Genomic DNA, 53,118 nt, shown 5'->3' on the forward strand with positions numbered 1-53,118 from the left:
TCACATTGCGACCCCAACTAATTCGGATTTTGCCATTGTGTATACTGTAGAGAGAGACATGGAGCATAGCATCTATCAATTCAATTGAATTCAGTATCAGTTATACAATAGTGTATATTTATGTATGTGAAAAACAACAGCTATTTCATCAAATATTAGATTATAAATTTATAATCTAAAAATAACAATAGGTTAATGTTAAAATTAATCTTAAATGTTAACTTATTAAATGTAAATTTTGAATGAGTCTCTAACAGAAGTACGCGTATACTCCATTACAGCTATAACCAACATGCATCCCTTGTCAATTTCTGATACTGATTGTTTCATTTCAATCTGGATCTAAAATAGTGAAAATCCATTCATTCAATAACAAATGACCTTATATGACCATATATTATATTATATCATTTGACTTGTGCACTAACTGGAGCCACTAAATAATTGAAGCAGCACAAGACTCAACCCGTCCTTATTTTCACAACTAGTTAATTATATGAGTCCTACATCTAGAACTTTCATATGTATTATTTCTCCATTATTGTGATCTTTCTCATCATTCCATTCAACAATAAATATGAATTTTAAATTCCCTTCTAAAAAATTTTGCTGATCAATTCTCCTCGTGGCACATTATATTTTATTTTCCATTCTGTATATACTACAAGTATTTCATTACATAATATCATAAAGGTTTAATTTATAAGTATCGTTAGTGTAAAAGCATTTTTATATCATTATTGAAAAAATATGTTTTGCTGAGGGGAAGAAAACGACAGAACACTGTTGGTAGTTAAGGATTTCTAATTTAAAAAAAACGATGGAATCAACTCTGCCGGAAATAACTATTTATGTCGGTAAATTAATCGTTGTCCAAAGGATATCTACATGTAAGTCTCCTTGAACTATTAAGTTTATAATTTTCAAAACAAGACATGTTATCTATTATAATAAGTAAAAATAACATGATAGCAAATAAAAGGATCCTTTTTTATTTTCACACCTAAGTCCTAGATCTACAACTCTAATTTCGTGACTCCCATTTTGTTATAGTTCTCATCATTCCAATCAAACAACATGCATTTAAAATTTTCCTTCTAAACCATTTTACTAATCAATTCTCCTAGTGGCATATTTCTTCTGTATTAATCATATCTCCACTTTAATTTGGATATACTTTTTTATAGCGTATGGAAAAAAATTCGTGAACGGTGTCAACCTTTGAAGAAACGAACTAACAATAATTTACTATAATGACAAGCAGTATCATTTTAAATAATCTTTAGCCCATAGTTATATTGTTCTTATTATCTATATATACATATCTAATAAAAAAATATTGAAGCAATGTTTCGTGACACTGCCTGGAACAAGGTATATCCGACCCTATGTATTTTGTTACATTCAATTAGAAATAATACCTCCACTACCATATTGGAATTGTGGGTTGGCACAATCTCATCATAGTATACACCATCACACCAGCACTACAATAAGCTTTTTGTATTGCATGCTTATCATTCTCATCCACAAATTTTGGTTCCAATTTTATAAAATTTCAACATAGTATTTCATCACTAGTATACCTAGCACAATAACTAATTAATTAAAATGTCTCCACTACAACTATAAATAGCCCCCAAGATTTCTTATGTGTTACAGCAACAAAAACATCCTACCACAACCAGCTAAAAATAGTACACAAACATTGGCTTTGCTATTTTGGTCCTATTTTTCAAGTATGGGTATGTTTAAGGCTTTGTCCCTTCTTGTTTTGCTTGTTTTTTCAAGCCTTGTTGTGATGTCTGAAAGTAGGGTGGCAAGGATGGATTTAGGGTTGGATTTGGGTGGGGTAGGAGTTGGTGTTGGTCTTGGGATTGGGTTGGGGTTAGGTGGTGGAAGTGGTTCGGGTGCCGGAGCAGGAGCTGGCTCAGGTTCGGGATCAAGTTCAAGCTCGAGTTCTAGTTCTAGCTCATCCTCGTCTGGAGGAGGAGGTGGTGGTTCAGAGGCAGGTTCATCTGCTGGGTCATATGCTGGATCAAGAGCCGGTTCTGGATCTAGAAATCGAGGTGGGTCCGGTGGTAGTGGATACGGAGGTGGATACGGCGGAGGGTATGGTGGAGGAAATGGTGGCAACTAAATTCATACATGCATGTCAATTTTCACTAGTAAGAGAATTCACCACTTCAAATTATGAGAAAGTAATAAATATTATGGTGTAGTCTTTAATTATGTATGTACCTTGTACTACGTGTTTGATCATTGTCATTTGGGTTTTAAGGTTTAAATGAAAGTTTGGTTTATGTTTTATGTATTCTTCAGTTTATTATGTTAATGATGTGTTAATTTCTACATATTGTATATATCACGCGGGTTTTCTATGGTATAATATTTAGTACAAGTGTTAGCTATAAAGGGAGGGAGCAAAGCAAAGTGATAATTATATTTGGGTACGTACTCCATTGTAGTTCTCAATCATTTCGTAGCATCGGGCGTGGCTGAATCATCTACGATGGACGGAGCTAATGCACAGGAAGAAACTTAGATAAATGAATACGTTCTTGCATCGCTTTTTTGTAGAAAGCTCGACCGGTGAGAAAAAGTGTTTGGTCGAAACCAAAAAGAGGGCAACCCACTTTAAGTCGTATCTTGCTCAGACCAATAAATAGAGCTGATGTTATAGTTAAAACCGCTAACAGAAAATCGAAATAACTAATTATAGTAAGCATGAAAGGGCTAAATTAAATGAAATATGTTTTTTTTTATGTATCAAATCCTTAAATAATATAGTCTCGCAAATTTTCAAGTAAATAGTAATAATTTTCACTAGTAACGCTCTTTTAAGTGAAATTCGTTTCTAAACACAATTTCAACTTTCTAATACGTTTTTACAACATCAACTTCAAATATTCATTTTTTTCCTTCAATTTCAACCAAATATTGTGTGAGCGGGCATTAAGTGTGAGAATCTTTTATTACATAATTACCAATGATTACCAAAAAAGATATGAGAATACTACGGCTCAAAGGGTCTAATTTATTAGTGTTAGTAATTCAGTATGATTGCCATCAATTATTTTTTCTATTCATTAGATATCGTATTCAAATTAAATGTTATTTGGAGAATGGAATTCTTTTCATTGTCAATTTATACTGCTCATAATCATCCATAGAAGGAAAAAGAAATTAAGAAATTGATGGGAGTATTGATAACAGAACAACAACAACAACAAAAAAAAAAAATTGTAGGTTGTCCCTTTTTAATACAATTGTTTAGTAAGTGATCCTCTTTTTATTTCTCTTGCAATTTATGAACCTTTTGGACAACAGTCTCAGATTCCCTTTGAACATATTGAAAATCTTATGAGAGAACGTTAGAAAACAATCTAAAATTTTGTAGACATTAGACGATAGTTTAATGTTTTGTTAGTTCAACAGCTATATTTGCACAACTTTTAAAAATAGGGACAAAATTTAAGTGATGTCCTAAAAAGGAGACATTGGAGTAAATCAACCATTTGAGAAAAAAAATTCTCATGTAAAATTGGATTTGAAACGAAGAAATTGCACGATTTGTCCTTCATATGGGCTAGTTTTAAATTCTTGTCCTTCAAATGGGTTGGTCTTTAATTTTTGGCCTTAGAAATCAAACTTATGCCCTCATAAGTTCTTTAAATGCGCGGGAAACAATTTATGGATATTATGATACGAAAATATAAACTTATGCCCCACGAAAAATTGTTTGCCTTGAGGACACAAAATTAAAGACCAACAGATAAGAGGGACTAAAGTGCAAATGACCCAGTTTAATACCCATACAGCCCAAATTCTGCAGAGCTCAAAGCCTGCAAACTGTGAAATGAACTAGGCCCAAAATATTTGGCACGGTGTACCAACACAGAGGCATTATTGGGAAATTGACACATAGATACAAGTTCTAGATAAGATTGGCATTTTTTTAACCCAAAAGTATTTAACAAAAATTAGGCCTAAAATAATTGGTAGGCCTGAGCAAAAATAGGGGAGCATATCTTTCTTTTTCCTTATTTCAAGTTAATCATCCTTAAAATTAGGGATACAATTTTTTCCCTTTATTTTGTTACGTGACATCCCCAAAAATTAGGGATCCAGGAACCTAACAAATAAAAAATTCCAGTAAAGAAATCTCTTCAATGTTTCTCTCTTATTTCTTCCATCTCTCCATTACTGTGTATATCTCATCCATTTTTTCACTCTCTTTTCTTCCATCTTCTTAAATTTCTCCGATTAAAATAGAAAATCTATCATGATATATTATGAAGTATCATGTATACATTATGAGAATTCGATCCAGAATTAAAGTACCATGTATACATTCTGGTATATAATGTGAAGTATATATTGTGAAGTATATATATATTTTGTGAAGTACTATGTTTACATTCTGATATGTATATTGTGAAGTACCATGTATACATACTGATGCATACTATGAAGTATCATGTATAGATTGTGACATATATTGAGAAGTAACATGTATACATTCTGATACATAATGTGAAGTACCATGTATACATTCTGGGAATTTGATAGAGAAGAATAGTACCATGTATACATTCTGATATGTATTGTGAAGTACCATGTATACATTCTGATGTGTATATTGTGAAGTACCATGTATACATACCGATGTATACTATGAAGTATCATGTATACATTCTGACATATATTGAGAAGTAACATGTATACATTCTGATATATAATGTGAAGTACCATGTATGCATTCTGGGAATTAGACAGAGAAGAAGAGTATCATGTATACATTCTGGTAATTGTGAAGCACCGTGTATACATTCTGTGAATTTGATATAGACAAACTTCCGGATATACATATTGTGAAGACATTATAATTGATAAAAATGTATACAATCTTTATATCAGAAACACAGTATCAACAACCAGTTTGATGTAACGCATTTGTTTAACGCACATGACATTCACCTTATGTGCGTTATCTTGTGGTGCAGAAATGATAAATTATAAGCGAAGATCAAGTGACTAGTCCGCTACCTAGAATTCCGTCCGCATTATGGAGAGGGTGAAGTGGGGTTTTTCGGTGAAGTGGGCAGAAAAAAGGAGAGGCTGTGAAGATGAGGAACTATGTCACTACAAGAAAACACCTAATTTGTGGAGGGTTTTTTTAGGTTTTGTGGCGGTTTTCGACCTCCGCAAATGGAATTGTGGAGGTTTTAAGAAACGTCAAAGTTACGGTCGCCACGATGCTTTTTGTGGCGGTTTTAAAGAACCCCCACGACGACCTCTGCAAATTGAAATTGTAATTAGCAGGGGTTTTAAAGTTAATTAAGGATGGTCCAGGACCTCCACAATATTATTTTAATACTCCAAGATATTTAATTTATGGGGTTTTGTAACTGTCACAAAATGATCTGATTTTTTTTTTTAATAATTAGTAGCAGTGTATAACCGCCACAATATAAACTTTATATTTAAAAACATTTTAATATGTTGGGGTCTACAATCGCCACAATATAATTTCATTCATTTATAAAATTTCAATTACCGTTTTGATTATTGGAATGTGTACGTTCTTCAAATTAAAAATGTTTATAGCATGAATAAATAAAATCAAGCTTGTATATAATATGCATATTAAATAAATAGTTTACTAAATAATATATAACATAAATCATATTTCATAAAAAGATCCATAACAACAAAAGTCACAAATTCAAGTACTACAGAACAAGCTGAAGTAATATAAACTAATGTCTGCTAAACACTACTACGTTAAATTCATAGAAGCAAAAGTTGTGTCATACTGAAATAGATAAAATTCTAAGTATTTGCTTGATCATTTCCATTGATGTCACCCGATGATGCTCTTATATTCACCGGCGAAGTAGGTTCACTCCCGGCATCATCGCTAGGCTGAAATAATAAAAAAACATACTCGATGAGAAATCTAAAAGTTAATGTCTAACTAATTAGATATCAATACGCAATACATTGACTAAATCATGTTAAATGGAGCATTAGGGGGAGAAAAGCAACTCAGATTTCTAGTAAATACAATACTTTTGAACAACCCTCAAGGATAACATAAAAAGTAAACAAGTTTAAAAAAAAAGGGTGAAAAGGATTGTTAGGTCTGAAAGATGAATATGTCTCTAAGCTTTTTTCAATGCTGCAGTTATCTATATTGGTAAGAGGCGCTCCATCAGGGGGACAAAGGGCCTGAGGTCACGGGTTCGAGGCGCTGCAGCGTGCTATCTCGAATTGTCTGTGATTTCACTGCCACAATTACTCAGTAGTCCTCACAGTTGCATGTATGGGTAACACCTTCTGTGGGTCATGTATGTATGCATGTCATGATATGAGAGGGCAACCCGGCTCGCAAGGGGGTCGGATCCTCGACAAAAAGTCGCCTTTTTTGTGAGGACCCACAGCAGGTGTAACCCATGCATGCAACTGTGAACCCCCTGGGTATCTGGACCCCATGAACATGACTTGACATGACATGACATACTCAGGTATTGTAGCAGTGAAATCACAACAGTTCGCTGCGCCCTACAGAGCTTCGAACCCGTGACCTCAGGCCTTTTGTTCTCCCAAAGGAATGAAAAATAATGATTTGAACTGATATGGATGAATATATTCTGTTCTGGAAAATTGAATTTTACGCCCAGTTAAATACTGGCCGTATTTTGAAAGACGGACCGTATTTTGAAATACGGACCGTATTTTGAAATACGGTCCGTATTCCGTATGGACTACACTGCGTCTCTTCAGTGAAATTGCCATAACTCTTTGCACAGATGTCCGTTTGACCCCCATAATATACCGTTGGAAAGGTATTTCAAAGCTCTACAACTTTCATCAAGGAAGTTTTCCCAAATTCCAAATATATTTTGAAATATGGGCCATATTTCGAAATACGGTCCGTTTTAACAATGTAGCCTCCAAATGTCAAATTCCAGAATGCTCAGAAATCTTTGTTACCAGTTTACGACTTGAAATATGGGCCGTATACTGAAATACGATCACTGTTCATGGGCGTAAACCACCATCTTACAACTGAAGAGGAAATTCCAATTGCCACATTCTTTATCTGGTCTTCTAAGTCTGGGATCATGGTCAAAGCTTAGGTTAAAGGTACAATGTGTTACAATATCTCCCCCTTGGGATCATTCGTCCTCGAATGATGGGTCATGGTTAAGAATATGGCTGGACATGGCTTGAATACGTGAACATGAAAGAAACATGACATAAAACATAAGAGTCTGACATGGTTACGTGGGAACATGGTCATGGATCATGAGAACTGAATACGTGATTACATGGAAACATGTACATGGGGAACATGAAACTGAGTAGCACCTACATGAATGAGAATCATGAAATAGTTGTCCTCGATTTATGACTAGTGGTTAAGAATCGCTACTAACTCTGGAATCTACAAAATTTATGGTAGGATTTCCTTCATAATTTGGACCCTCACGACATTTCTCAAACGCCTGCCAGCTAACTAAAGTACCAACACAGAACTCACAGGGTATCTTAATAAGCATGATGTGACATAACGTGATTACTGAATCTTGAATGTAGCTAACATAAATACTGAGCTGGCTTGAACACATGGATATTGGCTGAATGATTACATGATTACTATACACGAGGTTTGGAAGAAAAACCATATGCACGAATGACATGAGTACTGGAATAGGCACGAACATGACATGATTACCTGGGCGTGAGACACATGACGTGGGACATAAATGCATGAAGACTGGATGACATGGATACATGAGTGCTAAACTATCATGAGATACAAATACGTGTACACATGGATATCGTAACATGGGATCTGAATGTCGAAAACATAATTGTTACAACATGAGGATTGAATACTAAGCGCGGGTAGGATTTGGATACTTAGAGACTTGATCATAGACGTTCGTATGTCGCCATGGTAATATGAGATAAGAGTATGACTTAGGCTTTAAATATAAACGCAACTCGATGTGAATGCGATAGACTTGAGTCGTATAACAAGAATATGATCCTAACATAGGTATTCATAAATGTCTAGCATAGGCATGACATGAATACGTCGAATCTGAGTAGAATACTCTTGAGATAAGTACCACAGGGTACATGAAAAGATATCTATTTGAATATAGGAATGTACCTTACTTCTTATTATCTTGTTAGCTGTTAATCATGATTATGAATACCTTAGCTCATCTTGCTGATTCTCGTGAGCGAATTATAGAGGACTGAGAGAAAAGAAATTATTAGTACTATTCACATGAGATACTTTGCTTTAGAGAACAGACATGACATGGTGCATTGTACATGGAGGACGTAACATGAAACATGCGTACATGGGAACGTGATTCATATGGCATGAAACGTGAATAGCATGACATGGGGCATGGGACCATGAGCAACCTGACATTTACATGAGTACATCATCGATGCATATCGTGGTGTCTGGACCTAATTTCATGAGTATTGAGCTATTAATAAGACATAAGCGTGATTTGCGTGGAGTACAATTGTAGGCTCACTCTTGGGTACTCATAGACGTAAGGCATGGATAAAGTATTACCCTTAGAACTTAGATATACTAAAATGACGGGACATGATTCAACATAGCTTACTCTTATCACCGTGAGTAATTGCCCTTGTTATAAATAAGGCTCATGAAAAAATAGATTATAGGCATGAATAATTCGTTCCTCGAGCATCTAAGACATAGGTAGAAAGTCACTTTGAACATAAAAATGGAATCGGTACTTCGGAAAAGATAAGGGCATCCTTTGAGATGGTTTGAAACATTATCCAAAGAAACATAAGCATGAATTACATAGAATCATGGGTAGGACATCCATCTTGGTTCACCTTCATTATTATCTAACAACATCATTGTTACGATACCGCTATAAGTGGGATGCATAATGAAATGGATTGGGGCACGAGTATGTGGTAACATAGAGAACACAATCATAGGAGTCAAGATCATCATTAGATTTGAAAAGCACTTAGATGCTAGAACATGAACATGAGTATAAAAGCATGATAGATACGTGAGACCTGAATGCGATTTTTTTTTTGACATGAGCACACCTGATGTGCGAAACATGAAAGGGCATTCCCTTGCATAGCTTATTATCGTATGAAGTCTTAATTCTTGTATCTTAAATGTGGAGTGTAAAGCTCTAACATGGGCATGATATGGGTATGAAAGGCATGAGTAGAGTACGTCTGGGCATTAGTACCACATAGTACATGAATTACTTTGGAATTGGAACCGTTATACCCTTAAAACCCGCTATTCGATCTAGAACTTTATCTTATAACATAATTACCTGGTACTGATCTCAACAGCATGACAAAAATCACATTCTATGCACCTTATCTTGGCTATATGAAACTATGACCCTCTGACATAATCTCCTTAACACCTATCAACTTACAAAACACATAGTTTATATCGACACCTTATCGCACGATTTCCCCTTAGTTCAAAAGTTGACGTTTAAAGCGTGTGGATCCCTTGAGTTAGCGATAAGTGGTCATCTAGTGGTTCTGCTAATTTCCTCTAACATAATGATGACTCATTTCTTCGGCTTACTTCAAGCAAGTCTTACTTACTAGGAAAACTGGATTTCTTAAATGAACGGGTTTCTAATGTACATAACTGGCATACTAGCTTTGTCAGTCTTGAGGAAAACTCTTTTCTGATAACCCTTAAAGGCTCTTCTTTTGTAGCTTGATGGTTTTCTTCTTTCACCAATTTCTATACCTCATCTATACCTCAAATTTAACTTAAACCCTTTGGGTTCTAATACGCCTTCGGTGTATTCATATAGTTATCCACTTAGTAGTGCTAACTTGACTAAGTAACTCAAATCGTACTTCTACTAACTCTGCTGAAAATTTCTAATTCACTGTATCTATTCAAACTCACTCCCTATGCTTCTGTTAACCACTTGCAAGCATCATATTCTCTAATTCTTCTCTGAGTACTAAAGTGAAGCATAAGGTTATTTCTAACTTTTCTTCCTTATCTGAGTCTATTCTGGGGTTGTATACTATCTTTCTGAACTATAGACATGGATCGCACTTAGGGAAATTTCATCTGTCTCAAACAAGGAATTGGAAAAACTAACCCCAAACTCCCTATACACTTTCAAAATTATATCATACTATACACATCAGGGATAAATACTTAATCACATAACCTTAGAGAGAATTGTCATATCTTTTATCTCATAGTAATATCTGCTTCTTATAGGAACTTACTAACGTCATACTCTCTAGGTCTAATCTGAATAAGCTGAAATAATTTGAAACTAATACTAAAAAAAATTCAATATTGTCTGCTCATGGTTTTCTTATCGCATCAGTCCCTTCCTAGTAATGTGCATAGATCATATGGCAAAAATATATATATCCTTGAAAAAGTCGAGACTTTCTAGTATTACAAGTGGTTGGCTCTTAGGCTATTTCCCTGCTCAAAACTACCGTGGAAAATTTGTGCCTGCTGCGGTTAACTTCGTAACATGCTACCTCGTGGGGTCTTAAATATGAACCATCACCCTTAAAGTATAGCTTACCATATAGGGTATATAACCTACGTGTGCTACCATACCGAAATTTGTCTTTCAAATGGTACTAACACCTGATAAACACACCATGCACTATTTGGAAAGTCTTGGGTCTCGAATTTCCTTCTTGCCGCTTACACATTTGATACGTTCAGAATTCGATGGAAAAAAGAATGTTACTTACTGCTCTAAGCTTCATGGCACGAATTAGAATAATTCGTGATGACTCCATCTGAAAGAAACACATCGATAATGATTAGATTTATATCTTTCTCATCCATTGAGTCGTGGTGTATTCGGTAAAATGGAAAACAACACACGAGTCCTAGTGATTTCTGAGAACATAGCTCTATTGCACGATCTAGAGTTGAAAGAAGTGAGACAATCTTAAATGTCTTGGTGGTCAACTGTTTATATGTGTGGGCGCCACACACATATAAAAGTGACCCCACTGGACACGGTTTCATAGACTCCCTAAGACACTTGAACCTAGGGCTCTGATACCAAGCTTTGTCACGCCCCGAACCATGGACTGGGCGAAACACGGCACTCGGTGCCTTACTGCACGTGACCGAGCGAACCACATGGCTTGTTAAATTATCACGAGGCATAACATGAGCGGAATATAACGTGAATGCATGATGAGCCTTTATAAAACGCAATAAGTCATAATACTTGTTTAAACATGAGTGCTGAAATAACATGAATGAGCCAAAATGGCTATACGACTCCGAAAGTCTAACATAACATAACTGACTTGTTTAGTCTATGAAACCTCTAACATAAGTCTGAACATGGAAAACATACTCGTTGGGACAAGGCCCCCCAGCATACCTTAGATGCATAGCTAATCATTAAATAAAGAGTTGACTAAACCCCGTATGAGATGGGGCTTACCAATAAGCTGATACAAATGCTATCCTACTGAGCAGATGCGTCGTCCTATAAATCAGTACCTGCATCGTGAAATGCAGGCCCCCGGGCAATAAAAGGGGACGTCAGCACATTGAGTGTATTGGTATGTAAAGCAACTGAAGAAATAGCATGGGACATGGAATAACATGATAAGAACTGAAGCTGAAAACATGATCATGAACATGAGTACATATACATATATATCATGCGTAAAGTATCGTGAGTAGGGAGAGCGGTAAATATAACCGATAACATGGTCTGGTACTTGCGTCCTACCAGCAGAACACTCATACCTTGCCAGGGACATGAGGTTTAATAATATTATGAAAGGATCCAGTCATTATGAGAGATCGTCCGAGACATGGGTGGAGCGATCCTCATCCTACGGTGGCTACGTAGTTTCAGGCTATCTGAAGCCTTCCTCGGTAATTAAAGCAACTCCCAAAACATGAACATGTAAAATAAGTGGCACTTGCTGCCCATGGTTTTCATGAATATAACTTGCTTGTACATGGATATCATGAATTATAGCTTGCTTGCATGAACTTGTAAAACATGTATAGTATTTTCTTGAAAATAGCATAATATATCATAAACTAGCATGTGTGAACCCATGGAATGGGATATATGGGTTTTTTCATAGATTACAGACAGATTCTTAATAATCATAAAGAAATATTAAGAACTCAATGATGGAATTATAACAATTCATACATAATATAATCATGAACATGGACCTAGGGTTATCATGAGCATGACATAGAAACCCTAGTTTTCGTAAAGAATCATAATTTATGAATTATGAGGCGTGGGGAAGAACAATGATGTTCCCACACGTAGATAGTAACTCTACATACCTGGTAATGCTCCAAACTTGAATTAAATACTTTAACTTTGAAGAAGATTTCCAAAATCTTGAGTTCTTGAACCTCGAGATGGGTTTTCTTGAAAACCCTAGTTTAGGAATGATGATTTCTTGTTTAGATTACAAGGGTATGTATTAGAATTGACTTGAAATAATTAGAGTAGGCTTACCTTGGTGTTCTTGATGATGGGAGAGGGTAGGAGGTCGTTCTAGGGCTTGAAGGAATGAAAAATAATGATTTGAACTGATATGGATGAATATATTCTTTTACGCCCAGTTAAATACTGGCCGTATTTTGAAAGACGGACCGTATTTTGAAATACGGTCCGTATTCCGTATGGACTACACTGCGTCTCTTCAGTGAAATTGCCATAACTCTTTGCACAGATGTCCGTTTGACCCCCATAATATACCGTTGGAAAGGTATTTCAAAGCTCTACAACTTTCATCAAGGAAGTTTTCCCAAATTCCAAATATATTTTGAAATATGGGCCATATTTCGAAATACGGTCCGTTTTAACAATGTAGCCTCCAAATGTCAAATTCCAGAATGCTCAGAAATCTTTGGTACCAGTTTACGACTTGAAATATGGGCCGTATACTGAAATACAATCACTGTTCATGGGCGTAAACCACCATCTTACAACTGAAGAGGAAATTCCAATTGCCACATTCTTTATCTGGTCTTCTAAGTCTAGGATCATGGTCAAAGCTTAGGTTAAAGGTACAAGGTGTTACAATATAGCTCATTCTCCTATAATTCATCATATACTTGTAAGCTACACACACAAAGATTTATCACTTCAATAAACAATTAAAAGAGAGGTTTCTTTTTATTGTTTATAGAGGAGATTTACTTGACTTTTATATTTGGTGTAATACGTTTGTCTACTCCTCATCAGTTTATCGTTTTATTCATGATAGTGTTGTTGGTACTAGAAGAAGCCATGTGAAGCTGGGGATAAATATGCAGCAGGGTATGTGCAGAATGGGTGGCTTACTAGCTCATGGAACTACACTATTAACAATGGATATCAATGGGAGGAATTGTGCTGGAACACAATGGCCGAACTGCAGAGGGGGTATGGAACAAAACCAATGTCCCAAGGCACAGTTTTATCTGTTGGCTAGCAATGCACAATAGACTATAAAACAGGAGACAGGTTAGGGAAAATGGCCATATGCCAAGATGATAAATACATCCTATATGACAATGCAAAAGAGTCACTGGAACATTTTTCCTTTGAGTGTGTATACTCTCAGGCTTGCCCAAAAGAGGTACTGCACTGGTTACAATTGCAGATTCAGAACTTCGAGCTTCAAGGGCTGTGGAATAGAATGGCAAGAAGAGCTAAGGGTCGAATTAGTAGAGCTTTTCTATGGGCAGTGGTAGCAGCACTGATTTACCATGTATGGAACGAAAAAAACGAAGCTCTTTGGGACAAAAAGGTACCAAGACCGCATGTGAGAAGCAAACATACAATGACGGAAAGCAAGCATAGAATTTTGAAGTATCTAGGTAGGAAGCCAAAGTGTCAAGACATGACATGGATAGAAGACATATTAAAGAGATGAGATATATAGAGGAGGAATGAGTAGGAGCAGTGAGCAGGCAGTGGAGAAAGTTTCTTTTTCTTCAGTTTTAGGATTGAAGTTGTAATTTTGTTGTGGTGTTTTAATAAGATGTGGATCCTTCGACCAAAAGAACTTTAAGAAGCTACTGTACTGATGAATTTCCTTCTTTGAGGCAATATCTAGAAATTAAAGTGGTCAACATATCTAATAATTTCATACAGAAACATTATTTTTTATGAAAATATTATTAAGTAATACAAATCGTTTCTATACATGGTTTCACAAAGACCAAAAAAGACTTCTCATCACACCAGAAATACACTTACGATAAGAGAATTAGACATACATAAGTAGTCACTATTCAGTCTCAATAGCCCAGACATATGAGCTTATGGAAATGGGTAAAAGCTGATTCTTCCCATTTAAGTTTAAAACGAAACTAAACGAAATTTAACACGATTTGTAATCTATAAATTAAGATTAACACAAATTGATACTAAAAATGCAATCCAAATAAAGCTTATAAGCCTTAACTGAAACACATTTACACTAGACAAAATCAAATAACATAGGCGGTTTAAGATGTTTATTATTTTTCAATAATTTAACCAAACCAGATGGAAAGATAACGGAGGAAACATATAACACAAATCAGAAATTCCAGAAGTTCTTACCTGTGGTTGAGGAGCAAACAGATCAACAAATTCTTCAGGAACCCCTCCTTCCTTTGATATCATGTAATCCTTCAGTGCAGTCAACATTCCTTCTAATTGGGACTCCAAACGCGCGACCTTTTGATGCAAGTAGGTAGAAGTTGCAGATGACGAATCAAAGCTAGATGTAGAAGTGTTCAGACCATTAAGTCGTCGCTTGAAATTATTGAATGTATTTGAAGGAGTTTCTCCCATACCCATACATCGTACCCTCCCAGAGTGCTCTGCCCCTAACACCTTGCCGATAATATCATTTGCAGAAATTTCAGACTCACTGCCTTGATTAAGTTGAATTTGTTCCTACAAGCAGACAAATTATCAATTAGTATGTATTAAATCATATATATACCTCTGCATTTTATTGATTCACCTACAAGCTCGCTAGTCATAAAATTTATGCTTGAAATTAATTGACATTCAACAGTTTTATGGTAATTAGTAAAGGTTACCATTTTATGAAAGCACCCATGTTAACCTCATCACTAAATTCTGTAAAATCAGTCACCGTGTTCTTGATGTCATCCACAACTCATTAATCAGAGACAAGATAGATAGATTCAATGAGTAACAGAGCTAGAGGGAGAATCGTAAAAAAAAAGTGTGTCGCTTTACTTTCATGTTGTGATACTTTAAACAATGCAAAAGTTATTCTGTAAAGACGTTAGCATGGTGCGTGGCACTGACAACATTAGTGTAGCAGATAACTACTCCAGCTCTTTCAAAGAGTAAACATCATCTAAACTACGAGTACCAAAAGCCTTCATTTGCATAATACTTAATTTGCATTTAAACAGTCAATTTGCAAGGAGTCTCAATTAAAGATAAAGTAACCATGACAAGTGAGAAAATGTTATGCTTCCTACCATTTCAATAAAGGAATGAGAAATATGATTTCGTAACTTGTAAGAGTTTGGACAATATGAGTTAGAAAACATGGTATTCGAATTTAAACTTGAAAAATATAATTGGAAATGAACTTGAAGATGAACTTACCACTATAGTCCTTGCCTCGTCATTGACAAATGAACCATCCTTTCTCTTATGAGTTTCGATAAACATTTTTCCTCGACTAGGATTTTGTCCAGTTTCCAACAACTAAGAAGGAGTTAAATTAAGTACATTATAACAAAATACTTGAATTAGATAAAAAGAAGAAACACTATTATGTTTTTTTCCAGGTTCCAACAACTAAGAAAGAGTTATACTAGTTTTATTTTCCCACACTTTGTATATATGGCAGCTTTATAGAAATTCAATATTAAGTATATTTAACAAAGCACTTGAATTCTAGAAAAAGAAGAACGCTATTAAGTTAATATGAATACCAGCTCATGTCGTCTTCTCGAGTTAGCTTTTGAACCGCCGGTGTGAGGAATTTTTTGCTTGCGTCGAATTTCTTTATTTCTTCGACAAAGCTCCTATTAACATAAATGAGTACAACTTAAGAAGTTAGTCTAATATTTAATCACAATGTCAACAAAACCTATTGAGATAATCAGAATCTTACAATTGTTTCTTCTTTTAGACGATAAGCGACAAATCCAGCCCACTGATCTCTATATATACCCAGTGGCACATTTCTTAAAATTTCATTTCTGCACTTGGCTGGGTCATAAAATTCTTCCCACAACCTTTGTCTATGTGTAGCCCACTTTTTATTTAAACTACAGTTGCAATATCTGTATGAAATGGCATCAGTAGTCCTAAAAAAGAATCGAGGCTTCAAATAGAAAAAAAATAAACAAAGTTAGTGTTGTAAACATGCATAAAATTCTAGTAGAAATAAATAATATATGTGTAACACCTTTAGGAGTGTTTCAAAGCAGTCTTCCATGTATTTTTTAGGAAGACCCGATGGCCCTGACCACCTGTCAAAATTAATTGGAAACAAATTGCCATCAATGGCCAATAATCCACAATATCCAGCAAGCAATCCTTGCGCTTCCCCATATGCTGCACCGTAGTAATCAAAGTTCACAATGATGCGTTCCCCGGTAGGCAGGTTGTTGACCTCATTAGCCTTGACATTTATCATCTTGGTAACGTTGTTTGAGTCTTTAATAAGAAAACAAGTTACTCAACTAAAACGGGAAAAGTAAAATATTTATTAAGTCAAGTAAACATATATACAAGACATATACCTATTGCCTCTACTCTCCAATATTGCGTAGATGCCCGTCCAAGGCGTGCAACTGTTGCACGTGGATTAGAAGGCTGAGTTGGAGCTTCTTGTTGTGGTGGGGCTTCATCAGCTAGTGAAGAATTTGCTGGAGCATGTGGGGGGGGGCTTGTAACAATGTTGAGGGCTCTATAGCATGTGAACGGGCTGGAGTTGTTGATGATGAAGAACTTCCATGAGCATCATGTGATCCTTGAGGTGACTTTAATGGATTCTGGAAACGTTTAACCTTTGGCATGGTGCTGCATATTCATAAAAAAATGAAAAATAGGTGAATTAAATATGGTGAAGCACTCGCTGAGAAAACATGGAGCTATAAAGTGAATAGTAAAACTTGACTGGAAAAGCATTGTTATTTCTATGTCAGAGTCATGACACCTATTGATTGAAAGGAGTAGATGAGAAGAGTCACTTGCATTGTCGTATATAAAACGAAGGGAAGGAAAAGAAAGGATAGGGAAGAAAAAAGATGGTCTGACTCGACATCAGCAAGTCAAAAGTAAGCATAATATTAACATTAAAAAATTTTAAACTAAAGAAAAAGTAACAAAAAATAGCGTCGCATCTCAAGGAACAAAATGACTTTGCTGCATCTCTATATCAGGAAAACAAGCATACATCTTGTATGCTTAAAAACGTTAACCTCTAATTGGCATTCTCTTCATTAGTATATATAGTATCTCTTAGTTAACTTCAAAATCTTCTTAGTAAAAAACACATGAGAAGTCCAGTTTTATTATGTATAAATATAAACTCTTATTGCCCTATTTACAAGCTAACTATCTCCCATCTCGTTGCCCGGTTGTCGCAAATTATTCTCTAATCTTTTTACCACAACGATTACTCGACAAATGCAAAGAGAATATTTCTGAAGTACATGAATAACCAATTAACAAAACAAAATTTAACAGAAGACATAAATTAAAATGCACAAAATAGAATGGATAGGTCGCTACAAACTAGTTTTTGAAAAAGATCTAACGATAGTTTTTAAACCGTAGATCGAATTCACCAAGAATCAAATAGCTGCACGATTTGGGTAAAGCTTAAAAGAACATAGATGAAAACTAACCTGACTGTCCTGATTTCTGAACATAGATGAACAGCTCTGGAAAGACAGGAGTTTCAATAAATAAAAGGCTAAGTAAGTTTCAGAACGGTTTATATCAAATCAACAAAGAAACGGTTTCTAAAATAGGAGGGAAACGAAAAAAGAACTATGGAGGGAAATAAAAAATAATGGAGGGAAGCAGTTGGCTCCATATTGGACTCTGTCGTAGATGCCTAGGTGTGGTAGAACTTTCAGAGAATGTAAAATGTTAATTTATTTAGAAATTAACTACTCCATGAAAAGAATTAAGAAAAAAAAAAGAAGAATTTTGGTCATACATGATTTAGAAAAAGAAAAGAAATCGGTACAGTTTGCTCAAAAATTGATGTTTAGTACCAGCCAATTTGGTACTTTTGTTTGCCTATGGGAATACATTTTTTTGCACGGATTGCCCTTCTTTTGGGGGGTCTTTAAATTTTGCCCCTCATATTTGTGTTCTTTAAGTTTTGCCCTTCGCTTGGATACCTGAGGTTCTGGGTTCGAACCCTCGCTCAGGCATAAAATAAAAAAATAATTTCGCAAGGTAGGGCTGGGGGGAGTGTATGCCGGATACGGCATACAATCCTTAAGGAAAAACTAAAGTTATGCGGGAGGGGGCAGACTTTGCCTTGAGACAAACTTTTAATTAAGCCTTAAGGAAAAGTTCCGCCTTATGGGACATACTTTTAGTTATGCCTTAACTAAAAGTGTGCCCCATAAATATAACTAAAAGTATGTCTCATAAGGCGGAACTTTTCCTTAAGGCATAACTAAAAGTTTGCCTTAAGGAAAACATCTGCCTTATGAGGCATACTTTTGGTTATGCCTTAATTAAAAATCTGCCCCATAAGGCATAGTTCCTTAAGAAAAAGTTTTGTCTCATAAGGCATAACTAAACTATGCCTTGAGGAAAAGTTATGCCCCCTCCGGCATAACTTTAGTTTTTCCTTAAGGACTTTATGCCGGATCCGGCATACACTCCCTCCAGCCCTGCCTTGCAAAATTATTTTTTTATTTTATGCCTGAGCGGAAATTCGAACCCAGAACCTCAGGTATCCAAGCTAAGGGCAAAACTTAAAGACCACAAATATGAGGGGCAAAATTTAAAGACCGCAAATATGAGGGGCAAAATTTAAAGACCACCCCAAAAGAAGGGCAATTCTGCGAATTGCCCATGGGAATACATATGATTAGGCCCGGGCATAAAGTATTTAGACCTGGCTCGGGCCGGCTCGGCTCTATTACACTTTAGCCTATTTAGACACCAACTTAGAATTTATATTTTAACCATCAAAATTAGCATTATACTAATTACATTTTTTAAATTACGAGTTCAGACCTACTATTTGTTGCAATTATAATAAATTCTTACGCATAAATTTATTGTCTACATCTTTAGTACTAGTTCAGATGAATCACCAACTATATAGTTGCATTCACCCCTAACTCATCTCAAATCAACTCGTTTTAAAAAAAGGCATGATTCGGCTCGACTAGTTTCATATTCAAATTTGATTTGGCTCCGCTCGTTCAAAGATCGAGCTTAATTGAGCTGGATCGATTCATTTAGCTCGATTGATTGTGTAACTTGTTATTTAGAAAGTAAGATTCAATCATTAGGCTCAAGTGCTAAGTAAAATCAGCTTTTAATATGATATAAATGTTAATGCAATAGTCAACATTTTTTAGTTTGTATACTATTCATATGTATTCGACTGTATGCGAATTGTTTAACATCAATTAAAAAGAGGTATATGATTCAGCTCGATTAGTCACCATCATCTTCAACTCCCGACTCTCCCACCGCGTCGGTGGTTTTACCTTCCTAATTTAAGAAATTCAATCAACTCGGGATCTAACGCGATTCATTACTCGTTGTAAAGATGAAAAAACATGTTTAGTGAAATAAGCACATCAAGGCCTCCTTTAATTTAGTTTTTCAGAAATAACACTTGAACTTTCTTTTCTGTTCTAATTCAACAACAATAACAACAACAACATACCAAGTGAAAATCCCACAATGTGGGGTCTGGGGAGGGTAAAGTGTACGCAGACCTTACCGCACCTTGGGATGTAGGGAGGCTGTTTCCGAAAGACTCTCGGCTCAAGAGAAAACAAGACAAAAGTTCAAATATTTGATTAAATGCAGAATATAACAAACAAAAAAAGATTTTCATTACGTATTAAATGTGTAATAAAAAATTTCATATACTTTTGTGTGAGTATAAATTATTTTACCAAGATTTAGGAGTGAATGATAAGTTTAAGATTTAATTATTTTAAATAAAAAAGTAAAACATTTTTTAAACATGATAATAAAGAAAGCACGGAAAAGGGTCAAAAACACCCCTAAACTATTCGAAATAGACCATATATATCTTCCGTGGATGGCCACATGGAAGTCTTTTTACACGTTGGCATGCCACGTCAGCTTTTCAACAGGCCCGTTAACGCGAGGGGTATTTGTGGTCCTTTGGATAGACGGCGAGGGTATTTATGCTACCAAATGCAAACGGAGGGTATATATGGTCTATTTCGAATAGTTCAGGGGTATTTTTGACCCTTTCCGTACATTTAATATGTTAATCCAATAGTCAATATTTGTGAGTTTGTACTTCTACACTTACTTATTCAACTACAAGTGAATCGTTTATCGTCAATTTAAAAGACTTAAGGATAGGGAACTCTATGCAAAGTTTCCTATGGTCTGATGCTTGTGAGAAGAGTTTTCAAGAATTAAAGTCAAGATTGACTACGACACAGTGTTAACTTTGTCGACCGGTTCAAGCGGCTTCGTAGTGTATTGCAAAATGGGAAAGTCATCTATGCTTAAAGGCAACTGAATAATTATGAGAACTTTCCCACACCTGACCTCTATAGAGAGCGGTTGCAGTATTTTCTGCGCACGCTCTTATTCCGAATTAATTGCATTACTCACTTGACTGTCGGTAAAAATATCCACTTTTGTCGCTAATTCCTCGAGTTTTAGCAATATTTATATACCGACAATTAAAATGACCACTAAAATTCTCCCAAAATATCTCTCAGGTCAGACATTCTTTGGCCTTTGTTATTTATTTTCTTGACGAATTTATATCACTAGACAAGGTATCTATCGGCCTCTGTTATTAATAAAAGTCAACCTTATCTGTACAATGTGGGAAAAATATGAGCTTGCAAAAATAATTATAGCTAATATCAATTAGAGCTTATAGTGTATCCTAAATTAACCTTACAATCTAATAACCTAGCCAATGCAATGTCAGCAAAATTGCAAAAATAAAAGTAACAGACAAAGTTGTCTTTGCTTCTTGTAACATCTGCTGCTTCCTCTTGCTTTCTCGTATACTATTCAGCGAACGACTCCTTAACTAATGCAGTATCTGCATTTGCTAATTCCAGTTGCAACGTACGTCCTTTTCGGCCCACAACAGAGTAGAAACAGAGCCAGTACATAGGCTGTCGACAGATTCTTCTCACTTGAAAAATTATAGTTGTACCATACATCTGACCTATCAAACTAACAGACTATTAAGATAGGCAAAAACAGAACCAGCAGCTGTAGCATTCTCGCCCCATTTTTTCTAAAAGTTTTTCACGCCACAAGCAGCAGACTAGTGTTAAAATCCGACCTTTCCACTGCCAATCTTGATCGTCAATCCTTTTGCAATGCATGAACATCATTTTAAAGCTCTTGCAAGAAACGTCGGCATTGCATTTATCTAAATTGAAAATCCTTTGAGCTTGTGATGTAAGATCTTGCTATGCTCTCTTCATTTCTCTCAACTCTATTGAAGATTCCGGAGTTACTTTCAATCCATATAGCATGCACTTTTTTAGCTTATAACATTCTTAGTAGTGCATTCTTGGATTTCCCTTTTGCTTTCTTGATCACCCATTGTTGTCGCTGCTGCCAACTCAATCTGTCATCATACTACATTTAAATTAATAAACCAAAAAACAAAAAAATAAATGCAGATGAGGAAATAGAAGTTGAAGATCTGACATATCAAACTAACAGACCATTAAAATAGGCAAAAACAGAACCAGCATCTGTAGCATTCTCGAGTTTTTCTAAAAGTTTTTCACACCACAAGCAGCAGACTAGTGTTAAAATCCGACCTTTTCACTGCCAATCTTGATCGTCAATCCTTTTGCAATGCATGAACATCATTTTAAAGCTCTTGCAAGAAACGCCGGCATTGCATTTATCTAAATTGAGAATCCTTTGACCTTGCGATGTAAGATCTATTAAAAATCAGTTTCTGTTGTGCTGCACAAAACCAGTATTGTTTGATGAGCGAAGCAATATCAGCTCACAAAAAGAGAAGAATGACTTCTCACCTCAGTCCTCTTTACCTCAGCCTCCAAGCTTGCTTTTTTTTTTCAGACATTCTTTTCTGAGCACTGTCAACAAAGTGGTAAAAACATATTCAAATTACCAACTGTAGTGAAATTCATGCACAAATATAACATTTCCTGAGACAAATACATCTCCTCTAATTTGGTTAAAAACTGTAATTTTGGGTCTAAAATTCTACTCATTACTAAACATATAAACTACCATAACAAAGCAGGTGCATGCAGCTCTCAAATAGCAGATTCTGGAATAGCTAACAATATTCAGCAAAAAATTTACTAATAATCTGCAACTTATGCTCCATGGTGGTGCAAAAGTTGCAACATTATAAATAGGAAAATGATGGTAATGATCTATATAAACTGCCAAGATCATCTTATCGGCAATTCATACTTCCTTATATCATTTACACATATATTAATGAAATCGAGTTTCACTTGATCCTTATCATCAAGAACTAAATCGCAAAGCCCAGAAAAACATCAGTGATTGACTGTCCAAATGACATAACCAAGTGAAACAACTACCATACAATTGATAATTTCACTCCAAGAAATAGTTGATAAATTGGCTTGAAGACAAGTAATTTATAACACTGTAATCCACAAATCGTCATTTGAGGCATGTCAAATTCAATGTTCAATCAGTTTCCTTCTAAGTTAAACCAACCAACTCTACTAGCAGTTCTAGCACCTCAGCATGTACAAGAATGCGCAGTTTCAGAACAAACTTATTTTCAGCTTTTGATATCTCACTTTCTTCCCATGCTTTGATTAGCACAATCTCTTATCTATCGTTAATCGTGCACGAGTTGCATATGAGGAACATATATTCAGATTAATTTTCATTGTGCTGTAGAGTGTTTGAGGAGAAAAAACAATAGAACACAATATAACAATCTTATGTACCTCTGTCAATAGATCCCCTTTTCTCAACAGGTACTAGTGCTTATGCCAAGAACATAAAATTTGCACAAAAACATAAGAGAAGGACTATACCGAACTCTAAGGAAGTATAGATAGACTACTGGAAAAGTGAAATTAGTCACTTTATGAAAAATATCCATATACTAATTCTAGCTCTAAATGAACTCCACCAATACAGTTGAAGGACTAGATACTTTAGGCTATTTCTTTATCATGGAAAAATTGCACGCGAAAAAAGTGAGGAAACAAAATAATTGAGTCATTTGAAATAGGTTAAGCTGATCACTAAAATAGCCACTAAATTATCAGAAACACCATAGATTGGTAAAATTTGAGGAGTACCATAAGTAAAATCTTTTGATAGTAGCAGTACCATGAATTAATCAAAGATGACTTAATACTGCAATTGTATAAAGTATGTAGTTCATCTCCTATCACAAAAGAAAATATTCCCAATATATCAGTAGAAGTGGAGGTAACTCATGACATCTCATAAAGCCCCTTTGAGAATTAGAAAACCTGTGAGAAATCAAACAAAAATATTTCTACAGAACCACAAAAGGAAATGGTAAATCTTTCAGAACCCAGGAACTTACTGCTGCTAGATCCTTCATATTTTTGTAAGACAAGCTTCCTCAAAGATCAATAATACATATGCAGCCAAGAGATTTTTTTTTCAACTCCGGGCTAGAGATTCACACAAGGAGAAATGCAGAAAGTGGTCAGTTAATGAGTTAGCGATACAATATCAGTGGTTCTATTGTTTCTATAAATTAATGATATTCAGCACACCAAAGTTAGCCAACTAGTCGAGTTACCTAAATAACATGACAATAGAGAAAGAACAACAAATTTACCCATATAGTAAAAGTTAAATTAACCAAAAACTTGGCCAGAAGAAAAGAACCAACATAATTACATTAGTAGCTCCTGCTAGCAGAGAAGGCAAAAGTGAAGGTCTAGACATGTGTCTATCAAACTACATAAAGAATTAGAATAGAGAAACAACTCATTATGGAAATAATTTAGTCACTAATGGCACACGTTTAGGGATAAAAGAATAACACTACATTAGAAGCCATTTATTAAGTGTACGCTAATAGCAATGTCTTTAACTAATAAGCGTTTGCATCATAACAAGTCGTGGTGCCAAGAAAAGATACCAATTGTAGCCACTGATACTTCCACTTCTATTTCAGGTGAGTTTCAGTTAAATGTTTTTCTTAAATAGGGTATTGCAGAACTATTTATCACAATCCACTGTTGTGATAAATCTAATACATTCTCCAATGTCGAGTTTAAAGTAAATCATCAGAAATTTGACAATCTTTGAACAAACGGCGCAAAAACTTAAGCTTAGGAGTTCGGTCGTTGAGGGGGGAGGACGGGGTCGTCATACCTTAGACCATTTCAATCTTTAAACAATTAAGAAATAACATCAAAAGTAAATCCAACTTATACAACCCAGGGAGAACCCCAGGACTAGCAGATTGTATTATCATTCATCACAATGCAATACAAGTGTTAGATTGAGATTTTATACTTTTTTTTAATGACAAGGGAACCCGCAGCTGCTATCCTTCAGGTGCCCACAGGATAAATCTCACTCCTGTGTGATAGCCCGCAAATGACACAGGAGAGATAACCAACACTAGGCAAGCCTCGTGTGACGAGCTCGACCAAGAAGATAAATCCCTATTGAGCTTTTAGACTAATTAGACCTTCCTACCAAAATTGGTTGTCACACACTTAAGATAATAGCCACTAATTTCTGTATCACCAACAATAGATCATAGCCTACAGTGAATTAATCACCATTCATAAATAAATAAAAACAAATCAAAAATTTCCAGAAACCTAAATATAACATTCATTCTAAACAGTTCTCTGAGTACTCAAAGGTAAACCATTATCATTAAGAGCAAGTCAGAATTTAATAAAAAATAATTTTCATCAAAGTTAAGAATAAAATAAGAGATGCTGCGCATCTCAATACCTACCTCACCTTCAACCAACATGGAAACCATTGGCTAGTGGCGCACCATAATTACTATCTACTTCTCCTATGCTCTCTTCATTTCTCTCAACTCTATTGAAGATTCTGGAGTTCCTTTCAATCCATATAGCATGCACTTTTTCAGCTTATAACACTCTTAGTAGTGCATTCTTGGATTTCCCTTTTGCTTTCTTGATCACCCATTGTTGTCGCTGCTGCCAACTCAATCTGTCATCATACTACATTTAAATTAATAAACAAAAAAATAAATGCAGATGAGGAAATAAAAGTTGAAGAAGAATAAACATGGAAAAGATGAAAAAAATTGCAGCAAAATAAATGAAATAAGCACTACTTAATTATGCAATAGTGTTACCTTCTGATAAAGCACCATATAAATAAGTTTTCTATTCAGACATGGCATCTACTCTTAAGTTAGTAGCAACATTCGCCTCACCAATTACATGGTCTGTAGCCAGTTGTATATACTCATCACCATGGCCAAAATATTGTTCAAGATCTTGCTCTTGGTATGGTTCATTCTCATATACTTCATCTTCCACTACTTCTTCTCCCATTTCATACAAATCTCTTGGTTTCATATGCACAGCAACACTCCACCCTTTATTGACCACATCATCCACATAGAACACCATTTGTGCTTGAGATGCTTCAATGTAAGGCTCATGCTCTTCCCGTTCACCAGAATGAATCAATCTATCAAAACTAACACAATTAAAATTCCAACGATCCTTTTTATACCCTCTATCTCGAGTAGGGTCTGCCCATTTACATTTGAAAAGAACAACCCTGAACCGACCATAATAATTAATCTCAATTATGTCTTCTAACTTCCCATAATATGGTAAGTCAGCTTGCCTCAAATTCCCATCAACACTACTTGCAACACATGATGTGTTAGAGGTTAAAAAAACTCCACTATTCTGTGTTTTCAGACCTTCTTCTCGAGCCAAGATTCGAAATTTAAACCCATTGATGTTATATGCAGTAAATCTTCTTGCATTTACTGATGGACCTCGTGCTAGAAATATTAGATCAGCAAAAATTGTGTCTATTGTGTCCGGATTCATAATCTAAATTAAAAAAAAAATTAGTCTTAGTCAGGTTTCCCAATTCAAAAGGAATAATAAACCATGATAAATGATTGCCTACTTACCCGCTTCTTGAACCAATCAACAAACTCTTTATTAACTCTTTTTTCAATATCTGTAGGTGAAGGTTTTCTTCCTTTTGAACTCCTCTTTATATACTGTCTAAATTCACTACATTGAAAAAGAACATTAATTATAAGGAACATGACTACCATGTTTCAAATGTTACAACGACAAAGAATATAAAGTTCGTAAGAATTACTCACTCCACAAATGGCATGACTATTGCACAATTCAGAAGCACATATCGATGAGCATGTAGTTTCTGCATATGAGTTAAAAGGAGATTTTCTGGAGCTGATGCAGGTTTACCTAATTGAGGGAAGATAGAGGACGTTCCAGAAGGCTCAATGTCATTTGGGTCATCACAAACACGCCTCGGTCTATTGAACCTTGTCTCAATATCCTCCATATACCGAGAACAAAAAGTAAGAGTTTCTTCAGCTAAGTAACCCTCTGCTATAGAAGCTTCTGATCGTGCCTTATTCCGTACAAAGGACTTAAAATGACCTAATTCCCTACAAAAATAATGGGCAATAAAAAAAACTATTTAAATTGACTAAAATACATATGGATTTACATTAGAAATGCCGATGATTTACCTCTCCACAGGATACATATGCCGATAATGCACTGGACCTCCGAGTTTTGCTTCTTGTACTAGATGGACAGTTAAGTGAACCATGACTGTAAAAAATGATGGAGGAAATAGTATCTCTAGGTGGCAAAGTGTAATCTCAATGCGCTCTTGGAGCTTATCAAGATCTGAAAGATTCAAGCTTTTGCTAGAAAGTTCTCTGAAAAATGAGCAGAATTCTACCAAAACTGCAGTGACATTGTCCGGCAACACATTACGAATCGCTAATGGTAGCAATTGCTCAATGATAATATGACAGTCATGACTTTCAACCCAAAAATCTTTCTTTGTACCAAATCAATACATCTAGAAATATTACTCGAGTAGCCATCTGGTACTACAACATTCTTCAAAGTTGTAAGAAATAACTTGTTGGTATCACGCTTATTATCACGCGTAAGCGAAAATACAGCAAGACGATATGTTCCATCATCATCCGGCCAAAGATCGCGCCTTATTCCCATTTCTCTTAGATCCTTTCGGGCATTAATATGATCTTTTGATTTTGATCTGTCATGAAGCAGTGTATATAAAATATTGTCGCATACATTTTTTTCAATATGCATAAAATCTAGATTATGACGCAACAAGTTAGTCTCCCAATATGGAAGTTCAAATAATATACTTCTCTTATTCCATTGCTTAGTTGCTCGTCTCGGTCTTTTCCCTCTGCCATCCAAAGCTGCTCCTCTCCCTTCTTCTATTTGACGCAAAATATCAGATCCTAATAATTTTATTGGTGGATCTCGTTCCTCTGTGCTTCCATTAAAGAGAACTCGATTCAATCTAAATCTATGATTTCTTTTTAGGAAGCGGCGATGACCCATAAAGCACCACTTTTTACTGTGACGAAGACGACAAGGTTCTGAGTCAAAGTTACAAGTTGGGCAAGCAAAACCGGTATGTGTGTTCCAGCCAGATAGGATACCTAACCCAGGAAAGTCACTAATTGTCCACATAAGAGCTGCTCGCATTCTAAAAGCTTCATTAGATGATGAATCAAAAGTTTCCACACCATCATCCCATAGCTCACGTAATTCCTTTACGAGGGGTTGTAAGTACACATCAATATTATTTCCAGGCATCTGCTTTCCTGGAATGATCATTGATAGGATGAAGGATGTGTGCTTCATACAAATCCAAGGAGGAAGGTTGTACGGAATCAAGAAAACTGGCCAAATACTATAGGTAGAACTCATTGTTCCAAAAGGATTAAAACCATCACTAGCAAGGCCTAAGCGAACATTTCGAGGATCTGAAGCAAATTCAGAGTGTGTCAGATCAAATGTCTTCCAGGCCTCACCATCCCGTGGATGCCTTATCAACCCATCTCTGTTACTACCCGAAACATGCCATCTCATGTGCTCTGCAGTCTTACGACACATATATAATCTTTGCAACCTTGGTTTTAGTGGAAAATAACGCAAAATCTTTGCAGCTTGCTTTTTCTTCTTCGTAGGGTCCCATTTAGATGTACCACAATACTTACATGCTTCCAATTCTAAATCACCATCCCAATATAACATACAATTATTTGGACATGCCGGTATCTTGGTGTAGTCAAGACCAAGTTTGTTAATGATTTTTTTGGCCTCGTAAAAGGAAGGAGGGAATTTTGCATTTTCAAACGCATCTCTCAGCAAATCCAGTATCATAGACAATGCCTTGTCACTTAATCCACACAAGACCTTTATATGATACAACTTTATTATAAACTCTAGCTTTGTGAACTTGCTACCTTCATACAATGTTTCATTTCCATCTTTGAGAAAATTATGAAAGTCACTAGGCTCCTCTCGATGCCCCTCATTTGATCCCAAAGAACATAATTTTGTGGGAATGGCTTACAAATCAAATGATCGTACACTATATCTCTAATTTTCCACTTGCTAAAACCACATATAGGACATGGACATCTTATTGTATCTCCAGCAGCCGAATTCTGAAATGCAAAATCTAAAAATTCATTCAAACCATGTTCATATTCAGCTGTGTTCTGTGGCTTTCCAATCCAAGATTTATCCATTGAACAAGAAAGAAGAATCATATAAATGGGCATGAATCGTCTCAGGAGGGAACTAAATTGGCGCCTTTTCTGGTGATAGTTAACGAAAAGTCCCCTATTATCTCTTATTTGAGCCAATGCAGAATCAGATAAAATAAATGGAAAATTCAATATATAATTTTTTATTTATTTGTGACGCTTTTAACATGGAGACTAAAATTGTTAAACCTAAAAATTTACTTATAAAATTGTAACGTTTTGTAACCTTCACAAAATTGTGGCAGTTGACAAAGCCTCCACAAATTGATATTAAGCATGTGACTAATGTTGCATATAATTAATTAGCTAGATATTTTTATCTCCCGGCTAAAATTTGTTGCTAATTGTTGTTAAAATTATTTGCTTAAATGTAAAATTCCTAAGATTTGAAAATAAAAGAAGACTCAATGTGCAAATTCTTGTAACTATTTTTTTTTTCCTTTCAAAAGTAATATTATAGTTTTAATTTAGAAGTACTTATAACCATTAATAAATACTTGAGTATAAAAAACGAGAGGGCAAAAACTTAGGTATCGACATTAATTCTCTCCATAAAATCCATTCTAATACATTGTTTATAGAATGAAGAAGTATCTATGATTTATAGAATGAAGAAGTATCTAAGGAACATCTCAAACGTGATATCAATCAAAGTATGTAACTGATACAATTATAGATAGATATCAAATAAAAGTATTGTTATCTAATATATAAAAACAAGATGAAGTAATAAAATAGTGGGGGTCAGTAACCATCACAAATTGTACCAATTTGTGACGGTTTTGCCAACCTTCACAATAAAACCGTCACAGAACAAATTATTTTGTGGGAGTTGAAACAAACGCAACAAAATGAATTAATAGTGGGAGTTTTTTATGACCCCCACAAATCAAACCCCACAAAGTAAGCCTTTTCTTGTAGTGGCATGTCATTCCTCTGACACATTTTGGATTCCCTTTTCCTGCTACTTTCTCCACCTTTAGTTTGCTACTTTCCCTGCGCAGGGAATTCTATGCATAAGATATTGAATTCATAGTTTTAGAAATTACTTTTCATATGTGCATACCTAATTATGACCATATTGTTCCTTAATATTGGAAACAAAGACCAAGTAAACTGGAGACTCTTATATTCATTCAACAAAAGTATAATGCTGAAAGTCTGAAACGCTGTTAACTAGCTATAGCAAAAAAAAAAATCTCATATCTAAGCATATATAGTCGAAATATAATAATAAGACGACACTATTTGTCTAAATAAACACATATATATTAGTTTAATTAATAAATTGATAATAATGGTGCAAAATTTTGTGTACGCCACTGCTGAAAGTATAATTAAATTTGTACGTCAATCATGAAATTTTACCGTGCCTTATCTTTTAGATTACTGATTCTATTTATTATGATAATTATGTATTTGTAATTAGAAATTTGTGTGGATTCAGGTCTTGTCTAGCGTGATCAGTGCACACACAATGTATAAACTCACTCCACATATCTTGTGTTTACCCCAATTTAATGAATAATACATGATACTCCATCCGTTTCAATTTATATGAACTCATTTGACTGCGCACGACATTTAAGAAAGATGGAAAACTTTTGAAACTTGTGGTTCAAAATAAGCCTTGAAAATTTGTGTGGCTGTAAATCATTCATAAAGTGAATTTATTTTCAAATTAGAAAAGAGGTCATTCATTTTGACACGGACTAAAAAGGAAATAGGTTCAAACAAATTGAAACAGAGGGAGTATATTTTTTCACATAGCACTCTTATCACTATATTATAAGTAATTGACGTATTCTCACATTAATTTATAACTTAAGCATCGTAAATTAGTATAGTCTGGTGCATATACTATGTAGATCAGGTTAAATTGATATCCAATATAATGGGTGTTAATTGATACCCTTTTGCTAAAAATCACATATACAGTTTAGATAGGTTAATTTTTTATTTTATGTATATAGTATCATACTACGTGCTAAATTCTTTTCTTGATTTTTCGAAAACTTACTTTTTTATATTTTGATTATTCTTAATGTAATTCAGGGCTCCACCACTGTGACACCATAAGTGGTTGGCTTGTGGAATCTTGAATTCTTGATTAATCATGCAATGACAATACTATGAACAGATGAAAGAGCTGAATATTTTCTTTGCCATGAGAAAGTTACGTAGTAGAACATAAAGACACGAGCAATAATCTGACAAGTCTTATCTTTTGCAAAGACGTTTCCATCAATGTCGTACTATTTTCTCAAGATCTAATCTTGTACTGCTACTATATCCAAGAACTTTGATTTCCTCTTTGTCTCTAAGCATGCAAATATTATATTGTTATTTCCCCTCTGTAAAGTCATATGACTCTCTCTTCTCTTCACCAAAAATCACCTACTCCTAATTTCCTTCTTTGATCTTCTATTTCCCCCTATTTTAAAGTGACTAAGCTTTTCTCCCATGGTCATAATTTCATTATTTTCTTCATTATCAGTAGTTTAATGTCCATTACAGGAAAGTTAAGGCCTTGGAATCCTTCAAATCCTTATGAAATTCTATCCCTTAATATTTCATCTAAACTTAGTACAAATTCAGATGCCATTAAAGCATCTTCCAAAGATTTTGGGAAAATTGTTCAAGAAATATTCCCAGCTGCAGTTCTTCATCCTTCTTGTGTTAATGACATAATTGACCTCATTCAATTTTCCTATGGACTTTCTGTCCCTTTTCATATAGCAGCCAGAGGTCATGGCCATTCCATTAGGGGACAAGCCATGGCACAAAATGGGGTTGTTGTGGAAATGAATTCTTTAACTAATAATAATAATAATAATTCAAATAATGGAATTAGGGTTTCTAGGGATTCTTCTTTAGGGTTTTATGTGGATGTTGGAGGTGAGCAGTTATGGATTGATGTTCTTCATGCCACCCTCGAGCATGGCCTAGCCCCCATCTCGTGGACGGATTATTTGTACCTCACCGTTGGTGGTACTCTCTCTAATGCCGGAATTAGTGGCCAAACTTTCCGACATGGTCCTCAAATCAGTAATATTCATGAATTGGATGTTATTACAGGTAAATTTTACTAAGTACATTATTGTAAAAGGATGTGCATAGTATCCCTTGATAGGTTGTGATGTCTGCTTTTCCACCTGGAAGATCTTGTAGGTAAGATTTCACCATATATTACTAGATGTTTCAGAAAAAACTTGACGTATTATTTGGAAGTGGTAGGTTGGTACTTGTTACTATATTTGATATATATCAGTGCATGACCGACATACTAGTTTATAATTTCCTTAAATATTCACGCAATTAGAGATACACTTTAGTATTTTTGTTGCATGATAACATAATGAAATGATTGTACCTAATTTTTTCTATCTCATGTTTGGTTTCAGGTAAAGGGGAATTTGTGACTTGCTCCAAACACATGAATTCAGAGCTATTTTTTGCAGTTTTAGGAGGTTTGGGACAGTTTGGAATAATAACCAGGGCAAGAATTGTCTTGGATAAAGCACCGACAAGAGTGAGTGTGCACTCTTAATTAATATATGTATATATAGTCTAATTTGTGATAGCACAGTAAGCGGTTGTTTGGTTCGAAAAAAGGCGCTCCCAAGATTATAACCGAGACAGATAATTCACCTTCTATATGGGATATAGATAATCTTATGATTTTGGTATAAATTTTATCCAAGTTTTAGCTAATACCCACAACCAAATACCGAGCAAATTTAATCCCAAAATTTATATTGGGATAACCCGTAATCCCTGTAACTAAACAGCCCCTAGTGGATTACCATTTTTACCAATTTATGTTTATTGTAGTGATTTGCCTGTAACTACTTTATAAGTGATCTGATTTTTTTTGCAGATCCATAATGATTTTTGTTTTATTTTCTTGTAGGTGAAATGGATGAGAATGTTGTATGATGATTTCTCAAAATTCACAAAAGATCAAGAACATCTTATTTCAATTGATGGATTGGACTATGTTGAAGGCTCACTAATGATGGAACAAAGCCCAGTAAATAACTGGAGATCTTCATTTTTCTCACCTTCCAATCAGACCAAAATTGGTAGCTTATTATCCCAAAATGGAATTATCTATTGCTTAGAAATGGTCAAGTACTATGATGATCACACTGCTAATACTATTGATGAGGTATATACCATGCATTTACTATTGCAATTGTACTGAACAAAGAAAGTCTTAAACTTCAATGTGATTTTGACCATTATATTTTGCCTATTCACCTATTTTTACCCTTAATGGATGTTATATCGCCACACAAATATCTGTGTCTTGTTTTGAACCACAAGTTAAAACATTTACTTTCTTTTTTCAATGACGTGTCCGGTTAAAGTACATCACATAAATATATCGGCACAGAGGGAGTAGTGTCTTTATGTATTGATTTTGACACTATCAATGTATTTTAACTGATTATAACATGTCATTTACTAAAATACATTGATAGTGTCAATATATATATATATATATATATGTTAAAACACTAGATTTACTCTTATTTTCTGTTTTTGTGCAGGAATTGAAGAAGTTGGTAAAAGGGTTAGACTATTTGCCTGGATTTATGTTCAAGAAAGATACCACTTATGTGGATTTTCTGAATAGAGTAAGAAGTGGGGAACTAAAGCTGCAATCAAAAGGAATGTGGGATGTTCCTCATCCATGGCTAAATCTGTTTGTACCAAAGTCATCTATCATGGATTTCAATGATGCTGTTTTTGTGGACATTATACTCAGAGAAAACAGGCCAACTGGACCAATCCTTGTATACCCAACAAGCAGGAAAAAGTACTCCTAAAAACTTTCTTTCCATCATCTTTTCCGCTCCAACACCCCCCCTCCCCCCCCCCCCCAAACCAAACCCCCCCTCCCTTTCTCTTATTATAAATATAGAGATAATGAGTTAAATATAGAGTTTAATTTATATATACATGTAGTATTAAATAAAAGTTACACTATCAAATTATATTTATTTATCTCTTATTTTCAAGATTACAAATTCCGCTCTTTATGAAAGTTTGTTTTTTAGAATCTCTCGTATGACCTGATAATAGAAAAATGCTTTAAGTTGTTGATGTATATAAATTAAAAACATATATTAATAATTTTTTCTATGGATTTTAAGTTATATACATGTCAGTGTAAAATAATTTACACAATCAGTTCAGGTTTACCTATTGTTGTAGGTTAGCGGTCTTATTTTCAAGAAGGGGCGGAGTTAGAATATGGCTTATGAGTTCGGCAAAATTCAGTAGATATGGTTAAAATCTTGTATTTGTTATATATATATAATTTACTAACTTAGAATCTAGTAACTTAAAAGTAAGCTTCAAATTCTGGCTTCGTCTTTTCTTTCTATAATTTTATTTTTTTACACTAATAGTGTATAACTTCAAATGCAGATGGGATGAGAGAATGTCAGCAGTGATACCAGAGGAGGAGACATTTTACTGTGTGGGGCTATTGCATTCTTCAAGTGGATGTGATGAATGCAAGATTTTGGATGATCAAAATGATGAAATATTGAACTTCTGTGACAAAGCTGGCCTCAACATTAAGCAGTATCTTCCACATTACAAAACAAAGGAAGATTGGATAAAACATTTTGGGAAAAAGTGGAACACTTTTCAACAAAGAAAAAATCAGTTTGATCCAAAGATGATTCTATCACCTGGACAAAGAATTTTTAATTAGTTCTTCACCAATAATGTAGTAGGATAAGTATAGGTGTGGTGGGCAATGTGCTTAATTAATTGTATTGTGCTATAATGATATTAAAATACAATAAAAGATTTTATTGTTTTAGTTGATTTCGTCTGTCGGTCTGTGGTACATTAATTGAAAGATAAAGTATACCGATGCAATGTTTTCTAGTTAATTATGATATATCCGTCTTTAGCATCAAAAAGAAAAGAAAAGATGAATTAAATAAATTCTGTTGGGCATGTTTGTCGATAGAGAGAGAGAGTGTGTTCGACTGATGCAAAGGAGAGGAAACAAATTTGGGCATTTGGGGAATACTAAGTTCATTTTTAGGAGAAAAATCTCCAAACCGAGTATTTTTTTGTTTTTGGAGCAAAATCTCCTTCCATCTGGGGTTGATTTGGCGAAAATTGTTATAATTGTTGAGTGATTTAGTTTGATTTTTGTTGATTTTTCTGGATTTTTGGAGTTCCATGGTTGTTGATGGAAGAAGAAAGGTGGAGAAAGAAAAAGAAAAGAAAAAAGAGAAAGAGAGAGAGAAAGAGAAAAGAGAGACTATCTGACGTGTTAATGACGTGGCGTTGAGGTGACGCTTAATGTGGCGCGCGTGTATAGCACCTTTCAACCATAAAATTGGTATTGCACGTATAAGGTGGTATTTAATAAATTTGAAAGTTGTTTAGGGGGTAAAGAAACATCTGTTAAGTTAAATTGCTAAAGTGAGTTGTGCAACAAAAACATCCTACCACAACCAGCTAAAAATAGTACACAAACATTGCCTTTGCTATTTTGGTCCTATTTTTCAAGTATGGGTAAGTTTAAGGCTTTGTCCCTTCTTGTTTTGCTTGTTTTTTCAAGCCTTGTTGTGATGTCTGAAAGTAGGATGGCAAGGATGGATTTAGGGTTGGATTTGGGTGGGGTAGGAGTTGGTGTTGGTCTTGGGATTGGGTTGGGGTTAGGTGGTGGAAGTGGTTCGGGTGCCGGTGCAGGAGCTGGCTCGGGTCGGGATCAAGTTCAAGCTCGAGTTCTAGTTCTAGCTCATCCTCGTCTGGAGGAGGAGGTGGTGGTTCAGAGGCAGGTTCATCTGCTGGGTCATATGCTGGATCAAGAGCCGTTTCTGGATCTAGAAATCGAGGTGGGTCCGGTGATAGTGGATACGGAGGTGGATACGGCGGAGGGTATGGTGGAGGAAATGGTGGCAACTAAATTCATGCATGCATGTCAATTTTTCACTAGTAAAAGAATTCACCACTTCAAATTATGAGAAAGTAATAAATATTATGGTGTAGTCTTTAATTATGTATGTACCTTGTACTACATTGTCATTTGGGTTTTAAGGTTTAAATGAAAGTTTGGTTTATGTTTTATGTATTCTTCAGTTTATTATGTTAATGATGTGTTAATTTCTACATATTGTATATATCACACGGGTTTTCTATGGTATAATATTTAGTACAAGTGTTAGCTATAAAGAGAGGGAGCAAAGCTAAGTGATAATTATATTTGGGTACGTACTCCATCGTAGTTCTCAATCATTTCGTGGCATCGGGCGTGGCTGAATCATCTACGATGGACGGAGCTAATGCACAGGAAGAAACTTAGATAAATGAATACGTTCTTGCATCGCTTTTTTGTAGAAAGCTCGACCAGTGAGAAAAAATGTTTGGTCGAAACCAAAAAGAGGGCGACCCACTTTAAGTCGTATCTTGCTCAGACCAATAAATAGAGCTGAGGTTATAGTTAAAGCCGCTAACAGAAAATCAAAATAACTAATTATAGTAAGCATAAAAGGGCTAAATTAAATGAAATATGTTTTTTTTTATGTATCAAATCCTTAAATAATATAGTCTCGCAAATTTTCAAGTAAATAGTAATAATTTTCACTAGTAACGTTCTTTTAAGTGAAATTCGTTTCTAAACACAATTTCAACTTTCTAATACGTTTTTACAACATCAACTTCAAATATTCATTTTTTCCCTTCAATTTCAACCAAATATTGTGTGAGCGGGCATTAAGTGTGAGAATCTTTTATTACATAATTACCAATGATTACCAAAAAAGATATGAGAATACTACGGCTCAAATGGTCTAATTTATTAGTGTTAGTAATTCAGTATGATTGCCATCAATTATTCTCATTAGATATCGTATTCAAATTAAATGTTATTTGGAGAATGGAATTCTTTTCATTGTCAATTTATACTGCTCATAATCATCCATAGAGAAGGAAAAAGAAATTAAGAAATTGATGGGAGTATTGATAACAGAACAACAACAACAACAACAAAAATTGTAGGTTGTCCCTTTTTAATACAATTGTTTAGTAAGTTACCCTCTTTTTATTTCTCTTGCAATTTATGAACCTTTTGGACAACGGTCTCAGATTCCCTTTGAGCATATTGAAAATCTTATGACAGAACGTTAGAAAACAGTCTAAAATTTTGTAGACATTAGACGATAGTTTAATGTTTTGTTAGTTCAACAGCTATATTTGTACGACTTTTAAAAATAGGGACAAAATTTAAGTGATGTCCTAAAAAGGAGACATTGGAGTAAATCAACCATTTGAGAAAAAAAAATCTCATGTAAAATTGGATTTGAAACGAAGAAATTGCACGATTTGTCCTTCATATGGGCTAGTTTTAAAATTTTGTCCTTCAAATGGGTTGCTCTTTAATTTTTGGCCTTAGCAATCAAACTTATGCCCTCATAAGTTCTTTAAATGCGCGGGAAATAATTTGTGGATATTATGATACGAACATATAAACTTATGCCCCACGGAAAATTGTTTGCCTTGAGGACACAAAATTAAAGACCAACAGATAAGAGGGACTAAAGTGCAAATGACCCAGTTTAATACCCATACAGCCCAAATTCTGCAGAGCTCAAAGCCTGCAATCTGTGAAACTAACCAGGCCCAAAATTAGATTGCAATAAGTGGCCCAGTTTCTGTTATCATATGGGCCAGAATCAATCACCAAAGAGATATTTAATACAGCAACAAAATATGCACATAATGTATAGTGAAGCTTACATATGTGTACCGTCGGCGAGAAAAAGGCCATAAATAGTCCCTTATCTATGAGAGTAGGTCTAAAATGATCCCTTAACTATACATTTACCTGTTTTAGTCCCTTAACTATTCAAAAACTTATCAAATTTGGTCTCCGTCTATTTTTTTATACAAACAGCATACAAACTCATAAACCTGTTTGTATAAAAAAATAGACTGAGACCAAATTTGATAAGTTTTTGGATAGTTAAAGGACTAAAATCAGTAAGTGTATAGTTGAGGGATCATTTTAGACCTACTCCCGTAGATAAGGGACTATTTATGGCCTTTTCTCTACCGTCGGCCAAACTTAATTATACAAAATCGATACACTAATATGTATATTATATGCATAGTATATGTAACAACAAAAACGCATAGTGGATGTATATTATATATATAGTATATGCATATTCATATATGTACAAAATCTATACATCTTTTTGGCTATTTTGCAGTGTAATTTTTATACAACCTTCATAATTTTATCATTATTCTTTATTCAATCAATGTTGGAGTTCTAAGATGGATTGGTATTCCAAATCTGACTTGGTGATTTTACTGAGATGAAATTAATTCTTTTTGTTTCATTTGAGCTTCCAATCCGGAAGAAAAATTGTCGAAACCTAGTATTATAGCATTTGAGCTTTAATTTTTTGATCCGTCATTTCTTATTTGGAGTTGATCAAATGCTTGAATCTATTTTTTGTGGTATGGTGGAACTTAAATCGATAGAACAAGTTGAGATTAATGATCATAGGAGTAAATTACCATGATGAAGTTTCAAAGCTAAAATTTGGGTTTGCTAAATCAAAATCATCTTTTGACTAGATTTTTCCCCAAAAGCTTAGCTATAATATGTGTCAATTAAGTGTAAAATAAATAAATTTAAGTATATCAGAATATAAAATGGCTTCTTTCCGTCTTAACGAAAGAATAAGAAAATAATAACACATTAAATAAAATAAGTGGAGTAATTATTTGACAGAAAAGTTAATTTTAACTTTAATTAAAAGTGAAAGAATTTTATCTATGTCGTTACAATCTTGGTGGTTCCACTTGATATATTACTCCCTCCGTTCACTTGCACTTCTCCACCATAATAATCTATTTTCACTTTTATTTATCCACTTTAGTATATCAAGAGAAATATAAGTTTTTTTCCTGATTTACCCTACCATTAACTACTAATATTTCCCAAGTTTTTTTTTTTTTTTTTTTTTTTGTTGGAAATGCTACTCCCTCTATTAAAAATTATATGTCTTTTTTTATTTTACACGTCCCTTAAGAAATATTTATTAGGAGGGGTATTTGACCAACTTTACCCTTATTTTGGTCTAAGTTATAATATTTGTCAATTAAATTTTTACCTCATTTATGTGTCATATCCAATTAATGACAAAATTCTACTCCTCCGACTCATATTACTTGTCCACTTTCTCCTTTAAAAATCATAAATAAAAATATATTTTCACTACATTAGTCTAATCTTTCTTCAATAAATTGCATTCTAATCATTATTAGTTACTTTAAAAAATAATTAATTTTAAGGATAAAATAGAAAAAATAATAATTAATTCTAGCTTGAGTTTGTGAATTGACAAAGTATTTTGGGATGAATACAATTAATATGGGATTAAGGGAGCATTAAGTGTAAAATGGTGAAAATAATTTATTGTGCCCTGAATTTTTAAAATGACAAATATGTAATTTGAGACAACTAACCATGACAGATAATTTGAGAATTATGTAAAATTTATTATTGTCTGAAAAATAGAAATTAAAAATATAAGTGCCCAAAATAAAGCAAATACCATCTCTTTTTCTTTCTATTTTGCATCTAAAAATTATTAAAATGAGGGTTTAAGTGAGACGGAGGCTTTGTAAGTGGAATTTGACATTACAAGGTATATCGCAGTTCACAATTGCTATTTATACTGAAAATCACCAAGGTAACTATTTTAGAACTCTACCTTCTTTTTGATGATGAATAAATTGAATTGACTCAAAATAGTTTTTTTTTTTTTTTTAATTGCTAGTCCCTGCAATGCCAATTTGGCAACTCTCATTGGCTTTCTATTTCACAAAAATCAGTGATATTAACCGTACAATTAGCTGTTAGAATCTTAAAATTAGATCACTATGCCAATGGTACAAAATCTTTATACGTACGGAAATGGAGAGTAGTGCAGTAAGTATCACAGCTCATACAGCACTGGATACAACTATGTACTATATCTCATCAAAGTCAGAATTTATAACTATTTATTGCACCCCACCTTTTTCATTAAACTTCTGCTAACTTAGCTCTTCTTGGATTGAGGAAATCCAAGTCCTTCTTGTCAAAATATTCATACTTTCTCAGTTCATTTTTACTTGTTCAGTATTTTTAAAATAAATTTCATTTTTACTTATTACTTTTAGCATATTACAATAATAACTCAGTGAAATCCCACAACATGGGGTCTGGGAAGGGTAGAGTGTACGTAGACTTTACTCCTACCAAGGTAGCATATTAAGATAATATAATTTATTTATTTCTATTTTACCCATAATATTAATTACTCACTTTAAATTATTTTTCAAATCCAATAAAAATATGAAGTAATTAATATGGGTACATTGATAAATTATGCACTTAACTTATTATTTCTTAAACAGCATGAAAAATTCAAAGTGGACAAGTAAAAGTGAACGGAGGGAGTACTATTAAAAAATACTCTCCCGATTCAAAATATTTGTCGCATTTTTCATTTACACCTCATTAAGAAAGCATTTATGAGGGTAGCAGTTTGACTATTTTACCCTCTTAACATATTTCATAATGTTTGCTCTCCTCAATAAATATTTACTCCATTAATGACGAAATCTCTTAAATGTTGGTACGTGAACTCACAAAATCAGCCTATTGACGCAATTAATACAAGGGTAAAATTGAAAAAAGTTACTTAATTTTATTATGAGTAAATAAAATGAGAGATATTTTGAGACAAGTATTTTTATTAAGGATGACAAATTTTTTGAGACGGAGGGAGTATATTACTCCCTCCGATCGGATTTATAAGAAGGTGTTTGATTTGACACGATGTTTAAGAAATAAATGAAGACTTTTGAAACTTGTAAAATAATTTATAAAAATTTGTGGCTATTAATCATTTCATTAAACATAAAAAAGTAAATTTAAAGCTGAATTTTTACTAAATATAGAAGGGTGTCATTATTTTAGAACTAACTAAAATGGAAAGAGAGTCATATAAAATGGGACTATCGCTAATCGATAGGATGGATAAGAACTCCCAATTCTTAAAGGGTCACTAGTTCAAGACATGAGGATAAATCTTTTTTGGTAAAAAGTGTTTGCTCCTTTAACTAATCTTACACAACGTGAATATAATTAATTGGGAAATCAAAACTAATATATATACATGGTAACTAATTTATTTTACAACTCTGTAATAGAAAAATCAAATTGCACTTCAACTTTAAATTACAGATATTCTTCCGCTCTTATCTTGATATCCAACCTTTAACTGCGGTTGGGTCAAACAACTTTTTTTCTATTACCATCCCTTTTTCCATTTTGAAGGATCTATAGTGTTTTCATAATTTCCCTTTAGTATGACTCAAATCCTAGACTTACCGGTCTTGAGGGAAAGGTGATTTACCAACTGAACAATTCTCACTTGTCCAGATAAATCCTTGAGTATACAAAATGAAATAATTCTTGTCGTTGTCAAACTAGCTTGAGTTTATCTTTATGGGCTAACTGCGACAGCTAAAGGGCAAATCTAATTTAAAGCTGAATTAAAAATAAGTACTTTAAATGAGATTACTTCGAATGAGATTCTCTAGACTCATTTGTGGGACTACTTATTTTTGTTTTTGTATTTTAAATGGATAATAAGATTAAAGTGTTTATACGTAAGTCGACGGATAATTAGAAAGAATAATATCGAAATATATGCAAACAAACAAATTGGAGTCTTTCATAGCATGTAAATAAAGTGACATATATGCATTATTTTAGGGTATTTTCATTATTATATAACAGACAGAATGTGCTTGTTAGGTCAAAAGAAGACTTTACTTTAAAGCAATCACGCCATTAAGTTCACATTCAACCTTATTCAATAAGCTTTTGTTTATTTTAATCTCATTCCAACCACCAAAGTTTGGCATCTTAATCCTTTGAAGGAAAAAAGAAAGAAAAAACGAGGCACTATATTAGAAAATAAACTAAATTAAGTATGAAAGAATAACCTAGAAAATTCCAATCATATCCGAATTGAGTTAGCCGATTGGTAGGCTTACATCTATATATATTTTTTACTGGACTATTTTGTTTTTTAGTTTCTTATATGATGTTTTGTGGCCCGGCTAAATTAAATTCGGATCGAAAGTCTCACTTTAAAGATTATGCGATCCCTTCCAAAAAAAATTATTTCAAAATCTCAAGCCCGAGACTTGTGATTAAATAATGAGGGATACTTACCGACTCAACACAATTTTTACTGTCTTTCGTGTTCTTTCATGTGATACATTTTCACTTGTTTCACCAACTAACTTCAATAGTAAAGATGAAGTGAGTCAACTAAATATTTATATAGTCCATGCTCCATAGTTTTTTTTTTTTTTTTTTAAAGGAATGTTCGAGTTAGTTTGCGAGCACTTAAATTATATGTCAACGCTCATCAATTTAAAAAATTTATCTGTAATAGTCAAATAAAATATAGATGTTAAATGTTATAATAGGGGTATTACAATCATCTGCTAAAAAATATTCTAACAAATGATGCTATTATAAAGAGATCTGACTGCAGTTCTATAATCACCTCTCTCCATTTTTCTTAAATGGTTTACTATATTTTTTCTTATAGTTTAATAACATGTTAAAATATTCGGAATATTAAGTTCAGTCCTCTCAGTTTCATGGAAACTCCATAAAGGAATTTAAGTATGATGATTTAGTAAAAGTTAATAAGTTAAAATTAAAAAAAAAAAATCAATCAAGTTGATACTGATTATCTGCAAAATAAAGCTGGCAAATAGACTTTTTGTAGTGAGACAAAGAAACATACAGAAAATGTACGAATATGACAATTGACAACTGCCACCGCCTTTAGGGGTAAAATTGGGATTTCACATAGCCAAATTAAAACTGTGTCGACCAATTGCCGGTTTAATTTCCATTCACTAGAGCACACTAGTGAAGTTCAATTTACATTAATTAAGTAATATATTAGAAAAAATAAAATCTAAGTATGTCATAAATTCTTCATAAAATAATTATTATGCCTGGTTAGAGGAATTGGAAAAAATAAAATATACAAGGATATATTGTACGCGGCCTTACACTACATTTCTTCAAAAGGTTATTTCGGAATATGAGATATAATGTGTGAATAAATATATTGTGTTGGCCATACAAGTAAAAAAGTATTTAAATACAAAATTATCCTAGAAAGATTATTTCTATATAACTCAATCCAAAAAGCTTACTCATGAAGAGAAAGTGCAAGACTATATATGGAGATAAACAACACATTTCACCCGATGTAGGACATATAATATTCTCCCATCGTCAACCTCGATGCAACCAGATCTATCAATTGAAGCGTAAATTAAATAACAAAAGGGACAAATTAGGATATACAGTAACATCAATGGATCTTATTCTAATATCATATAAAAATGAATCTTGAATCTAAATCAAACTCAAAAGCTAAATCGCGAGATGATTAGTATTGGACAAGACCCTATAAGGAAAGTGTCAATCATTATAAGTTATAGAGTGTCTCTCTTTATATTTACTAACTTTTTCAATCTTAATGCAAGTTTAAGATTAAAAAATTTTAAAAAAACTTATAAGATTTAAAAATCTTTCTTTAATTATTAAATTTCATGTCTAATTAAATTAAGATAATTAAATTGAGACGAAGGAAGCATGAAAAAATCATGATATAAAAAAACTTGCTTAAAGGTGCCCCATAACTGGCGGTGAACAGAATAGCAAAAGAAGAAAAGCGAGATATTAATTAGGTGTAAACAATGTTTGTCACGTTGTACCAAACAGGTCCAAACAAAATGGTGTCCATGTTCTGTGTGTCACAGTCAGTGAATCATAATTGTACTATTAATGTAAAATGGGACTCACTTCTTCCACTCGACAAAGTAGTGTGTGAACGTACAACTAGACGTGTGGACTCTCTTAGTACGTCCTTTTAATTACCATATAGATATTTAGAACTTGTAATTAATGATAATAATGTAAACACACTATTCGTTAATTATCTATGTTGATTTTTTATTTTTTTAATCTCATTTTCCTTTTTATATCTCTTAGTCAAATTAATAAATGAATGGACCTTTTTTTAATTACTACTTCCTCCTGCCCAATTTGTATGAAACTTTTTTTCAGTCAATGTCAAAAATAATGACGCATTTCTTTATTTAGTAGTAATAATTTAACTTTAAACTTATCATTTACACTTAATAAGATGATTTATAGCCATACAAATATCAATGACTTATTTTAAATCACAAATTTGAAAGAAATTTGTTCTTTCTTGATTCTCGTGTCCAGTCGAATACTTTCACATAAATTGGGACGATGGGAGTACCATTTGTTAATGTAACCACTCGATTCGTTATAAGAAGAAATGAATAACAAGAAATATGTGAAACTCTTTATCACCTTTTATTTAGGAGATGTCATAGGCGGATTCAGAACCTTTAGTTTATGGACTGGGGAAAAAATACACACACACACATATATATATATTTTCTTTTGCATACTGAGTTTTGGATAGATTAGTTATATAGTAGTAAATAATTTTTTTTTGACTGAAATACAATGTTTGAATTAAAAGTTATTGATTCTACCGAATCCATAAATATAAAGGTGGCTCCACCGTTAAGATCGATGTTTTTTTTACTAATCTCCTCCATCTCTATCACTATACTAGTGTCAGGAAGCCCGTACTAAGCCCGGGCCTAAGATCAATGTAATAAAGTAATCACTAAGTTTTAATTTATGTGTCACAGTTTAAATTTCGAGATTCAAATAGTTTAATTTTGACAGAGAATTTGGGCATAGAATTTTTAAGTCTTTGCAAATTTATACATTTAAAAACTATGTAAAAAGTACTATAAACCTCAATTCTTGGCTATTCAAAATATTTAAAAGATATATGGAAAAAAAATCTTAATTAAAAGTTTTCTTTTCCTTTCAAGAAATGCATGTGAGGAAATGATTTTTTTTTCTTTATCTAATATATTTTCTAAATTTGTGTTATAATAATATTATAACTATGATATAGCCCATTAGCATTGGATAAATTTAAATAATCAAATCATGTCTCGGTGCAACGACGTAATATATCTAATAATTTTGTTCCTTCTCATTTTTATTTTTCTTTAAGGAACGATTTTAAAATTTATTTTCTATTGTCTAAATATTGTTACATCATTGAACCTTTATATATTCATTTTTTTTTAAAAAATAAAATTTATATCAAGAGAAATTTAATGGCATTTTAGAATTACTAAGAAAATATGGTTGACGCTCCGCCATGAGTTCTCCAAAATTATTATTATTACCATTTTAGAATATCTTTGTGCATAGCTATTTCTATTAGATGATATGATCACCATGCACAATTTTTCAAGTATTTTTAAAGGGCTCAAATTATATGCACCATATTGGATGTGGCAACCCAAGTAAAAGAAATAATGTTAGGGCAAAAATAAGAAATAGAAAAAAAAATCATGGTAATACCTCACCTCCAAAAAGTTAGTCTAAGGGGTCATGAATGAACAAAAAAGGTTTGAAAATATCTTGATTTATTGAAAAAATATTTTGGTATATGAAGTAATAAATATCAAATATAAGGGTAAATATTTGAAAGAACAAATCCTTTTTAATTGGCAATCTAACTAAATAGTTACAATGTAACTAAGTAGTGCAAAACTCTTTGAATTGTCTCTTATATATAGTAGTAACACACACACACACACACACACATATATATATATATATATATATATATATATATATATATATATATATATATATATATATATATAACATGCAAAATGTACATATTAGAGGAGTAACTACAGCTCCATTGACCTACTTAGAATGGAACATCATCCGCTCTATGAGACAAGTAGAATTTCTAGTAAGCTCTTAAATGTCAAAGTACGGGTAATTTAATAATTTGTATATATGTTGATTGCGATTTGCGAGTCAAAAAATTCGTTATTAAAGATCATCATGCAAAGGGAGGAGTAATTTTTAGAAAAAAATAATTGCTATACTTATTTATGAAACCTATCAACTTGTTTCATACTCTACTAGTATAGACTATTCGGTAAATTAATTGGTTAAAGATGTGTTATTGTCGCTTGCAATTTTATCAAACATTAAAGAGGCAACAATGAATTAAGATGCATTTAATGTAACAAGTTTTCAAGAAGAAGAGTAAGGAAATATGTCCATATAAATGGTGGATACACTTTGATATACATTTTTGACATTAATAATTTTATTACTAATAAACAGTGAATATGTTATTATGAGTGATGATTTCACACTAAGACGTTATTTTCTATTAAAATAAGCAAATTCTTGAAAACTTCCTCTTTGCTTATAAGTTATGTTAATTAATTATCACATTATTCATACTCATTACCTATGCACGCTACAGCCTACAAGTGTGAAATGCTAGTCTAATGTTTCAAAGAAGTATACTACTATCTATTAAGTATCTTTCATAATATTATAGCTCAATTAGCTTTGAGTGAGTAGTCTATTTTTTTTTTCTTCTTAATAGCAATTTTGTCCGTGGGTTGTTGGTAAACTTTGATTTTAGTTTCTATAATATATTACTAATCGTATAAAAAAATTTAATTAATTAAATTATCTATTTTGATTCCTTTGCTAGTGAATAATCACAAATTTATTATAATTATAATCGTTTCACCTCTTAATTACTCAAGTAATATGTAAAATATGTACTGTTATTTCCTATTCAACGATAATATAGTTCTTTAAATAGTTAAACATATTATTTTCTACGTGAACGGACCAACATCAAACATCTTAACCAATTGAATGTTAGATATGTCAAATCATGCATCACAAGGATCAAATTTCTTTTAAAATCATTTTGTGATAAGTCATTAGTTACGGGTCAACTAAAGAGAACAGAACATACTAGTACTAGAAACAAATGAAAATGTTGGATGGCACTTTTTTCTTCTTTTTTTCCATTTAAGGCAAATAAATATTTGTTCAAACTTATTAATTGATATACATCTATTTTTTTTTAGAAATATAAAGTCGAAAAATAATAAAATTATCACCAAGAGAACAATCTTACTTTGAAAATGTTGAATGACACTTTTTTCTTCTTTTTTTCCCTGTAAGGTAAATAAATATTTGTTCAAACTTTATTAATTAATATACATCTAGATTTTTATTAGCATATCAAGTCGACAAATAATAAAATCATCACCAAGAGACAATCTTACTTTGGCAATTTTTAAAAAACACATTACGTGTTACATTACAATTCTTTAATTTATGGAACTTAAATAGTTCTTTGATGGTAGCAAAGACACTTTGATAATTGAAATCCCATCTAAATCAAGGTCAATCATTTACTTCACTTTAAATACAACATCCTTACGTGTGTGTAGTGATGTTCACTCACTCCCTTATTGACAATAACCCCTCATGAACATTGATAGAATACCAGTCAAATAAATACTTAAGAAGAAGAAAAAATTGTATGAAATAAGAGAACAACACTAATTTGATGATTTTTCAATCTTATAATCCGAATAATAGTCAAGATTTTGAGAGGCAAGACGTTAGACACAAAGGGATGTATATTGTGAGAGTTTTAATTTTATTTTAGAAACCCACTTCTTTTTTCATTTTTATTTTTTAAAATTAACCTAATAAACTTCTCCAACTCAATAAATACATGAAATTTTTACATATATTTTTATCACTAAATAATAAGAGTAGTTAATTTTTTCCTTCGATCTAGAATAAGTGATTGTTTAGGTTTTGATACACTATTAAGAAAAAACCAATTAATAACATTACTCCCGCCGGTCTAAACTAATTGAGGTTTTAGCCTCTAAAAGTTGATCCAAATTAATTGATGTTTCACAAAATCAAGAAAGTATTTAATTTTTTATCCCAAATTTGCCCTTCACATATTTTCATATCCCCATAGTAATTATGTCAATCTAAGAAGAAAGAAAATCATAATTGAGGGTATTTTAGTCAAAACCCTCTTAATTTTTAGGAGTTGTTGAATTTGTTAATCTATGTGCCCAAGTTTAAAACCTCAATTATTTTGAAGTGGAGGGAGTAATTAGCTGTTAAGTATAATAAGTTAAGAGACTAATACTTTATTAAAAAAATAAGTTATTTCATTTGGACCACATCTAAAAATGTAGTAAATCACTTATTTTGAATTGGAGTAAGTAATGTAAATATACTTATCTCTTTATTGATGCTATATTAGCATACCTTATCTAACGCAGTCCTAGAGGAGTAACTATAAACAGTAAATCTTGGAAAAAAAAAACCCATATTTAAGAACAACAATGATTAAACCAAGAAAAATATATCATTATCGCCAAATAATCCAACAATATCTATAGACTGAAGGGTAATTTGCAGGAATGCCCTTATTTTGGGGTGGTCTTTAATTCTTACCCATTAAATTGGTGGTCTTTAATTTTTTTCCCTTTGTTAAAACCCTTTGGTTTCGGGTTCGAACCCCCGCTCAGTCAATTTTTTTTTTTTTTAAATGAGGCAGTTTGCAAGCACTTTGCCTGATCAGGTAGAGTTTTGAGGCACAACTCTACCTCAGGTATGCCAAAGCGTTATACCTAAATGCAAAACTCTACCTCAGGCATGCCAAAGCCTTATACCTAAATGCAAAACTCTATTTGGAGGCAGAGTTTTGCAAATTCTAGTTTGCAAAACTATGCCTGTAGAATCCAAACTTCTGCCTTGTGATTTTTTTTTTTTGAGTTGGGGTTCGAACCCAGAACCTTGGGGTATTAGGTGAAGGATAAAAATTAAAGACCACCAATTTGAGGGGCAAAAATTAAAGACCAGTGCTTTTGAAGGGCAATCTACACAAAAAAATGTAGACTGAATGGGATAGTGCTTTTGTAACTTCTAAGAGGTTGGTAGTTCGAACCTCTTCCATCTAGATGAGGTGCAAATATTTTAAGTTTTAAGACAACAAAATGAAGCTATGAGGTTTCGAACTCAAGACCTCCAGTCCAAACTAGAGGCACCCGACTAGCTGAGCTACAACGCTTTCTATGCCCAGCAATGATACTGCTTCGTCGGAAAATTTCACTAAATGTCATTTTATTCAATATATCCTTATTTCATTTTTGCTTTTCAGTTTTATATACATATTTAGTAAAAATTTCCGACGAAGCAGTATCATGTGACACCCCTCGGCGAATGGTAAGTCTGCCCCTGCTTAGTAGGTTTTTACTGTACAACAACAACAATAACAATAATGAACCCATTGAGATTCCACAAATGAGGTCTGGAGAGGGTGGGCTACACACAAATATTGCCTGTACATTAAATGAGATAGAAAGACTATTTCCAATAGACTCTTGGCTCAAGAAGATTTTTCTTGTACTATTTTGTTAAATTGAGTTTCGTTGTGTGACTATTCACTCTTAACTAGAGATTTTGAGATCGAATTCAGAAATGAAGTCTCTTTTGATACAAGTAGCTAAAAACACTTCCAGTAAGCTTTAAATTTTTGCGAATTTGGATTAGTGATTTCAAATATTGGATGGTCAAGAAAATAAATTAGTAAATGGACTATTTATAACTTATCACTTTTTACCACTTAGGGTGGTAATAGAGTGGTAAATATTTCCTCCTTCTTAATCACAGGCTCGGGACGAGCCTAAATAATGTTGTCTTTAATAGGGATTATTTTATCCCCAAAATGAAAAAAATTCAGCACGAATTTGGATTAGTTGGGCCACAAACAACCCCAACAATGATACTCCCTCCGTCTCATATTAGTTTTCCACATTACTATAACTATATGTCCCAAAATACTTGTCTATTTACAAAATCAATATAGAATTAATTAAGTTTTCCTACTTTGCCCTTACAATAATTGTTTTTAAAGTAACCAATATTGATTAGAGTGCAATTAATTGGAGAAAGATAAGGGTAATATAGTAAACATACACTTTTATTCATTAGTTCTTAAAGGACACGTAAAAGGGAAAGTAGACAAGTAGTAATATGGTATGAAGGGAGTATAACCATTGTAAATCTACAAGTGGAGTATGAAGAGGGTGGTGTGTACGCAACCTTACACCTACCTTATAAACGTTGAAAATGTTATTTTCCGGCTCAAGTAAAAGCATATTAATATTAGATATGGAAAAAAAAAATCAGCAATGAAGAAGCCATGCCAATACCAAAACGAAGCTTATTACTTTTTTCCCATAATCACCATTTTTATCCCTTTCTTCCACTCCATCCCCTAAAAAGGTAAAATCCAATTTCATTTTTAAAACTCTTACCTTTTTATTTAATAAAATTAGAAATTGTACTGCTTGGCAATGGCTGTCTCCTTATTTCTCGTCAAGATTTTCCTTTTTTAATTTAGCATAAAAAATGAATTTATTTCCTATTTCTCTCTCTTTCAATTAACGCGTTCACGTGTTAAAATATTGTCACTTATTTGTTGTCATTCACTATATATATTCCTTCATTTTCCTTCTTTTCTCTTGCAGATGCAGTCCCAATTTCACTAAATTTCCCCCTGCATCTGCTTCTAAAAAAACAATTCCCATTTTCCTTCTCAAAATTTCACTCCAATAATCCCCCCAAAAAATAGAAAAATCCACCACTTTCCTCATCCATTTTGGTCCAATATTGAGAGATAAAAGTTGGGAAAATCTCATTTTCTTGATTTTCCGGTGGACAAAAAAAAAAAAATCCCATTTCCCTTCTCAAATTCAAAATACCCACAAAAAAAAAAGTGGGAAAAGCTTATTTTCTTGATTTTCCGGTGAGAAAAAAAAATTCCCATTTCAAATTCGAAATACCCACAAAAAAAAAAGTGGGAAAAGCTTATTTTCTTGATTTTCCGGTGAGAAAGCTCATTTTCTTGATTTTCCGGTGAGAAAAAAAAATTCCCATTTCAAATTCAAAATACCTACAAAAATATAAGTGGGAAAAGCTTATTTTCTTGATTCTCCGGTAACAATATGCCGTCATTAGAAGAAGAATTGTTTCCATCAACACCAGGAAAATTCAAGGACAGAAATCGTCATTTCCATAGATGTTTTGCATCAACAAGTACAATGTTCTTATGGGCATTGTTTTTAATAGCAATAACAGCTTCATATTTGTGTTTTCAATCATTTATGGATAATAATAATTCGACCGGCAACCGGTATTTCACCAGTCATCGTTGGGAGAAACAAGTCCTTACCTCAGCTCAGATAAGACGGGCCCACGGCATGTCAGTACTTGTTACCGGCGCAGCCGGTTTTGTTGGGTCCCACGTCTCGATCGCCTTAAAAAAACGTGGCGATGGAGTCGTAGGACTCGATAATTTCAACAATTACTATGACGTATCCTTGAAAAAAGCGAGAAAGAATCAACTTAATGAGAACGGGATATTCGTCGTCGAAGGTGATATAAACGAGTCCAAACTATTGGTAAAACTTTTCGACATTGCGAAGTTTACACATGTCATGCATCTAGCAGCTCAAGCCGGGGTTCGTTACGCAATGGAAAACCCCAACTCTTATATTCATAGTAATATTGCGGGTCTCGTTACGTTGCTCGAAGTTTCCAAAAATGCGAACCCGCAACCTGCGATTGTGTGGGCCAGCTCTAGTTCGGTTTACGGGTTAAATGAGAAAGTTCCTTTTTCCGAATCGGATCGGACGGATCAACCTGCTTCGTTGTACGCGGCGACGAAAAAAGCGGGCGAGGAAATTACTCACACGTATAATCATATATACGGGTTGTCGATAACCGGGTTGAGGTTTTTCACGGTTTACGGGCCGTGGGGTCGACCCGACATGGCGTATTTTAGTTTTACGAGGAATATATTGCAAGGGAAACCAATCACGGTCTATCGGGGCAAGAATCGGGTCGATTTGGCCCGGGATTTTACGTACATTGATGATGTCGTGAAAGGGTGTATCGGGTCACTTGATACGTCCGGTAAGAGTACCGGGTCGGGTGGGAAGAAACGGGGCCCCGCTCCGTATCGGATTTTTAATTTGGGTAATACGTCGCCAGTTACGGTACCTATGATGGTTGGAATGTTGGAGAAACATTTGAAGATTAAAGCGAAAAAGAATTTTGTCGTTATGCCCGGAAACGGTGACGTTCCGTTTACACATGCGAATATAAGTTCGGCCCGAAAAGAATTCGGGTATAAGCCCACAACCGATTTGCAAACCGGGTTGAAGAAATTTGTTAGGTGGTATCTCTCATATTATGGCTACAATCAAGGAAAGTCTGTAAAGTGATAATTACCTTTTGCTTTTTTTTTTTCTTTTTTAATTGTGGTTATTTTAGATTTTTTATTTATTTTTCTATCACGAAGGAAAGAAATTGGAGGAAGAAAAAAAGAAGGAAAAAGAAAAGGTGAATACCAATTCTTTTTTTTTTTATTGTTATTATTATTGGGGAAAGAGGAGAGAAGAAGTATTGATAAACTCCCTTGCCCCCTCTGTTAGAGGATCTTCTTGTTGTTTTCCTTGTAAAGGATAAAAAAGTTTATTCTTTGTCTCATATATTGTCTTTTTCTTTTATTGGGTATATTTCTATGTATCATACATACGTATATATTCTTGTTTCCTTCTTTCATGTGATAATTTTTACAAAGTACAATAACAAGATCAAACAGTACACAAACTATTGGTACTAGTAATAAAGTTATATTAGCAAGATGTTAGTGTAAGTGGAGATTCTCTATAGTTAAATCAATGGGATTTGTATCCAAAGATGAAGCAATTTTCATTCTACTACAAACATAATGAGAAAAATGTAGTGAAAGGTAGAAATAATGTAGTGTGAAGTAGAATTAGAATTTTGCACTAAGTTAATACACTTCAACTATTATGACCTTTCAAGTGATGAGAGGAGCACGCATTTAATAAATGATCGGAGTATGCATAAGGTGGTCGAACCTT

General features: G+C 33.6%; 6 protein-coding genes and 1 pseudogene across 12 annotated transcripts; 4 read left to right on the forward strand and 3 right to left on the reverse strand.

Moving 5' to 3' along the window:
* The first annotated feature begins 1,625 nt into the window (after positions 1-1,625).
* Positions 1,626-2,314, forward strand: LOC132602049 (glycine-rich protein 5-like). The gene has a single exon (XM_060315071.1). The coding sequence runs from the start codon at positions 1,652-1,654 to the stop codon at positions 2,138-2,140; it is 489 nt and encodes a 162-aa protein (XP_060171054.1). The 5' UTR covers positions 1,626-1,651; the 3' UTR covers positions 2,141-2,314.
* Positions 2,315-5,675: 3,361 nt separating this feature from the next.
* On the reverse strand, positions 5,676-18,258 carry LOC132602886 (uncharacterized). Of its 2 annotated transcripts, XM_060315680.1 has the most exons (9): positions 17,933-18,258; positions 16,823-17,102; positions 16,486-16,736; positions 16,189-16,401; positions 16,007-16,099; positions 15,675-15,776; positions 14,643-14,981; positions 11,511-11,569; positions 5,676-5,928 (listed from the first exon to the last, which is right to left on the reverse strand). In XM_060315680.1, the coding sequence occupies exons 3-9, from the start codon at positions 16,714-16,716 to the stop codon at positions 5,889-5,891; spliced, it is 1,077 nt and encodes a 358-aa protein (XP_060171663.1). In that variant the 5' UTR covers positions 16,717-16,736; positions 16,823-17,102; positions 17,933-18,258; the 3' UTR covers positions 5,676-5,888. The 2 variants fall into 2 exon arrangements, with proteins under 2 accessions (XP_060171663.1, XP_060171664.1); XM_060315681.1 differs by lacking the exon at positions 11,511-11,569 and having other exon boundaries at positions 16,486-17,102; positions 17,933-18,257.
* A 3,697-nt stretch (positions 18,259-21,955) lies between these two features.
* LOC132602887 (uncharacterized) lies at positions 21,956-27,138 on the reverse strand. Of its 6 annotated transcripts, none has more exons than XR_009567888.1 (8): positions 27,007-27,138; positions 26,611-26,922; positions 26,410-26,515; positions 25,609-26,326; positions 25,237-25,460; positions 23,833-23,923; positions 22,295-22,357; positions 21,956-22,183 (listed from the first exon to the last, which is right to left on the reverse strand). XR_009567888.1 is itself a non-coding variant. In XM_060315682.1 (5 exons), the coding sequence occupies exons 1-4, from the start codon at positions 27,087-27,089 to the stop codon at positions 25,640-25,642; spliced, it is 1,188 nt and encodes a 395-aa protein (XP_060171665.1). In that variant the 5' UTR covers positions 27,090-27,138; the 3' UTR covers positions 22,567-25,460; positions 25,609-25,639. The 6 variants fall into 6 exon arrangements, 1 of the variants encoding a protein (XP_060171665.1); XR_009567887.1 differs by having other exon boundaries at positions 21,956-22,223; XR_009567891.1 differs by lacking the exon at positions 23,833-23,923.
* A 127-nt stretch (positions 27,139-27,265) lies between these two features.
* LOC132602749 (uncharacterized) lies at positions 27,266-29,067 on the reverse strand. The gene is made up of 2 exons (XM_060315527.1): positions 28,780-29,067; positions 27,266-28,729 (listed from the first exon to the last, which is right to left on the reverse strand). The coding sequence occupies exons 1-2, from the start codon at positions 29,065-29,067 to the stop codon at positions 27,266-27,268; spliced, it is 1,752 nt and encodes a 583-aa protein (XP_060171510.1).
* Positions 29,068-31,158: 2,091 nt separating this feature from the next.
* LOC132602050 (cytokinin dehydrogenase 3-like) lies at positions 31,159-34,962 on the forward strand. Its single transcript, XM_060315072.1, has 5 exons — positions 31,159-32,163; positions 32,490-32,617; positions 32,999-33,256; positions 33,642-33,910; positions 34,525-34,962. The coding sequence occupies exons 1-5, from the start codon at positions 31,590-31,592 to the stop codon at positions 34,814-34,816; spliced, it is 1,521 nt and encodes a 506-aa protein (XP_060171055.1). The 5' UTR covers positions 31,159-31,589; the 3' UTR covers positions 34,817-34,962.
* Positions 34,963-35,382: 420 nt separating this feature from the next.
* Positions 35,383-36,137, forward strand: LOC132602051 (putative glycine-rich cell wall structural protein 1; annotated as a pseudogene).
* Positions 36,138-50,673: 14,536 nt separating this feature from the next.
* LOC132602888 (UDP-glucuronate 4-epimerase 1-like) lies at positions 50,674-52,717 on the forward strand. The gene has a single exon (XM_060315683.1). It carries the CDS (start codon positions 51,172-51,174, stop codon positions 52,450-52,452), a length of 1,281 nt encoding a protein of 426 aa, XP_060171666.1. The 5' UTR covers positions 50,674-51,171; the 3' UTR covers positions 52,453-52,717.
* Positions 52,718-53,118: the final 401 nt, after the last annotated feature.

Source organism: Lycium barbarum, chromosome 7 (assembly GCF_019175385.1).
Source record: "Lycium barbarum isolate Lr01 chromosome 7, ASM1917538v2, whole genome shotgun sequence".
Classification (NCBI taxonomy): Eukaryota; Viridiplantae; Streptophyta; class Magnoliopsida; order Solanales; family Solanaceae; genus Lycium; species Lycium barbarum.

Bases quoted from the DNA above. Each gene is read 5' to 3' on its own strand.
- LOC132602049 (XM_060315071.1), top strand. From the start codon at position 1,652: ATGTGTTACAGCAACAAAAACATCCTACCACAACCAGCTAAAAATAGT.
- LOC132602886 (XM_060315680.1), bottom strand. From the start codon at position 16,716: ATGATAAATGTCAAGGCTAATGAGGTCAACAACCTGCCTACCGGGGAA. The intron at 11,570-14,642 runs GTAAGAACTTCT...TTCACGATGCAG, and splicing joins TGTTTGCTCCTCAACCACAG to GTACTGATTTATAGGACGAC. The intron at 5,929-11,510 runs GTAAGCCCCATC...TTATTATTTCAG, and splicing joins GCATTTGTATCAGCTTATTG to CCTAGCGATGATGCCGGGAG.
- LOC132602887 (XM_060315682.1), bottom strand. From the start codon at position 27,089: ATGGTTCACTTAACTGTCCATCTAGTACAAGAAGCAAAACTCGGAGGT. The intron at 26,516-26,610 runs GTGAGTAATTCT...TTTTCAATGTAG, and splicing joins ATAGTCATGCCATTTGTGGA to TGAATTTAGACAGTATATAA. The intron at 26,327-26,409 runs GTAAGTAGGCAA...TTTTTAATTTAG, and splicing joins TTGATTGGTTCAAGAAGCGG to ATTATGAATCCGGACACAAT.
- LOC132602749 (XM_060315527.1), bottom strand. From the start codon at position 29,067: ATGGATAAATCTTGGATTGGAAAGCCACAGAACACAGCTGAATATGAA. The intron at 28,730-28,779 runs GTAGCAAGTTCA...TATCATATAAAG, and splicing joins AAATGAAACATTGTATGAAG to GTCTTGTGTGGATTAAGTGA.
- LOC132602050 (XM_060315072.1), top strand. From the start codon at position 31,590: ATGTCCATTACAGGAAAGTTAAGGCCTTGGAATCCTTCAAATCCTTAT. The intron at 32,618-32,998 runs GTGAGTGTGCAC...ATTTTCTTGTAG, and splicing joins TGGATAAAGCACCGACAAGA to GTGAAATGGATGAGAATGTT. The intron at 33,911-34,524 runs GTACTCCTAAAA...CTTCAAATGCAG, and splicing joins TACCCAACAAGCAGGAAAAA to ATGGGATGAGAGAATGTCAG.
- LOC132602888 (XM_060315683.1), top strand. From the start codon at position 51,172: ATGCCGTCATTAGAAGAAGAATTGTTTCCATCAACACCAGGAAAATTC.